Source organism: Gopherus evgoodei, unplaced genomic scaffold, assembly GCF_007399415.2.
Source record: "Gopherus evgoodei ecotype Sinaloan lineage unplaced genomic scaffold, rGopEvg1_v1.p scaffold_38_arrow_ctg1, whole genome shotgun sequence".
In the NCBI taxonomy this organism is placed as follows: Eukaryota; Metazoa; Chordata; order Testudines; family Testudinidae; genus Gopherus; species Gopherus evgoodei.
The window spans coordinates 2,541,810-2,605,849 of NW_022060059.1; the positions used below are offsets into that span (position 1 = coordinate 2,541,810).

At 49.3% G+C, this 64,040-nt stretch overlaps 1 protein-coding gene across 4 annotated transcripts; it reads right to left on the reverse strand.

The window, feature by feature from the left end:
• Nucleotides 1–5,023: 5,023 nt before the first annotated feature.
• On the reverse strand, nt 5,024–50,177 carry LOC115642181. Of its 4 annotated transcripts, none has more exons than XM_030545668.1 (14): nt 50,009–50,177; nt 36,417–37,559; nt 32,350–32,566; nt 30,404–30,561; nt 21,579–21,680; nt 20,247–20,444; nt 18,823–19,373; nt 17,254–17,533; nt 15,903–16,119; nt 14,252–14,394; nt 12,803–12,916; nt 8,800–9,003; nt 7,212–7,305; nt 5,024–5,792 (listed from the first exon to the last, which is right to left on the reverse strand). In XM_030545668.1, exons 2-14 carry the CDS (start codon nt 37,294–37,296, stop codon nt 5,729–5,731), a joined length of 3,222 nt encoding a protein of 1,073 aa, XP_030401528.1. In that variant the 5' UTR covers nt 37,297–37,559; nt 50,009–50,177; the 3' UTR covers nt 5,024–5,728. The 4 variants fall into 4 exon arrangements, with proteins under 4 accessions (XP_030401528.1, XP_030401527.1, XP_030401530.1 ...); XM_030545667.1 differs by having other exon boundaries at nt 8,800–9,006; XM_030545670.1 differs by lacking the exon at nt 36,417–37,559 and having other exon boundaries at nt 8,800–9,006.
• Between the last annotated feature and the right edge of the window lie 13,863 nt (nt 50,178–64,040).

Here is a 64,040-nt window from a genome sequence, read left to right on the forward strand (position 1 = left end):
ACATGGGGTGGACTGGGACTGTGGCACGGGGTTTGTCAGGTACGTAATGCGGGGTGGAGTGGGTCTGTCGGATGGGGCTGGGTGGATACGTAACATGGGGTGGAGTGAGACTGTTTCATGGGGCTGCGTGGGTACATAACATGAGGTGGAGCGGGTTTGTCGCTCGGGGCTCATCGGGTAAGTAATAAGGGGTAGAGCGGGTCTGTCAGATGGGACTGGGCAGGTATGTAATGGAGGGTGGAAAGGGTCTGTGGCTCAGGGCTGGGCAGGTACATAACAAGGGGTGGAGCGGGACTGTGGCATGGGGCTTGGCGAGTATGTAACACAGGATGGCGCGTGTGACATAGCATCCCATAATGCTTTATAGGAATATGCTTATGAGTGTAAATATGACATAACTGGAATATGTCTAATGCTAGATATGCCATGTAACATATCTTCGTAAAGGTTCGTATGCATGTATCATTTTTATATCTGAAGTTATGAGCATTGGCTCTATGCTTGTATTTAAAGTGTTTGCTGTAGAAAGCACCTAAAACAGATTTGGTCAACATAGTGTGAAAAGATTATTCAAGTAATTTGAAGTACTTGACTAACAATGGATCTTGATGGATGCCAATCCACATCTGAGCTTTCCCGGGAAGGTTTAGGTTAACATATTGTTGGCCTGTAGAGAACTGAGTCGTGCATGGACATGTGACTTGCCCATGTGACTCCAAAACTCCATCTTGAGCTGTAATTCTACACAGGGGAGAGAAGGGGTTTCCACCCTCAAGAGAAAGTCTATTTAAGCCCCTGGAAACCCCTCCCTTGGGTCTTCAGCTGGCTCAAGAGATAGCCTCTCCACCCCAAAGGATTCCTGAAAGACTCTGGAACAAAGGACAGTAACTACAGGGGTGTGAGTGATTGCTGGACCCAGACTAGAAGGAGGCTAGTCTGTCAAACAAGCTTATTGGAACATCTCTGAGGGTGAGATTTACCTGCATTTAGTTTCCTATTGTATTAGGCTTAGACTTGCGTGTTTTTGTTTTATTTTGCTTGGTAATTTACTTTGTTTTGTCTGTGATTACTTGGAACCACTGAAATCCTCTGTTTTATATTTAATAAAATCACTTTTTACTTATTAATTAACCCAGAGTAAGTATTAATACCTGTGGGGGGGGGGTGGAGCGAACAGCTGTGCATATCACTCTATCTGTGTTATAGAGGGAGAACAATTTATGAGTTTACCCTGTATAAGCTTTATACAGAGTAAAACAGATTTATTTGGGGTTTGGACCGCATTGAGTATCTCAGTGCTGGAGACAGGAGCACTTCTTAAGCTATTTTCAGTCAGTCTACAGCTTGTGGAGGACGTGGTTCAGACTTGGATCTGTATTTGCAGCAGGCAAGCGTATCTGGCTTAAACAAGCAAAGTACTGAAGCTGGCAGTGAAAACAGGCTCAGAGGTAGTCTCAACACATCAGGTGGCAGTTCCCAAGGGGGTTTCCGTGACCTAACCAATCACAGAGAGGGTCTGTCAGCTGGGGCTTGTTGGGTACGTAAATCATGGTGGAGCACGTCTGTCGCACGGGGCTTGTTGGGTACGTAACGTGTGGAGCAGGTCTGTCAGATGGGGCCCGCCAAGTACATAATGTGGGGTGGATTGGATCTGTCGGATGGGGTTTGATGGGGATCCAATGCTGCCTGGAGCGGGACTGCCTTAGGGGGCTGGGATGGTATGTAACGCGGGGTGGAGCAGGACTGTCGCACGGGTCCTGTGGGGTACGTAATGTGTGGAGCGGCACTATGGCATGGGGCTCGTTGGGTACGTACCGCCGGGTGGAGCAGGACTGTGGCACGGGGCTGTGACGTTATTTATAGGAACAATATAGATCATTGTTGCTGCACTATTATATATTTGCAGAAAATATTGTACAACAGTTGTCATGTGAGGTTTCTATGACAAGGTTATGATTTGCTGGTTATAATTATGCTAGCTGTATGTGTGTATCATTTTTGTATTTGAAGTTATGAATATGAGCTATGTACTTGTATCTTAAATATATTTGGTTCCAAGTAGCCTCAATGAAGCATTTGGTCAGCTTCTATTAGGGGACTATCCTCAGTAAGCGCCCAATCAAGAAACATTTAACTGACAATGGACTTTGGGAGACGCCAATCGATATCTGAGCTTTCCTGGGAATGTTCAAACTAACATGTAAACAATGGTGTTGACCTGCAAACTGAGTCAAGCATGGACATGTGAACTTGCTCATGTGACTCCAGACTCCATCTTGCTGCTGTGATTTTCCACAGTAAAAACAAAGGAGTGTCCTTCCATGGGCAGAGAATATAAAAGGCCCTGAAAAACCCTCCATTTTGTCTTCAATCCTGCTTCTGACATCTGGAGGAACCTTGCTACAAACTGAAGCTCTGAACAAAGGACTGAATGACTCATCCCAGCTGTGGATGTGCTCCAGAGATTCGATTTTGAACCTGCAGTTTATTGCACCAGTGCCCGAACCAAGAACTGAACCAAGAAATTTGCCATTACTGTATATAATTGATTCCATTTAACCAATTCTAGCTCTCATCTATATCTTTTTCCTTTTATGAATAAACCTTGGTGGGTATGTAACACGGGGGGAGTGGGACTGTGGCATGAGGCTGAGAGGGTACATAATGCGTGGTGGAGTGGGTCTGTGGCATGGGGGTCCATTGATTATGTAACGGGGGATGGAGAGGGTTTATTGCATGGGGCTGGGGAGGGATGCAATGCCGCCTGGAGCGGATTTGTCACAGGGGGCTGGGCGGAGATGCAATGTCACTAGGAGCAGGACTGTCACACGGTGCTGGGCAGGTACGTAACGGGGAGTGTAGTGAGTCTGTTGGTGGGGCTGGGCGAATACATAATCAGTGGAATGGGACTTTGGCACGGGGCCTGTTGAGTTTGTAACAGGGGTGGCGCAGGTCTGTCGCACTGGCTCATCGGGTATATAACACTGGCAGGAATGGGTCTGTGGGATGGGGCCCAGCGGGCACGTAACGCAGGGTGAAGCAGGTCTGTCGGATGGCGCTCAGTGGGTACGTAACGCAGTGTGCAGCAGGTCTGTTAGATGCTGCTAGGGGTTCGTGATGTGGGGTGAAGCAGGACTGTGGCATGGGGCTCATCAGGTACATAACCGGGGGTGTAGCGGGTCTGTTGGATGGGGCTGGGCAGGGACACAATGCTGCCTGGAGCCGGTCTGTTGCTTGGAGCTGAGCAGGTACGTAATGCGGGGTGGAGCAGGACTGTCGGACAGGGCTGGGCAGGTACGTAACGCAGGGTGGCCCAGGACTGTGGCCCTGGACCTGTTGCATACGTAACATGGGGTGGAGCAGGACTGTGGCACGGGGCTCGGCAGGGATGCAATGCCACCTGGAGCGGGTCTGTTGCATGGGGCTTGGTGGGGACGCAATGCTGCCTGGAGTGGGACTGTCACACGGGGCGGGTGGGTATGTAACATAGCTGTAGCGGGACTGTGGCACGGGGCTCGGTGGGTACGTAACGCAGGGTGGAGCAAATCTGTCGCATGGGGCTGGGCGGGGACACGGTGTTGCCTGGAGCCGGTCTGTTGCTCGGAGCTGAGCAGGTATGTAATGTGGGGTGGAGTAGGACTGTCGGACAGGGCTGGGCAGGTATGTAATGCAGGGTGGCCCAGGACTGTGGCCCGGGACCTGTTGCATACGTAACACGGGGTGGAGCAAGACTGTGGCACAGGGCTTGGCACAGATGCAATGCCACCGAAGTGGGTCTGTTGCATGGGGCTTAGTGGGGACGCAATGCTGCCTGGAGTGGGACTGTCACACGGGGCTGGTGGATGTGTAACGCAAATGTAGCAGGACTGTGGCACAGGGCTCGGCGGGTACGTAGTGCAGGGTGGAGCAGGTCTGTGGGACGGGGCTGGGCAGGTATGTGATGCGTGGTGGAGCAGGTTTGTTTGATGGGGTTCGGCAGGTATGCAACGCAGGATGGATCGGGACTGTCAGACAGGCCTGAGTGGGTACGTAACATGGGGTGGAGCGGGACTGTTGCATGGGCACATCGGGTACATAACGCAGGGTGCATACGCTGACAAGAATGTGTGAGCGCAGTAGAGGAGTATGAAATACGGTAACCCAGGACTTTGAACACTCTGGTATAGTGTTTGACCAGTAGGGCGCACAAGTAGCATGCCATATCTGCAATCATCAGTTAGGGAGCTCCTGCTGTTTGGTACTGAGTTGTTCACCCGGTGGAGGCAAGAGATCCCATCTGAAGAGGGACCAGGGAAATCTACTAAAGAGCTGTCCTCTCCCCCTACCACACAGGTGCTCCACTGCCTGCCTCCTCCGGCAGCTCTAGGTGCTGCAGGAGAAGGAATGAGAAGAACGTCTTGCACCAAAGACACTGCTTGAGGCATAAAACAATCCTACAGGGTTAGGGGTTAGACGAGGGGTGGGCAAACTTTTCGGGTCGAGGACCACATCTGGGTGGAGGGGTTTGGGGTTTAGGCTCCGGCCGGCACCACTTACCTAAAGTGGCTCCAGGGTGGCAGTGGCGTGCACTGGGGCCAGGGCAGGTTCCCTGCATGCCTGTCCTGTCCCTGGCCCTGCACCACTGCAGGAAGCGCTGCGGCCCCTGCTGCAGAGAGGGCGGAGGGCTCGGCATGCTCTGCCCTTGCTGTGCCTCCAGGTACCTCCCTTGAAGCTCCCATTGGCTGCAGTTCCCCATTCCCGGCCAATGGGATCTGCGGGAGGCGGTGCCTGGAGGCCAGGGCAACGCATGGAGCCCTCTACCCCCCTGACCCAGGGGCTGCAGGGATGTGGTGCAGGCCGCTTCTGAGAGCGGCATGGGGCCCAAGGTGCCATGAGGGGCAATCCTGTGGGTCGGATCCAAAGTGCTGAGGGTCTGGATCCAGCCCACGGGCCATTGTTTGCCCACCCCGGGTTAGACACAGTCAAGCTAGGGCCGTCATGGGGCAGAAATAACAGATTCTCAACCAGATAAATACTACCCAGATCACCTTAGAAGCAAACTTTTATGTATCAATCACATGCAAGACCATCCCACCTTCATATTAATGCATTTAGGCTTGTAAAGCTGTGGCCCTTGCCATACTGTCATCAGAATGGCAGGACCTTTGAAAGGCCTAGAGCATCTAACATGGAACTGGAACAGAAAGGATTAAGGAAGGTTGTTTAGCCACTGGAGTAACACATTTTACTCACACGTACAGCAGCAATCAGGCCGAATAAGAACTGTACTCATCTTCTAGGATCAGCCAGTCTGTCCTTCTGTTAATCTTTTCCCCAGCTGACCAGAGCTTGGGACAGTTCCCATGCCCCTGCAAGCTGCCACCACTTAGTTTACCACCCATACCAAATCTGTCTTGGGAGAAGACTAGGGAACAATATTGTCTTCTCCTCACCCAGTCTAGCAGCCCATCCACAGTGAGGACAGCCATCCTGCTGCAGCTCAGGGTCTTTCAAGCTCTGCATCCACCACAAGCCCATTTCTTAAATCTTTTAGTCAGTTGTAGATCACTCAGAATTTAAAAAAAATAACCCAGGCACTTTACATTTAAAGTTACATTCTCACTGTAGAGTGGGTCTGTGCAACAGTCCTGGTGTCAGGGAGGGTACTGGACAGACAGCTCGCTCACCCTGCAAGCCCCACCCACCCCTAGAATAATGGATCTTGCCAGTGACATTTTTCCTGGAAGAGTTAGAAGTCTGCTGCCATCTGTCTGCGGTCATTCATTTCTATGGTGGTGTAATTCAGGGAGTGTCTAAAAAATGGGTGAAAATGCGAGAAGGTTAGTTGCTTTGCTCCTTCATAGAGGGTGGATAAAGAGAGAGCCCCTAAGCATGCAGCCTAATACAGTCAGGGTCTCGTGTTCAGCAGTTCTGTAGCCCTGGCTTTAGGATACTATAAAAGCTAACCCAAACCTTCATTTAAAAAAAACCTTCTAGTCCTTATAGTTATGCTGACAACCTTTAACTATGAACTAAATGCAACTAGTGGACCGCATTGTCCTCCCAAGTCTTCAGACAAAGCTCAGAGATATTCACTATCCCCATTCAGCTTATGAGTGTTGACTCTGAGGCCTACTAATGGCAATGCACATAACATTATTAGTTTCAAGAAATTCAAGTTGAGTATGTGTCTGACTGATTTTTTAGGAATCCATTTTTAAGCCCCCACAGGCTATAGCTAAAGTTCATTTAAAAGAAATGTTAAAGGGTTTTTCTAATCCCCTGTTCAGATTTAAGTATTTTTTCAGCCCATGGTAGACTGGAAGAAAGTAAAATTGATTAGATGGTGTCCTGTCAAATATACAAAATAAAAATATTTGAGCAAATGGGGAAGAATTAGTGAGAAAAGAACTTCTCTGCTCTAGTTACAAATAATGTTTAAAATACAGGATTTTCAAAGCTTTAATGTGGATAACATCAGCAAAGCAATCCAAGAGCCTATCTGTCAGTGATTCCATACTAACAACAGGGAGACTGAGACTCTTGGCAGCAGCCAGAGATGGGAACTAGTCGTTAGAGTCAGTGCCCCAAAGAGGGAAATCACATCTCTCCTGCTCCTCAAGGGACAAGAGGCAGCTCCTCCCTAGTGCTAAGAGAGTCTCCACCTGAGGGTGCCAGGATCCCCCACACTTCCCTACCCTGTCACCAGGCCCTCCAGCTTCCCCCTGGCCAAAACATAATGGCAGAAGTTATCAGTACAAGCATTCCAAGCAGCAGAAAACAGACTGAGTTTACTATGCAGGGCTGCTCGGGGGAGGGGAGGCAAGTGGGGCAATTTGCCCCGGGCCCCACAGGGGCCCCCATGAGAATATAGTATTCTATAGTATTGCAACTTTTTTTATGGAAGGGGCCCTCAAAATTGCTTTGCCCCAGGCCCCCTGAATCCTCTGGGCAGCCCGGTTAATATGGCACCCATAGCATTCTATACACTGATCATGAAAACCCTCCATTACAAGATGACCTAAAACTGATAGAGGAGCTGCAGGCTGCTGCACCAGGGGATCCCCACCACTGAATTTAGGTCCAGTCTCTTGTGGAGTGCACAGGTCTTTGGGTAGAGCATTAAGCCCCATGCTAAGGGCAGGATCATTGGTGCATGATGGGGTAGGGAAGGAGTCACTCGTGGCTGCCCCTGGTACATAAGGCAATGGGCAGACATGATGATTTCATACCTTCTGAAGTAAGTGGCAGCTACAGCGACTAGTGTGAGTGTGAGCAGTATAGCTCCCAGGACAAAGAGGGCTATTTCCCAGGCTTGGAAGGAGGCTGTGGGAAAAGAGAAAGGAAGACAGGTGGAGACTTGGCTGAATTATGTAAGGTATTGCTCATCTAGCAGATACTGCACTTCAGGAGAGCAAGGTTCCTTATAGTGAACACATCAGTGACCTTTACAGCCCTGTCTTTGCACCTCACTGGGTTCAAGTCCCTGGAAAAAGCTCACTACATAGCATTATTGTTTTAACTGTAACCCACTTTGAATTGCTGTTGGTGTGGCTGGGCAAAAGGGGCAGGGCTCCAGGGTGTTTCTGTGGCAGGCATGGTTCTTGTGCTGTGTCAGGGTCAGGTTCAGCCTCACTGCCAAGTCCCTGTCCCAGGGAGGTGGGGGAGCCTGCAGGGTATTCTCCCAGCTCCATGCAGCTAGTGGCCTGTGCTCCCCACTGCCATGGTGGCGCTTCCACATTTATTTATTGTAAAAAAAAAAAAATTGCAGAATTTTAAAATATTATGCACAGAATTTGATGCAGAATTCCCTCAGGAATATGGGGTGCTATACAGCTGTGACGGTGGGACTGTGAAGGGAGTGCTGGACAGTAGGAGATCTGTGAGTCGGGAGCTGGGCAGGGGGTATGGTATGCAGGGTGCTCTGCAGCTGTGGTGGAAGGTCAGTGAAAGGGGTCTCTGGGCAGGGGGTGCTGGGCATTTTGGGTCCAGGGGCATTGGGCATAGGAATTTGTGTGGGAGATCTCTGGGTGAGGGGGTGCTGGGCATAAGGGCAGAACACTGGGCAGTGGGGCAGTGTGGAAGGGGCACACTGGCAGTGCAGGGTTGGGCGGGCCAGTGTGGATCTAGTAGTTGTGGGTTTGTAAACAGTGCCCTTGTGCTGGCTGAGTGGGGCAACTTCCGCTGCGCTGCGCCTCATTGTCCCCAACTGGCCCCTCGCTTTGCAGACCACCCCAATCACATGCCTTATTTTGCCAATGGGGGCCCACAAATATGTTTGGCACCGGGCCCACAAAAAGTTAATCCAGCCCTGACTGTGCCCATCATCAGGGTAGCATAGGGTTACCAGATTGCAACTGTGAAAAAATGGGATGGGCTTGGGGTAATAGGTACCTATATAAGAAAAAGTCCCCAAAACCGGGACTGTCCCTTTAAAAATGGGACATCTGGTCACCCTAGGGTAGCAGAGTGCCTTCCAGCGAGGCATACAGTCCTTCACACTGCTCTCTGAAAAGATATGGTCTTTTTTAGTTTTGCACATTGCAAGACTACTACAGAAGTGACAGGACTAGCACGTCACCATTAACTTCAGAGAAGCTGAATTGTCTTACTTCTCTAGGGCCAGGTCCCATTGGCTTCTACTAGATCAGTTTCTGGAGATGAGGGTCTAGATGTCAACTGCTTTAGATCACCCCCCTCATCCTTGTTCAATGCCAGCTGTGTAGAATAACCACCATGGATATTTTACAGAGCTGGCATTCTAGACCCCGCACACTTGAGCTTGTGGGAGAATCATTGTGCCAATTTTCCTTTACTCACAGACATTCTGTGACGTTGACACTGCATTGTCCAGAGCGACACACTCTTTGTTTGTTTTAAGTACTCTCCCATCCACGGAAAAGGGATGAGGGCTGGCAGTGAAGTCCCTGTGCCAGTTTAGGATTAGATGCTGCTGCTCTGATGACTTGGCCCACACCTGACCTGAAAGCTTCAACATGGAGTCTGTGCAGGTGAAGTTGAGCTCTGCTGGGAGGCAAGGAAAAGAAGAGATTCTAATTCAGTTTGGATGGGCTGCCTTTCTCCTCCGCACCCCCCATACATCTGCAAAATTTCTATCTCGGTTCAAAAATTCATGAGATTTCAGCACCATCAAATCCAAACCAAAACCAAACGCAAACCCTGCCCCCCAGCCCATCTCGGATTTCATTCTGGAGAGGAGCTAGGCCAGGTCATAGGCCATGTCTACATCTAAAATTTTGCAGCGCTGGTTGTTACAGCTGTATTAGTACAGCTGTATAGGGCCAGCGCTGCAGAGTGGCCACACTTACAGCAACCAGCGCTGCAAGTGGTGTTAGATGTGGCCACACTGCAGCGCTGTTGGGCGGCTTCAAGGGGGGTTCCGGGACCGAGAGAGCAAACCGGGAAAGGAAACCAGCTTCGCCGCGGTTTGCTCTCTCGGTCCCGGAGCCAGCCAGCAAACCGCAGGGAAGGAGACCTGCTTGCTCGGGGTTCCGGGACCGAGAGAGCAAACCGGGAACGCCGCGGTTTGCTCTCTCGGTCCCGGAGCCAGCCAGCAAACCGCGGGGAAGGAGACCTGCTTGCTCGGGGTTCCGGGACCGAGAGAGCAAACCGGGAACGCCGCGGTTTGCTCTCTCGGTCCCGGAGCCAGCCAGCAAACCGCAGGGAAGGAGACCTGCTTGCTCGGGGTTCCGGGACCGAGAGAGCAAACCGGGAACGCCGCGGTTTGCTCTCTCGGTCCCGGAGCCAGCCAGCAAACCGCGGGGAAGGAGACCTGCTTGCTCGGGGTTCCGGGACCGAGAGAGCAAACCGGGAACGCCGCGGTTTGCTCTCTCGGTCCCGGAGCCAGCCAGCAAACCGCGGGGAAGGAGACCTGCTTGCTCGGGGTTCCGGGACCGAGAGAGCAAACCGGGAACGCCGCGGTTTGCTCTCTCGGTCCCGGAGCCAGCCAGCAAACCGCGGGGAAGGAGACCTGCTTGCTCCGGGTTCCGGGACCGAGAGAGCAAACCGCGGCGAAGCTGGTTTCCTTTCCCGGTTTGCTCTCTCGGTCCCGGAACCCCGAGCAAGCAGGTCTCCTTCCCCGCGGTTTGCTGGCTGGCTCCGGGACCGAGAGAGCAAACCGCGGCGTTCCCGGTTTGCTCTCTCGGTCCCGGAACCCCGAGCAAGCAGGTCTCCTTCCCTGCGGTTTGCTGGCTGGCTCCGGGACCGAGAGAGCAAACCGGGAAAGGAAACCAGCTTGATTACCAGAGGCTTCCTCCTTCCACGGAGGTCAAGAAAAGCGCTGGTGAGTGTCTACATTGCATTACCAGCGCTGGATCACCAGCGCTGGATCCTCTACACCCGAGACAAAACGGGAGTACGGCCAGCGCTGCAAACAGGGAGTTGCAGCGCTGGTGATGCCCTGCAGATGTGGACACTCTCAAAGTTGCAGCGCTGTAACTCCCTCACCAGCGCTGCAACTTTCTGATGTAGACAAGCCCATAATCAGGTTCCCATTCTGAGCTCAATTTTGTGCCCTCTCTGCTTGGTTCAGTGTAGAAAGGCCAGTAGAGATACATCTTGATAAATTGACATGGATAGAAAGTACTTTCCAAGTTACCAGCTTTACAAAATAAAATATGAGTTCTTCACTTCCTGACAAGCAATAGTTCTTACATGGCTCCAGAGCTGGCTTGGCCCACCTGTTCAGATGTGATAAGTAACTTTGCGTGCCTGTTAAGGGGAGGCCCAATCCCTGAAGCCTATACAGGGACCAATTTCCAGAAAGTGCTGAGCACTCACCATCTGGAAATTAGGACCCTTTAAGGTGTTTCAAGGAGGGCACCCAAGGTGATTTATAGGAAGGAGAGCAGGAGGAATAGCTCAGTGGTTTGAGTATTAGCTTCCTAAACCCACAGTAGTGAGTTCAATCCTTAAGGGGGCCATTTGGGGAACTGGGGTAAAAATCTGTCTGGGGATTAGCCCTGCTTTGAGCAGGGGGTTGGACTAGATGACCTCCTGAGGTCCCTTCCAATTCTATGATTCTGCACATTTAGGCATTTTAATTTATTTCATGGACTCCTCAATGGGATACAGTCTATAGGACCATTTCTGGTCATGTACAAGGCTTGTTTAGGCAGTCATTCAACACAGATTTTTGAATGCCCCTCTCCAAGTTCTATTGTATTAACATTGTTGGGGAAAAAACCACCACCTCAATGATTTGATCAGACAGCCTGAGGCTTCTTTATTGTTACACAGGTATGCATACCGGGAGAGCTAGTATATCCCCTAGCAAGGGGTAAGCTGCTCTACCCTTGCAAATTTCCCTGCACCTTATAAAGCTTAAAACCGCAAATTATCATATCTTGCTTACGCATTAACACAACCTTGTTTGGATTATTATATAGCTTACACTGCAAAACACAATTAATATTTTCCTTATATGGCATACATATTGCAATTTTGCAAGCAACTGACTTTTATATTTCCTTGCTGATGTCCTTTGGCCATCACGCGGCCCTGACTGTTCTGTTACCCCTATTTGCGGTTACTTTGAGCAAGCTTCACATGGTCTCCTGGGATCCTCTTTTGGAGTCCAGTTTCCCCAGTTCCGGCCAGATGGCTTTTGCGCTGACAGACAAGTATTAATTTTATACTGATAAGCAAGCTTTTAACTTTATACAGACAGACAAGTTATTAAGGCAAGTTAGCATAAAGCCAACAAAGCCTTTGTTATAAAACTTACTCAAGCTAAAGGGGAATTCCATTAGAAGCCATTATCAAGTATTATATGATAGGGCAGTATTGAGCTGGTTACCTGGTGACCCCTCCTTGGGATCCACCTTATACATCATATGAAAGCCAAAACAAATATATTCATCTATAGCAGAACAGATTTCTAGGGGACCCATTGTCTCTCTTCCAGATCCTCTTTTGTCAGTGCATACCCCGTTTCCTTATCCTTAAAGCAATTAAACCTTTAACTCCTACCTAGTTAGCAGAAGCCTATTAGTTAGCAGAAGCCTAAGGCCTCTATATGTGGGCCCGTAAAACTTACATAAACAAGAACAGGGCTATTAAACTTAAGGGTTAAAAACTAAGGGGGGGTTGGTTTCCCTATCAACATTCACCACAGTTTTGATGCACAGAACTCTGGGCTGACACTCCAAAAGGGGGTTGTACCAAAAAATTGGCTTCAGGTAGACGCTTTGGCCAAATCCAAGCCAAAGCTCAGAGAAGGCATTTGGCAGAAGCCTGTTCCAGGCTAAACAACTAGTAGCAGGGGTGTTTCCCAAGACACAAGTAGCAGTGCATTACTGCTATTAGAGTTGGTGGGAGTTAGTCACAAATGGCAGGTCACTTTTCAGACCTCCTGCAAGGTGCTGGTACTCTCCCTGTGCTTCCTGCAGCATGGCAGAAAGGAAAGAAACTAGTTTTCCTCATCCTCCCTGCAGCACTGGCCATTTCTTGGTTATGAGCAACTCACATCAGACCCTCCTCCTCCCTCATGTCCCTCTCCCTAATGGCAGATCCTGCCTCTCGCCACTTCCTTTGCCACCCATCTCGTGTTGGTCAGACCCTCCTACTTTATCACACTCAGGAATTACCTCAGAGTGCCAGTGCAAGAGATCTCTAAGTGAAGAATATGGTTTGGGAAGGGACCATTTCCTTTATCACCAATGGCTGCCTGTTCATTGCTCTCATAACACACCATCCTCCTTATTTCAGTCAGAGTACGTAGGCTGGGCTGCACTGGGGTTGGGAATAGGAAAAGGGTCATATACAGTGGATTTTGATGAAGGTGAGTGGGTTTGGTACTGACCGTGTAGATAGAACTGGGAGATGCCACAGGCACAGTTTTCCTCTATGGATTTTGTTAATACCTTCTCCAGGCTGTCATGCGCTCTCTCAGGGTTTGAGGTCCACATAGAGCAATCTAGGGAAGGAGGGGGAGTTGTTATTAAAGTGAAACTGTGAAGCTGGCCCTGGCAATTAGTCTACAGCGATATCACCCTGAAAGCATCCAGTCTTGTCTGATCTCAGAAGTTAGGCGGTGTTGGGGCTGGTTACTACTTGGATGAGAGGTCCTGGAACTAGCTACAGTTAGAGGGTGAAGAGGACAAAATGACAGAGCAGTTGTGAGGGGATTCCACCCTTCTCGTATTGGCCTGAGTTTGTCCATGGCGTTTATGGATCCACTGAATTCAGGCACTGGGTTGAGAGTTGGATTTTCTAGAGGCCAGACATGGCAGAGACATTGATGTGGATTTAGTCACATGTCACCACCAATGGCTCGGCTCATGCCAAGATTCATAAGGATCTTCACTCCCTTTCCCCTAGGAGGTTTCTAATTTATAAGAACATCTGATATTTCTGCCTGTATATGGGCCTCTTTTCTGGTTTTCCATAGACTTGTATGCCAGCTTTATCGAATGCTCCCTACCCCCATGGTAACCTAGGTGCTAGTGGCAATGAAACAAGACCAGGCAAGGGGATCAGAACTCCAGTCCCAAGCTTCCTAGCCTGGCAATACTGCATGAGATAGGGGAAGGGGAAAGCCATGCTCCTCAGCAGGCTGATGGACTGAGGCAGCTATCTAACAACAGTCAGGGGGAAGTAGTTCCACCCATTCCTCGAGTAGGCTCTGGCTAAGACTCTGCTCAAATAATGGATTCTTTGGCAGGGTGCAAGGCACTGCAATGAGCCAGAGACATGAAAACCCATTGAACACAGCCCAGTTCCTGGTAAGTTTCTTGCAGCAGGGCTGTAGGACACTCTCCTATGTGCTGTCACCAACCTGAGGGGTTAGGGTTATGTCAAACACTTTGTTCCTGTCGCAGCAGTTAGACCTGCTGGGCTGGGACAGGGTGATTTGCTTTTGGTCCCTGTGACTATGCCCCAGTTATCACCAGAGAGACACCAGAGAGGTGGGATTTCCTGTCATTGCTGAAAAATGAATGGCCTTTCCACAGAGGGATGATCAGAGAGGTGCCTGGAATTAAATACCTTGCCCTGCCTATCAACACTATCCAACCAGTGACAGGACTGACACTCCCAATGGTTGAGTGGCATGGGGCCCCATCACCAGCGCACACCCCTCCCTGCTCGCCTCTGAGTGCAGCACAGGCCAAGCTGACATGGTGCACTAATGCATTCATTCTCCACACTGTCTGGTCCATATCAGGAGGGACACTCAGCAAAAGTATTTCCTCTCAAATTAGTCCAGGCCTCTCCCCAATGCCACACCACATGAGATGATAGCTCCTCTTACTGGGTGTTAGCAGGCACATATCAAGATCCACAGCAAATGACTTCAGGGGGCAGCTGTTCTCCAAGCCAGGCGTAGGGTCCGAGATGGCATACACCAGCGCAGCACTCACATCACAGCAGGAGCAGCGGCTCAGAGACACTGGCCTGTCCCCAAGAGAAATGAGTCAGGTCTCACTAATACAGCATTTCAAGGGCTTCTTCGAGACACTCAAGCCACGGCCTCCCCTTCAGAATCTCAGCTTCTGTCAGTGGGGAGGCTCATCCAAGATAGTGGATGGCTTGCTAGGACAGGCATGTTTGTAGAAGGTGTTTTAATCAGCTTTTGCAAGTGTCCCAGAGACAGGATTAACCAATTGCCTCGACTCTGATGGGGAAGAGAATATTTGAGAGTTTCTGGCCATAGGGAAGGCTATTTGGCTTTGGACAGCTTGATTCTGGTTGGAAGTGAGGTAACAACCCCAATATTGCCAACCTCCAGTGTTCAAAAATAATGAGATTGGCTTGAAAAATCACGAGATTGTTCAAAAAACACCTTCATTTTGGAGTGATCATTTGCCTTCTGGAGTGTTTTCTGAGCCTTTAGTAGTCAAGTGTTTCTCTACACCCCCCAGGACTAGAAACTTTTACACACCCTTACATTCATGCTCACCCCCACTCAGAGACTCATAACAAAACTGCAAGACTTGGCAACACTGTGCTTCTATTCTCCTCATGATGAAAAAGACAATATTTTTCTACCACAAGGAGCAGCAGTGCAAGCCAGATTTTATCATCAGGAAGACAACCAGATAACTAAGTTACAAACAATTGCCTCAGAAAGTTCTGGCAGGCTGATGGCCAGTGGCTCAAACACGCCCTTCAGGAGACAGAGGACCTCAATGCCACTTTTCTAAAGCATCTCCTTTTCCTTGACAAATATATAAGCAGCAAAGCATTTCAATGAACAAGAAGTGAGAGTTTACCCACTTTTTGGCTGAAATTTAAGAACTACTCCAACGGGTTTGTAAAGAGCCAAAGCTGATAATTATTTTCTGAGTTTTACAATGGTTTGTGTTCTTTCATATAATGCAACAAATATCCCTTATAAAAAAACATCTACAACATTTTAAAATCAAGAATAAGATACTTGTGTATAAAAATCTAAATCCAGCCTATAGAATTCTATAGCAGAGATGAGATTCTTTAGAAATTACTCTTAAATATAGAAAATTTTACTTAATCACTAAAGAATCCTATTGGTTTCTTTTCTATTAAGTTTTAGAGAACTTGTTCATCATTTTACTTTACTTTAATTTCTTTAAGTTTGCTTTCCATTATTATTTGTTATGTCATAAGTGCAGTTTGAGGATGGTCGAGACTTATGACTTCATTCTGCTTTGAATCAGTATATATAAAACTTAATTCTCATCATGTTTTTTTTATTCTAAGGGAGGAAAGACATCAGGTCACACCTAGTAGAGCATTATTCTCCATTGTATCATCCAGTTCAGTTCTACAATTCTCATCACGTTCCTATTTGGAGGGTAATAAAGTAGAATGCTCAAGGCTCTTGCAGCTCCATGTTCTGCCAGCTTGGGCCTCCAGGCACAGAAAACCTGGAGACTTTTAAAATGGAAGGCTCATAACATGTTTGGAGCCAGAAGATACCTCACCTCTCCGCTGCACAGGGCACAAAGTGTGATGGACCGAGGCGGTTCAGCTGTCCTCTGCCTGTGCTAGATTCCCATGTGTACACCAGAGCATCCACCAGGTTCTCTAGAGTCACCATCATGCCAACAGGAATTCTTGCTTGACGGCTGTTGTACACAGCCACAGCGCTGGAGCCACGTCTAACAGATGGGGCGTTCTTGACAAACGGCAACTGCTGATCTGAAAACAGTGGGAAATAAGTTGGTGAGCAACCGGGCACATTAGGCAGGGCAAAGTGACAAGCCAAGAGCAATGAGAAGCAGATTTCACTGATGCCTCCCTGTTATGTCTCATGGCATATACACAGAGAAGTCAGATAAAACCATTAATACTCTTGCTGGAAGGTGACAACATAATCTTCTTTGAATTCAGAACAACAGATCCAAAATGAAGAGTGACAAAGCAGGCTGCTTCCTGAAGAGAGGCACAACTCATCTCACTTTACTATAGGCTGTCTGCAAACTGCTGGCTGCTCGATCCAGACTGCACGCTTCTGTACAGAGGCTCCTAGCCAGCAAGCAGGACCCAGAAAAACCCTTGAAATTTGAAGTATCAGCTTACAATTTTAACACTGTTTTCAATACACCACAACCTCAAGAACAGAAATTGAAACTGGTGTGATTAAAAGTTGGTTGAAGCTGTAATGAAGCCAGTGACTGCTGGTAGCACAGACTGCCCAGCAGCTCAGGCTCTTTACACAGCACAGCAGAATTTAAGGCAAGTAAATGACATGATTAATGCATATGACATACAAACATCAACCACCATCTATTCCAAATGCCAGGATGGGGGCAGCAGCACTGCAGGGTGTTGGCTCATATAGTTTAATATACAAGTCTATCTATGTGTGTGTAATGCTGGTCTAAGGATTATTGGCTGTCCTGGAGACTGAAGCCTTCTGTTTCTCCACAGAACAGGTGTAGCATCAAGACAAGCTTCCTCCCAACAGCCCCTGAGGGGCAAGAGGAGAATTCTGTCTCCAGGACCCATTCAGCCCTGAGGCAGACTGCTCAGTGGGGTGATTAACACTTGTCCATGAGGAGCCTGACTGAAAACATCAGTCCATTTTGCATAGGCTACCAAACATCTGACATATAAACACTATTGACATGTGCAATATTGGAACCAGCATCCTGCAGATCAAAAGCTTCATAGCCCATTACCTATCCCCCCAGTGCTGAAGCCACTCAGTCTCCAGCCATCTGCCTCCCAAAAGCTGCTTTCTGGACTTCACCCACCAAAGAAAACCTAACTCTAGACTCAGCGTGGGAGTGAAGGAAGCACCTGTATGCAGTACTCTATTGTCAGCCTTACCAGGCCTGGGCGGTCCTGACGGTGCAATCACAAACAGGCCTGTCGCCCTGAACTTGCCCTGTAGTGGAATGCTGGCATATGCTTTGCCATCCTGCCCAGAGAAGAACACCAGGGTATATCCTCCCAGGGTGGCTCCAGGTTTGCCCTTCAGCTCAATGAACTGGCAGGGTGCGGTGCTGTTGGCCAGGCTCAGCTCGTTGATTAGGAGGGAGGGGACGGTGGGAGATGGTGCTGAGGAGTTGGTGCAGGCATTCTCCCCGAATGGTGTTATCGTAGTCACCTTGCAGAGACAGAGACACCAGGCTGTGAGGGCAGGAGGGATCCTTTCTATTCTCTTTTCTTTAGGTGGCGGCACCTCTCTTCACAGCACTGGATTTCTCCAGTCCCACACAACTGCAATCTGATTCCTCACTTGAAATGGGACCCTACAGCACACGTATGTCCTATGCTCAAGATATGGATGGTTTTACTTTCAAGCTTGATGGCAGCAGCTCCTCCCCACAATCTTTTTTTGGGTACCCCCATTTGAGCTCTCTCACAACCACTGTCAGACACCCCATTGTCTCTCTCCCAATTGCACTGCTGGGTCCTTCCACAGTATCATTTCCTTTCCTAACCATCAGAGTTCACGATTTCACTCATATCTCTTCTCCATGCCACATAGTCCCCTCCCTTTGTACTGAGTCTGCTTGGAATAGGAGGCTCCGATGTCTCTCTACAAATCCCTCAATAACTACAGGTGGCAGCGTCACAGGACCTTGTGCTCTTGGCTAGCGAGAATTCCTTGCAGCTGCTGTGAACATTCTACCTGCTTCAAGAACATGTGTGACTTTTGGGCCTGCCCAGTCCTCTGCTGGAAAGACCCTCGTAAACATCAGCAGGGGAAAAGAAAATCCTTACAAAGCTTTATCAAAGGAATCTGATAAAAACTTGGTGTGTGCTGCTTAAAAGGGTCTCTATCAGAAACTAGATATTTTAAAATTTAGAGGAATTAAAAAGAAAGGCACCAAATTCAACCAATTCCAGTCAAGCGTGTCCCTTTAAATGTTTCCTTCAAGTGAAAGGAAGTTGGGTGCCATGGATGGTAAATTTTGTACTGCACTTTGGACATTATGCACCAGAGAGGCCGGAACATTAAAGGTGACTTGGTGTCCGATTTTTCAGGAGGAGAAGATGCCTTGTGCATTTGGGACCCAGTTCGAAGAGGTAGTCCAGGATTTCTCAGGGTCAGAACTTTAGAACCCAAGTTTCCTTCTCATTTACGGTCAGCCAAGGAATCACCTTTACTCATTAAAATCCTCAGCACATGGAGGCTGAGTCTGTGCTTGTTTATTGGCAACCTCTCCGCTCTTGGCAGTAATTTAGCGGGTTAGTCCGAAACCCTTTGTTTGGATAAGGTGCAGTGTGGAGCCATCATATGGTTAGCTGAGGGAATAGGGGTGTCAATGAGAGATAGTCTAACCGAGAGGGCACAAATAATAGGCACAAGTGTCTATGAAGAGCCAGCCATATGTCAGCTTGCACAGCTAAGACCCACCCAGTGAAGACCAAACAGCTCCTGTCCCCTACCTGGAAGCTGCTGTGGATTCTGGGGCTCTGGCTGTTACACCGGCTCAGAGACTCATCCTGGCTGCTGTGGGAGTCATCTTCATACAGGATATTCTGCCCTGGGGTCAGTATTTTGAGGAGCTTATCTGCCCTGTCAGACGCCCGGGACTTGTAGACCACTGCATCCACCAGCCCTGCCTCTGTCACAGCCATGCCCACGCTGTAGGTGAACGTGGTACTGTGGTAGAGGGCCACGGCATCTCCCCCGTTCTGAATGGTGTTCGGAGGCAGAACAATCACAGGACTTGGGGTTACCCATGCACTCCCCACCAGGAAGTAGCCGTGCTCGTTAGTACAGTAGCCCGTCAGGTTCACCACCCTGTAGGCCTGGTTGTTTTTGCCATTATAAAGGACCAGCCAATAACCATGGAGGTCAAAACGTGTCTGCCCAGTGTAGAGCAGCTCGATGTACTCCATATCCTCCTGGCCTCGCGGATTGTCCGGATTCACCTCGTTGATGAGCAGCTCAGCTGCACAGGAAGGTGGCTCACTGGTCCCTTCTGATGAGGCACCTTTAAGAGTGAAAAAATACCATCATCCTAGACTTAGCTTGCATTTTGCTTCCTGCAGCTAAACAGGGTAGAGCACTGTATGCAAAATCCCATTAGACACCACCAGGTACCTGCACACACTGCACCTAGACTGGGCAAGGGTAGGTAATGTCTCTAATTTGCTTTGAAGACACAGGGCCAAATGGAGCGGGGCATCTATGGACAGAGAGAATCTAGGCTGACATGATGACAGTGCTATGTAAGAGCTAGGTATCATCACCAGCACATCCCTTCTCTCTGACTCCCAGGGCTCAGGGCCCCACTGCATTAGGCACTGTACAAACAAGGAACAGAAGACAGTCCCTGCATTACTTCAGCCTAGATACCCCTACTCACCCACCCGTGAGGTGCCCCTTGTACAAGATGTTAGCCTATCAACTCCAAGTTAGGGTAACTCAAGCACCAAGGCACTGCAGGAGTATCACTAAATCCTTCCTCTGGCTCCTCGTGGTACAAGTGACACCAATAGCAATTCCCTCACTTGTTAGTAAGTGGGTGTGAATATATCTAAGGCACACGTGGCCTCTGGGTTTGGCCAATAAAGAATGAAGTGCCACGTATTCTCCTCCATGAAATGCTCCAGCACACCCCAAAGAGACATCAGCATTCCCTGCCCACACCCAGCCCCATCAACCAGCAGCACCAGGGCTTGCCAGTTAAGCCAAGGCAACAAGGTATAATGGAGGTAGTAACTGGATGGAGAGGGGCAGAATTAGGGCAATGTCACACACTTCCCACTCAACTAGCATGGAAAGGAATCCCTCTGAAGGAGCTAGAGATGTGTGTCTGACTTCAGATGCCTGCTTTTCCCCCGATCAGAATGATGATGGGTACCTGGAGGAGATGCCGTGACATTAGCATCTTTGGAACAGGACTTTTCCACTGTGGCATTCCAGCTGCTGAAACTTGCTGCCCTGGGATTCTCCAGGAAGCTGGTGAAGGCTTGTACCAGGCTGCTCAGCTGCTCAGCTGACTTGGCAGTCAGGAGCATGGTGAATACAAGCTCTGTGCCCTTGCATGTTGTGACAGGATCTGAAGAGGAAAGCAGAGAGGTGCATCAGCTTCACCACAGCCACCCCTTCTCTGGAAGCATCCCACAGCTTGCCAGTACATCTTCTACCACCACCCCATTCCCATCTAGGACTGGCTCTCAGCGGTAGAATTTAGCTATAGAATTTGAAGTGACGCAAGCTTCCAATGGGCTTCACAACCCTTCCACCCGCCCGGAGGAGTGTTCTATGATCGAGCCCACATGGAACACCCAGACACCCGAAAGTTCGGCACCCTTTCGTCATTACCCCCTTCTTTGTATTTCAGCCTCTGACAGCTGCCCAACAGCAGCCAGGTTTGGACCCTCAGCAGGGTCTAACCATGACAAGCTGAGAGTGGAGTTGTGGTCTCCATCATATCAGCTAGCTCAGCTCTCCATGGTCCTGTTCTACTGCAACAATAGGCTGGTCTGAATGTTCACTACAAAGAGGAAAGCTCAGTGTTACCTCTGCTGCCACACAGTTTAACTTGGGCAGAGTCATAACGTGGTCCCCAGTGCACATCAAAGAGGAAGCCTTAGAAAGAAAACCTAGTCTCTGGTGATTGCAGTCCTGGGGGTGAGGGATAGCTCAGTGGTTTGAGCATTGGCCTGTTAAACCCAGGGTTGTGAGTTCAATCCTTGAGGGGACCATTTGGGGATTGGTCCTGCTTTGAGCAGGTGGCTGGACTAGATGATCTCTTGAGGTCCCTTCCAACCCTAATATTCTATGATTACAGGACTGACTTTATCTCCCTACTGTAGTGTCTGTATACTGGGTGGTTAAGGGGGCCAATGTATTGGGACTTTCTCTCTCTAGTGAACTGGATGGTTTAGCCAGGTTACATTAGAAACCCCCACCACACAAGTCTGAATGACAGTAAAGGTTCAGGGATGGAATAGCAGGGGCAGCTGCTGGTCAGGACTAAACTGCATTAGCAAGCTATGTATGGGACTACTGCTTGGACCATACATGGCCCAAGCCAGCACCAGTCATTGCCACAAGCAGCAAGTTCACCCATGCTCAAAAATAAAATAGGTTTCATCATAGGAGTGGAAATCGATCAGTGAAGCCAGATATTGCCCATTGGCAGAGAGTGAGCCCTAGCCAATATGGATCTAAGACACCTCTCTCTCACCTTTAAAGTATGCAACAGACATTCCACAGTTGCACAGCTTGTCAAGGGCCTGGGCTAGAGCTGTCTGTATCTCATATGACCCAAGGAGCCACAGCTGGCACTCTGAAAAACAAAGAGATTAGGAGTGACTTGAAAAGGTCAACAAGAGCCACAAAGTTTTCAAGATTATCACCATCCGATGCAGCTGCAGCCCTGGTCTTGGTTAGAGCCCAAGAGGACCAGATAGGGCTCCAATTTACATGGAGTCCAGGGACTCAGGAAGTTCAGCCTGGAATTTGTTTACTAGGAGGAAAGGGAGTGAAAAACCTCCTTGAAGGATGAGGGCAAAAAGAATTAGATGCCACCACTAGCCATCCTCCAGGGTTAAACATATGCTGTGTGAACTAGTGAACCCACAGTGTGGCTTCCCTGGTTTCAAACACAGCTGTTTTCCAGCAAATCACTGGACTTGAGTAACAGGCCTGGTGTCATCTTTCTTCTCACATCTGTGTATTCTCATGTGTTTCAGGAAGATTGGCTGATCTAGGGAACGCATTAGGAAACCTTGATTCTAGTCCTTGCCTTCCACTTGACTCCCTGCATAACCTTAAGCAAATCACTTCTGCACCCCATACCTTCCTTATTAGTGGCTTCTTCCTTGTAAGCATAGTGGCAAGTGTCCCTGCCTGTCATGAGAGGGACCAGGTGGGGGCTGCATTTCAAAAGTTATGGAGAAAGGATTGGGTGAAGTTCTCTGGCTGTTGCAGTTCAGGAGGTCAGTCTAGAGCAGGGGTCTCAAACTCAAATGACTACAAGAGCCACATGAGGACTAGTGCATTGAACCAAGGGCCGCATCACTGACACGCCCCCTTGATGCCTCCAGCTCTGCCCAGGGCCAGCTCTAGCCTTTTTGGCGCCCCAAGCAAAAAACAACAACAAAACCATCTTCCCTGCGGCCGGAACAGCAAAGGGGGAGATAAGGGGGGGAACCAACCTTCCGCCCGGCTGGAGCAGCAAAGGGAGGGTGGGGGGGCGGAAACCAACCAATCTGCTGCCCGGCTGGAGTAGCAAATGGCGGGGGGGGGGGGGGGGCAGAAACCAACCAACCTGCCGGCCGGCTGGAGCAGCAAAGGCGGGCGGGGCGGGAAACCAACCAACCTGCCGGCTGGCTGGAGCAGCAAAGTGGGGGGTGGGGGCAGGAATTCCAGGAAACCTGCCAGCCGGTTGGAGCAACGAAGGTGGGGAGGGGTGTGAAACAAACCGCCTGGCTGACCAGAGCGGCAAAGGGAATTAAAAACAAAAAACCAAAAAGAAAAAAAAATACCTGCGGGGTGATGGGAGCGCGGGTGCAGGGGGACTCCCAGCCCTGCAGACCCCGGACAGCGGAGTGCACACCCCAGCTAGCAGGGGGTGGGGGAGGGAGGGAGAGAGAGAGAAGGGGGCAGCCAGGGCTTCCTTAAGTGGGGCGCTTGCCATGCGGCCCCTCCTGCCGACGCGGGCTGCCATGCCGGGCTTGCTGCAGAACTGGCACTGCTCCCACCAGCTCCCCTCCTCTGCACCGCCGCCCCCTACAGGGCGGCAGGAGCAGCAAACCAAAAGAAAAAATCCTGCAGGAGCGGCGGAAGCGGCGAAGTGCACAAAAAAAAAAAGTTTGGGTGGAATGCCGCTCCTTGGAATCTGCCGCCCCAAGCACCATCTTGCTTGGCTGGTGCCTGGAGCCGGCCCTGGCCCTGTCCACACTCCACCCCTTCCATTAGGCCCCTTCCCTGCCCCACCTCTTTCCACCCCTTCCCTGCCCCAATCCAACCCCTTCCCCGAAGTCCCCATCCCAGCGCTGCCAAGGGGTGCAGGTGGTGTGCAGGGTGTGGCAGGGGCCTCAGGGCAGGGAGTGCAGGAGGGGTGTGGGATGTAGCAGGGGGCTCAGGGCAGGGGGTTGGGGTGTGGGATGTGGCAGGGGGCTCAGGGCAGGGGGTTGGGTGCAGGAGGGGTGTGGGATGTGGCAGGGGGCTCAGGCAGGGGGTTGGGGTGCAGGAGGGGTGTGGGATATGGCAGGGGGCTCAGGGAAGGGAGTTGGGGTGTGGGATGTGGCAGGAGGCTCAGGGCAGGGGGTTGGGTGCAAGAGGGGTGTGGGATATGGCAGGGGGCTCAGGGAAGGGAGTTGGGGTGTGGGATGTGGCCGGGCCTCAGGGCAGGGGGTTGGGGTGTGGGATGTGGCAGGGGGCTCAGGCAGGGGGTTGGGGTGCAGGACGGGTGTGGGATGTGACAGGGGGCTCAGGGAAGGGAGTTGGGGTGTGGGATGTGGCAGGGGACTCAGGGCAGGGGGTTAGGGTGCAGGAGGGGTATAGGATGTGGCAGGGGGCTCAGGGCAGGGAATTGGGGTGCAGGGTTCAGACTCCAGCCTGGCACTGCTTACCTAGAGCAACGGTGGGCACTGGGGCCAGGGCAGGCTCCCTCTCTGCCTGCCCTGGCCCCTGGCCCCGCACTGCTCCATTCCAGGAAGCAGCTGGAACTGCGACCCTGCAGCCCCTGGGGGAGGGGGAGGGGCTCAGGGTTCTGTGCATGCGCTGCTCTTGCCGCTCCTCTAGGGATCTCCCACAAAGGGCCCATTGGCTGCGGTTCCTTGTTTCCATCCAATGGGAGCTGCAGGGGGCGGTGCTTGGAAGGAGACAATGCGGGAGCCCTCAGCCTCGTTCCCCCGGCCCAAAGGGGCTTGCTGCCAGCTGCTTCAGAGAGCGGCACGGGACTCACAACACCACAGGGGGCAATCCCGTGGGTAGGCAGAGGGACGGGGGAGGGTGCGGGGAGCTTGGCGGGCCACAGGCAAGAGCCCTGCGGGCCATGTGTTTGAGACCCCTGGTCTAGAGGATCATACTGGTCCTTTCTGACTTTAAAAAATCTATGACTCTCTGGGCCTCAGTTTCTCCACCTGTGAAGTAGGGATGATGCTACCCTACCTCTTACCCTACCTCCTCCCAGCCCCCAAACTTTACCTTTGTAATGAGCTTTGCAAGCTACCCACAAAAAACATTATAAGTGCTTAAATGACTCTGCAGAGTCACTTCAACTATAAGAGCTGGAGACTGAAGACTCAAGCCTCCTTAAAGGTGTTATCAGCTTCATTCCTGGGAAGAACACAGCTGGTTCTTTTGACTTGCAAGCAGGACAGTTGGGCTCTGGAAGTCATTGGGCATGAAAACGACCCTTGTGCAGAGTGGGTTTATGCACCAGTGAAGCCCAGAGGGTTTCAGTGGGATTTCAGTGGCTCACAGGCTTAGTGCCAGCTCTCTACACAGGGGTGAGTATCTTTTAAAGCCTCTGTTTTCTTTAGGGGGAAGGGAGCACTTCTCCCCTCCTGCTCCTGTCTGTACCCTAAGCTGGAACAATAGAGAAGCAGAGCTAAACAAAGAGCTCGGTGATCATGACGCTGCACTGTACAAGATTGGAGGCCATTTTTCTTTTAGGCCGAATATCCTGTGCTAATCTTCCTGCTGCTGATGGTTTTATAGATGCTCTGGTAAAATGGGGATAACCCCAGATCATGCCCGTCGGCGCTTCAGAACCCAAAAGTGGAAACCAGAGGTGTCATTTCCCAAACACGCCTACTACATTGCAAAAAACTATGAGGCCTGGATAACAGGAAACAACGTTCAAACCTTGGAAGAACTGCACCTCCTCATACAAATGGAGCAGTTCTTGGATGGTGTTCCTGAAGACATCACACGGTACATACAAGATGGAAAACCCAAAGATCTCGCTGAGGCGGGGAAGATTGGAGCCAAATGGATGGAACTGGCAGAAAGCAAGAAAGCTACTGTCAAGGGGAACGATTACCCCAGGGGGCACACAGACCATAAACCCTACAACCGAGGACAGCCAAAAACCCCACATACCACCCAAGTAAAGCCACAGACACCCTACCCTTCCACCTCACCAGTCTCCAGTAACTCACCTCGGCCCAGTGACCCATCAGATGGAAGATGCTTTAAGTGTAATGAACTGGGACATATCAAGGCCAACTGTCCAAAGAACACCATGCGAGTGCAATTCATTACACCACCATCACACCAAAGATCCCCAGGCCCAGATGCCTCTCAAATACCCTTGGAGCAAAGGGAAAATTTGAGAGTGGGCGAAAAGAAGGTTACTGCGTGGAGAGACACGGGGGCACAAGTGTCAGCTATCCACCAATCCTTCGTTGACCCCAAATTCATCAACCCAAAGGCCAAAGTTACAATTTACCTCTTCATGTCACAAGCTGTAGACTTGCCTACAGCTCAACTGCCTGTCCAGTACAAAGGCTGGTCAGGAATGTGGACTTTTGCAGTCTATGACAATTATCCTATCCCCATGCTACTGGGGGAAGACTTGGCCAACCAGGTGAGGCGGGCCAAGAGAGTGGGAATGGTTACACGTAGCCAAACCAGGCAAGCTTCCAAACCCATTCCTGTTCCTGAGCCATCCACAGACGCCCCGTCTGTGTTACCAGAGACCCAGACAGAGGTAGTGGACCCGGATTCCACGCCTACCACTGAAACAGCCACAGCATCTCCAGTCCCAGGTCCGGAACTGGAACAGCACCCAGCACCAGCGATTGCAACCCCATCTTCAAACTCAACGCCAGTGGGTGCCAGCGAGCCACAACTGGCAGAAGCAACAGACAGCCATACCCAAAAGGCTCAGCCAGAGCCTGAAATACCCTCAGGTGCACCAGCGGAGAGCGGTTCACCAGCAACGGAAACAACCCCATCACCTACATCGCTTCCAGAAGGACCAAGCCCAAGTCCACAGTCTGAGGAAGAACTGGTGACCCCAGCCTCAAGGGAACAGTTCCAGACTGAGCAGGAAGCAGATAACAGCCTTCAGAAAGCTTGGGCGGCGGCACGGAGCACCCCACCGCCTCTCAGCTCTTCTAATCGATCCCGGTTTGTTATAGACCAAGGACTTTTATACAAGGAAATCCTTTCTGGTGGACACCGGGAAGAATGGCAGCTGCAAAAACAGTTGGTGGTTCCAACTAAGTACCGGGGGAAGCTCTTAAGCTTAGCCCATGATCATCCCAGTGGCCATGCTGGGGTGAACAGAACCAAGGACCGGTTGGGGAAGTCCTTCCACTGGGAGGGGATGGGCAAGGATGTTGCCAAGTATGTCCGGTCTTGTGAGATATGCCAAAGAGTGGGTAAGCCTCAAGACCAGGTAAAGGCCCCTCTCCAGCCACTCCCCATAATTGAGGTCCCATTTCAGCGAGTAGCTGTGGATATTCTGGGCCCTTTCCCAAAAAAGACGCCCAGAGGACAGCAGTACGTACTGACTTTAGTGGACTTTGCTACCCGATGGCCAGAAGCAGTCGCTCTAGGCAACACCAGGGCTAACACTGTGTGCCTGGCCCTAACAGACATCTTTGCCAGGGTAGGTTGGCCCTCTGCCATCCTTACAGATTCAGGGTCTAATTTCCTGGCAGGGACCATGGAAAAACTGTGGGAAACTCATGGGGTGAATCACTTGGTTGCCACCCCGTACCACCATCAAACCAATGGCCTGGTGGAAAGGTTCAATGGAACTTTGGGGGCCATGATACGAAAATTCATCAACGAATTCTCCAATAATTGGGACCTAGTGTTGCAGCAGTTGCTGTTTGCCTACAGGGCTGTACCACATCCCAGTTTAGGGTTTTCACCATTTGAACTTGTGTATGGTCATGAGGTTAAGGGACCATTACAGTTGGTGAAGCAGCAATGGGAGGGGTTTACGCCTTCTCCAGGAACTAACATTCTGGACTTTGTAAGCAACCTACAAAGCACCCTCCAACACTCTTTAGCCCTTGCTAGAGAGAACCTAAAGGATGCTCAGGAAGAGCAAAAGGCCTGGTATGACAGACATGCCAGAGAACGTTCTTTCAAGGTAGGAGACCAGGTTATGGTCTTGAAGGCGCAACAGGCCCATAAGATGGAAGCATCATGGGAAGGGCCATTCACGGTCCAAGAGCGCCTGGGAACTGTAAACTACCTCATAGCATTTCCCAATTCCTCACTAAAGCCTAAAGTGTACCATGTTAATTCTCTCAAGCCTTTCTATTCCAGAGACTTACAGGTTTGTCAGTTTACAGTCCAGGGAAATGAGGCTGAGTGGCCTGACGGTGTCTACTACGACGTGAAAAAAGACGGTGGCGTGGAAGAGGTGAACCTCTCAACCACCCTGGAACGTCTGCAGCGGCAACAAATCAAGGAGCTGTGCACTAGCTTCGCCCCATTGTTCTCAGCCACCCCAGAACGGACTGAACGGGCATACCACTCCATTGACACAGGTAATGCTCACCCAATCAGAACCCCACCCTACCGGGTGTCTCCTCATGCCCAAGCTGCTATAGAACGGGAGATCTAGAACATGCTACAGATGGGTATAATCCGCTCATCTACCAGTGCATGGGCATCTCCAGTGGTTCCGGTACCCAAACCAGATGGGGAAATACGCTTTTGCGTGGACTACCGTAAGCTAAATGCGGTAACTCGTCCGGACAACTATCCAATGCCACGCACCGATGAGCTATTGGAAAAGTTGGGACGTGCCCAGTTCATCTCTACAATAGACTTAACCAAGGGGTACTGGCAAGTACCGCTAGATGAACCTGCCAAGGAGAGGTCAGCATTCGTCACCCATGCGGGGGTGTATGAATTCAATGTCCTTTCTTTCGGCCTTTGAAATGCACCCGCCACCTTCCAGAGGCTGGTAGATGGTCTACTAGCTGGACTGGGAGAATTTGCAGTTGCCTACCTCGATGATGTGGCCATTTTTTCAGACTCCTGGCCCGAACACCTACTACACCTGGAAAAGGTCTTTGAGCGCATCAGGCAGGCCGGACTAACTGTTAAGGCCAAAAAGTGTCAAATAGGCCAAAACAGAGTGACTTACCTGGGGCACCAGGTGGGTCCAGGAACCATAAACCCCCTACAGGCCAAGGTGGATGCTATCCAAAAGTGGCCTGTCCCAAGGTCAAAGAAACAGGTCCAATCCTTCTTAGGCTTGGCCGGATACTACAGGCGATTTGTACCACACTACAGCCAAATCGCTGCACCGTTGACCGACCTGACCAAAAAGACCCAGTCAAATGCAGTTAAGTGGACTGATGAGTGTCAAAAGGCCTTTACCCAACTTAAGGCAACGCTCATGTCTGACCCTGTGCTCAGGGCCCCGGATTTTGACAAACCATTCCTAGTAACCACAGATGCATCTGAGCGTGGTATAGGAGCAGTGCTCATGCAGGAAGCAACACATCACAACTTCCATCCTGTCGTGTTTCTCAGCAAGAAACTGTCTGAGAGGGAAAGTCACTGGTCAGTCAGTAAAAAGGAATGCTATGCCATTGTGTACGCCCTGGAAAAGCTACGCCCATATGTTTGGGGATGGCGGTTCCAACTACAAACTGACCATGCTGCACTAAAGTGGCTTCATACTGCCAAGGGGAACAACAAGAAACTTCTTCGTTGGAGTTTAGCTCTCCAAGATTTTGATTTTGAAATTCAACACATCACAGGAGCTTCTAACAAAGTTGCTGATGCACTCTCCTGTGAGTTTCCCAGAATTCAGTAGTTATAAAGTGTTCTTAAAATGCAGAAGTCTGTTAGTTATATATTTAGTAGTATATGTAAAGGTGCATGTGTTGTAGTAATCTGTTTATTTTAACGTTCTAGAAGGAAATCGCCACCAGTGAGCTTCCCCACTGTCTGCAATTTGGGGGGCGTGTCATAAACAGATAGCTAAGGGTTAATGTCTCTTTCACCTGAAGCACCTGACCAGAGGACCAATCAGGAAACCGGATTTTTTCAACTTTGGGTGGAGGGAAGTTTGTGTCTGAGTCTTTGTTTTCTGGCTGCCTGCTTTCTCTGAGCTTTGGAAAAGTAGTTTCTACTTTCTAGTCTTCTGTTTCTAAGTGTATGGACAAAGAGATCAGATAGTAAGTTATATGGTTTCTTTTCTTTGGTATTTGCATGAATATAAGTGCTGGAGTGCTTTGATTTGTATTCTTTTTGAATAAGGCTGTTTATTCAATATTCTTTTAAGCAATTGACCCTGTATTTCGTCACCTTAATACAGAGAGACCATTTGTATGTATTTTTTCTTTCTTTTTTATATAAAGCTTTCTTTTAAGACCTGTTGGAGTTTTTCTTTACTTCAGGGAAATTGAGTCTGTACTCACCAGGGAATTGGTGGGAGGAAGAAATCAGGGGAGATCTGTGTGTGTTGAATTTGCCAGCCTGATTTTGCATTTCCTCTGGGTGAAGAGGAAAGTGCTTTTTGTTTCCAGGACTGGGAACGGAGAGGGGGAGTCACTCTGTTTGGATTCACAGAGCTTGTGTCTGTGTATCTCTCCAGGAGCACCTGGAGGGGGGAAGGGAAAAAGGATTATTTCCCTTTGTTGTGAGACTCAAGGGATTTGGGTCTTGGGGTCCCCAGGGAAGGCTTTTCAGGGGGACCAGAGTGCCCCAAAACACTCTAAATTTTTGGGTGGTGGCAGCAAGTACCAGATCCAAGCTGGTAACTAAGCTTGGAGGTTTTCATGCTAACCTCCATATTTTGGACGCTAAGGTCCAAATCTGGGACTAAGGTTATGACAGGAGGCCATTTTTCTTTTAGGCCGAATATCCTGTGCTAATCTTCCTGCTGCTGATGGTTTTATAGATGCTCTGGTAACCCCTGAGCCACTCCCAGGATGGACAGTAGAAGCTGAAGTTCTAGGAAGGCTTGAAGCTTATAAAGGGAGAATGTCCACCTGTTTGTCCCTTCAGGGCAGTTTCTTCAGTTTTCCCTGGGGGTCTTAGATCCAGGGAGCAGAGAAGGGATCTAGGACCTACCTGCTATATGGAGGCAGAGGGAGATGGGCTGGCTGAAGCGGCTGCTCGGGCAGTCATTGAACTGTCCTGGCGTGGGGCTGCTGAGGGCGTAGATGGAGGGGTCCCGGGTCACGGAGCAGCAGCTGCACCGACTCATAGACATGTTATCTGGCTGGCGGCTGAAAGAGGCAGAGACACAAATTAGAAGAAAATATGATCTGCAACCCAGACTGTTGGTGCTCCTGACTCAATAGCAGGGTGCCTGCACCAGGCGTGGATGTTGATGCCATATACATCTGCTTTCCCCACCAAAATAAAGAGCTGAGGGAGAGACTTCCCTTCCTCTGTCACTCCTAGCCTTCTGGAAAGAAACTCAAGAGCTCTTTGGAACCTCTCAAGACAGAAGACTGTAGTGTCTTCAACAGACCCCTTCTCTTTCAGCATGCCACTGTCTACCCATTTCCTCCATTCCATTCACCCATCTCCAAAGGTGATGCAGCTCTACGCAGAGTCCACCAGGGGGAGGGTTTCAGTGGATGCACAGCCTGGCCAGAGTAGGGTGATTACCCATCCCTTATTTTGAGAAGTATTGAAATGTATTAAAACTGACAATAAGGACATTTGAAACATTCCATTGAAGCTGAGGATAATTGCAATGTATACCTGAGGCAGTCGAAATGTACACTGGGGAGAAAAATCAATGACATGTAAAGGGAAATTGTGTTTCCCTAATATGTCCCTTAAACAAAGCGTTGTCCCTTGTTTTTCATGTACTTTCCCTTAATTCCAGCCAACAAAGGTGGCCACCTGAGGCCAGAGTGAGCTGGCCTAATAAGGGAGATGCTTGCACTGGATCTCTGAGGTTCGAGCTCAGGATGCAGTTGCTGGCTAGGGTGGGAGACAATGGAACAAAGCAGCTAAAAATTAAGACAGGGACCAAATTCCCCAGCTCAGATCCCAGGGATTAAGGATGGAGCCCAGAGTGTAAACGGCTGCACAGACTATAGCTGATTCGCTCCTGGAGAGCAGGGCACCTTTCTGGCTAGAGGCAGACTCTGCTCCGTGTGGAGAGCAGAGGACTGTGGGAGGGAGGAATGTGTCTAGAATGCCCAATTTCCCAATCCAAGGATTAAATCACAACTAGCTCTGATGCCGTCAACAAGAGTCCCAGCTTTTTTCCTTTGAATCCTCCTCCTCACTGATAAAGAGACAGCTCTTCTCCAGCTTTGGAGCTAGGACACTGGGCATCATTTTAAACAATTAGATGTGCCCTTTCAATCCCAGTTCCTCTGTCAATACCACAGACAAGAGGCTTTTCTGTTGTCTTCTACCTACCTGTCCACCCAACCCTGTCCATTCCATTTCCTCACCCTGCTTACACCCCACCTCACCCATTCCGCCATTCGCTGCCCTAGCCTTTCCAGAGACCAGGATGTGCTCATCAGTCACTTGTTAACCATGTTGATGCTTACTAACCGAGATGCACACACTTAGTTGGTGGTATTCCTCTAGAGTCTGTTTCTGAATAAGAGCTGTGGATTGTGGGAAATGGGGTGGATGATGGATCCAATCATACCAGTCATAAGATTGGTGGAAGGAGCCAATGATTTTTGGGGGGTTGAGATGGGCCAGTGTGTTCCAGTCTAGACTTGAGCTCAAGAAGGGGAGACTGGCAAGTCAAGCAGCTGGAAAAAGGTTGGTGTGTGATGAGGCCACCATCAGGCTGAACAGAAAAGGGGCATGCATACAGGAGAGGCCGCCCGCTGTGTTACACATGGGTCATGGCTTGATCAGAGAAAGCTCATGCCATACAGTAAACCAATTGCTATCAGGGACTACATACTTCTCACAGGTGACCAAGACCTTCTCAAGGGTCTGCTTATTGCTTTGGAAGAGCAAAAAACAGTCCATTAAGCAAAAGTCCTTTCAGACCCCGTCAACCCCACTCTACTGGGCTGCCTTCTCACCTGTTTTTCTCATAGGCATGTCTCCCAGGGGTCAGGATCTCCAGGAGCTCTGGGTCTGCACTCCCATTGCTCGTGTACACTAAAGCATCCAACAGGTTGGTAGCACATGCTGCTTTCCCCAAGGTGAAACTGCTGCTGTTTCCAATGTACAGGGCGATGGCTTGGGAACCAGTGCTGAGAAGAGGGCTGCTGGAGTTTGGTGGGAATGGCAGGTCAACTGCACCGCAGGGAAGAATGAGAAAGATTGGAATAGATGCAGTGAATTAAAAACCCAGCATCTCCAGGTTCATTTAAAAACTTCTAGGGAGGGATAGCTCAGTGGTTTGAGCATTGGCCTACTAAACCCAGGGCTGTGAGCTTAATCCTTGAGGGGCCACTTAGGGATCTGGGGCAAAAATTGGTCCTGCTAGTGAAGGCAGGGGGCTGGACTCGTTGACCTTTCAAGGTCCCTTCCAGTACTAAGAGATTGGTATATCTCCAATTATTATTTATTTAAAAACATACAAACTGGCAACAACTCAGCAGAGAATTAACAGAGCTCAGGGTCAGCAGAGCAGCAGATCACATCATGTAGCACAGGGAGAGTTCATTTCAATTTCTAGCTCTCACTCTAACCCATACCTTTCCCTGTCATTTATACTTCCAACTTTGACAAAGAGCTTTCTTTTGGGCTAAAATATCCCATCCATCACTGTGCCCAGAGGTGGATTTTGTAGGGGAGTTTTTGCAAAGCTGGTTCTGCTGTATGAGTTCTACTTGCATAAGGAGACAAAACTCTACCCCTGCATTCTGATCAAATAACTGACATGCACAAAATTGGAAACAAGAAATTCTGACATGCTTTTATTCAGACTTGGCTTACTCCTCAATGAGATCTGCAAAACAAGCTAAGCCTGAAAGTTGAATATACTGTAACTTACTATATACAAAGCTGTTAAAAAAATCCATTTTGTATTCTGTTATGGTATTTAAGTATAAATGTGTGATAAAAAGTGACTATATGTTAGAGGCATAAATACAAGGGGACAGAACTAAGGTTGAAAGTTCAACCTTAATTTTGATGCATTTCCTTATTTCTCTCCTCATCTTTATTGTGGCACTGACACTATTTTATTTCATTTGTTAGCCGATTGAAATTGCAGGAGGTAGAATGTTAATAATATTTCTATAGCACTTTCAACCCAAGAATCTCAAAGTGTGAAACATTAAGGAATGACATCTCAGTACTCCTATGCGGCAGGGAAGTCCTGTCCCTGATTTACAGATGGGGAACAAACACAAGGGATTGAAGTTATTGACTAGAGTCACACTGGGACAGTGACAGGGCTGCAACCCAATTCCTAGTCCTGTGCTTTGGCTACTAACTTGGGCATCCTAGTAAGTTGCTCTGCTGGAATTTGGCCTGTACACTATTCTCTTTGTTGCTCAGCACCTTGGAAGCTCTGGTGTCTAGATCTCTACAGTTGCCACTGGCCAGGATTTCAAATGAGACTAGAGGTTTTGGGTGCCTCAATTTTGGTGGGCCTCTTATGATTTTCAGAAAGTGCTAAGTGCCCACTCTCTGAAAATCAGGTCCTTTGAAGGTGCCTCATTTTGGGGGGCCCCAAGAATGTAGGTATCCCCAAATCAGTACCCTTTTGAAAATCTTAGCCCCCCTCTCAAAAATACAAACTAAAAAACCCCCATAAGACGTATGAGCCAGAAGTTCAACATCTCACCTCAAACATGGCATCTCCACAGGCAGCACAGCATCTCCTACTGCTATCCTGGGGAACTAGTTTCATACTGACTTGAGAGCCTCTTGCTGAATTATCAACATTAAACTTATTCCATGGGAATCTCCCATCCTATCAGGCTATCCCTGCTTAGCGTGAGACAGGAGAAGATCACAGCCGGAGGTTGCCAGTTAGCCTGAATCCCCTTAGTTTGTCATAGATCTCAAACCCCATTAAAGTACAGATGGTTCTGGTGTAAATTTAAAACACTATCTTTCTGAAGGAAAACCGGGACACCATGAATGGGACTGCTGATAGTCTGAATTTCAGCAAGAGAAGTAGAGATTGTTTGGTGTGACTAGTGTTTTAAAGAGACATGGTTGACTTAAAAAAGAAAAAGTTGGTCAGAAAATGTTTTATCTGCTGTTGCTACAAGTACGACAAAGTTACTGTGGAAAAAGAGATTTCCATTAATCTTTTTCAGTTAACTTTGTGCATTTTGCAGCACTTTTAGTTTCCTTTTTAGTCAGTTTCCACATTTGTATGAGTCTCTCTCTCAGTTGTATGGGAGAAAAACAAAATCTAAGTTCATATATGGCTTTAACTACTGCAGTATCTAACGTCTCACATCCTTTAAGGTGCTTATCCTCACATCACATCCTCCTTGTGAGGTAGGTCAGCACTAGTACCCTCTCTGTGCACAGTGTCTCAGCTGTAAGTGGCTTGTCTAGGGTAGCACAGGAAGTCTGTGGCAGAGCAGGGAATTGAGTTCCAGGCCAGCAACCTAACCACAAAACCATCCTTCTTCCCAACACACACACACAGACACCAAAACATGACTACAAAACCACAGTACTTGGAAGGATGATTCAGGCAAAGGACCTGAAACTACTTTTAGCACATTTGTTTTAGACTGATTAGATTTCACATTGGTGTCTCTCTAAGTGATCAACCTGTTATTTAAAAAGTAGCCAAAGTTCTGGGTAACTAATGTAACTGAACTGCTTGAAATGTATATTGCAGTTTAAAAAAGTATAAATAAGGGTCCCGTGTTTGTAAGTGATGACTAACAATCCTGACTCACAGAGTTACACAAGATGTTCTGCGGAGTCAGTGTCTCTACCAGCCAGATTCCTCTGTTCAGCTGGCCAAGTTTAGTAACATATTTGCTCCCCATCCATTTCTCCACCGGAAATGTCAAAAGGGGAGACAGCTCAGTGGTTTGAGCAGTGGCCTGCTAAACCTGGCGTTGAGAGTTCAATCCTTGAGGGGGCCATTTGGGGATTTAGTTGGGGACTGGTCCTGCTTTGAGCAGGGGGTTGGACTAGATCTGTGGTGTCCAGGGGTGCCATGGTGCCCGCCAGGGTATTTATGTGTGCCTGCCTAGTGCCCAGCAGAGGAGAGAAGCCATGGCCCCGCACCTGACAGGGCCCGAGAACTCCGGGGCTGTGGGCGCCAGTGTTCAGTCCCCCGTAAGCGTGGGGCCTGTCTAGTGCCCAGCAGGGGAGAGAAGCCAGGGCCCCACGCCTGCTGGGGACAGAACACCAGCACCTGCAGCCCAGGAGTTCTCTGTCCTTCTGGCTTCTCTCTGCGCTGCCCAGAACTGGCACCAAAACAAAAAACACTCCAACTCTGCAGAATGGACGGAATGTTGCCCCGTAGCATGTGCTGCCCCAAGCACATGCTTGCTCCACTGGTGCCTGGAGCCGGCCCTATATGTGAGTAATTGTTGGTGCCCACTCCAATCTTCTGAAAACATGAATGTGCTACTGGCCACAAAAAGGCTGGGGACCACTGGCCTAGATGATCTCCTGAGGTCCCTTTCAACCCTAATAATCTATGAGAAGTTCAGATCCCAGTCAGCATGAGCCTAGTCTGGTAACTTCACAGTTGGTTCATAAAGAGAAAACACTACACTGATCTCATGGGGATTGTGGTTTTTATGTGGGTAGGGAAAGTACTACTTAGCCCTTACACAATGGTTGCCATTAGAGGATCTGTCAAGAAGAGGGTGTCAGCCCTGTATTATAGATGGGGAAACTGAGGGACAGTGCAGTGAAATGACTTGCCCAAAGTCACGAGCTACAGAGCTTGGAGCAGAGCCTAGTTCACTCACCAGCACTGCTTCTCTGGAGAAAGCAAACAACACTTCCTTCTACAGTCCCCAAATGGGATCAAATCCCTATCATGAACTCCCTCCAGGTCTTTCACATTTGGGGCCCACCTCCAAGGAGGAGGGAGTGAGGAAGGAGAAAGGTGAGTGATGACAGGAGGACAGTAAGACTCTGCTGTCCTTGCACCCGTAACCCCCACTCTCAGATGTTCACAGTAGTCTAAAGAGTGGGATCCTACCTGGGGTTCTGGCTTGTGCAGGACCAATGAGAAATAGCCCCTCAGGAGAGGTTTTGCCATAAACATCCATGAAGAAATAAACCCTTTTGGTCTGTCCTTCGATCAACACCAGAACCAAGTCCCTCAGGGCAGTGGAAGGAGGTCCCTGAAGTTCAATGAATTCAGACTCCCCAGGAGAGGTAACAGCATGAACCTCACTGATTAGCACGGCAGAAGCATTCAGCTGGGAAGAGCGGATGCAGTGGTTATCCTTGCCTGGGGTGGGCATGGCCACTTGAAAGATCCACTGAGAACCCTCCCCGTGGCACCTTTCTATCGACTCATCTGTGGTCCTGAAGGAGGGATCCTCCAGGAAAGCATCCCTGTTGGGGGTCAGCACATTGAGCAACATGTCAGCTCTGTCACTCTTCCTGGACTTATGGACCAAGGCATCCACCAGCCCGTCGCTGGTGACCCTCATGCCCTCCTGGTAGTTCCTCTTCCCATAATACAGGGCAATGGCATCAGGCCCGTTCTGGATAGTGTTCTTAGGCAAGATCACAGAGGGCTGGGGTTTCACTGTGGAAGACCCAACAAGAAAAAACCCTTGATTATCAGTGACTTTGCCCTGAAGGTTCAGGACTTTGTAGGCCTGGTTGCCGTTGCCATTGTAAAAGACCAGGTAGTAGTCATCCAAGGGGGCCTCTTGGCCGCTGGTGTGATAGAGCTCCACAAACTCAGAGGTATCTTCCCCCGGGTTGTCTGCATTGATCTCATTTATCAGGAGCAAGTACTCTGTCTTGTGGTTCTTGATGAGGTTTTGAGCAGATGTCTCATGAAGCAATATGCACATAAGCACCACAGTAGCCACCAACTGTCTGGCTCCCATGGCAGAGGCCATTAGCTCTCCCAAGTCCTAAAATGCTGGGATTTCTATTCCAGTTCAAACCAACAGGGTGCACATGTTATGACGGATGGATGGAATTCTGTTCAGCAACACCATCTTCTTGCCATGACTGGATGGCGATAGAAGACTTTAAATCCAGGCACTCACAGGAGACCCACAGCGCTTCTGGGACCCCAGGTGTGCAGAATAAAGGGGAAATGCCACACAAATCTGCTTGAAAGGGGATCAGTAGGATGAGGGACTTCCCAACTCTGCCCCTTGAAAAGAGAGAAAAATATATAGTAAGGAAGGAGCTTGAAAAAAATCCCAGTAGAACTTAATGGCATTAAAGAGCTTTTTGTATCCAACTGCATCTGCTACAAAGCTTCTCCACTGAACACCACAACAGCCCACCCTTCCCTGTAGCTCTCTTAGAGAATGCAAAAATGGGACACTGGCAAGTGACAGTACAGGAAAGTCCCTCGACCAGCTTTCTGTCCAGACAGACAGACAGCTCCACTCCGACCCCCTAGTTACCCATCAGCCTGATGAGTTAAGTGGCTCACAAGCCCCAGTATTAGTATCTTCCTCAAAGTGCCTGTGAAGGGGTATACCAGACCCCCTGAGGCCCCCTGCTGGAGACCTCATGGCCCTGTCATGCCCTGCCCCAAAAAGAGAAGTGGAGAGGGTCCTCCAAACTGCCTAGAGTGGCTGAGTGGGACACAACCAATCAGGGCCCAGCACCCTATTATAAGAAGAACTGCAGGGCAAGGGGAATTTTTTGCTGGAGCTGTAGGAATATGGCTGGTGTGTGACTGGTTGGTGGAGCTATAGAACCCTGGGCAGGGCAGGGCAGGGCTAGGGTGACCAGATATCCTGATTTTATAGGGACAGTCCCGATTTTTGTGTCTTTTTCTTATATGCTGTCTGGTCACCCTAGGCAGCGCTGTGCTGCCAGAAGCTGGGGAGAGCAAGAACTAGCCCCGAGCTGGTTGCTGGGACTCCATTAGGACAAGGCCCTAAGGTAGGGTGAAGACATGCAGAGCCACAGGGAAGTGGCCCAGGGAATTAGAGAAGCTGTGTGACATACCCCTGGTCTTCCCTATGAGTTCAGGTGGAATTTAGCAGCATTAGATCCATTTAACCCTGCACCTGTCCACACAAAGCCATTTTTGTTGACTTAAAGGGGTCTTAAAATCGATTTCTATACTCCTCCCTGACAAGGGGATTAGCGCTGAAATCGACATCGCCAGATCGAATTTGGGGGTAGTGTGGACCATAGGCAGAGAGTTCCATACCCATGTGGTGCTTGGGCACCAGCAATATTCAGAGCCAAGGGCCCAGCTCCACCAATGTTTGGGGCCAGGGCACCGCCCGGCCCCCCCTGCACGCGCCCCCCCCCAAGTGTCCCGTGGCCCTGACTTGCTGCTCCCACTCCCCGCTCGCCTTTCCCAGGCCTGGAGCAGAGCATCTCTGTCTTTGTCTCCTCTGTGCTGCTTCCATACAGCAACTCCTGCTGCAAGGTCCTAGTGCCCCCCATCTCCACTGTCAAGGCAGACTGACTCTGAGCCTGCCCTTCCACCACAGATCCTTCCCTTTTCTGGTGGGACCCTCCATCAGCACAGCGCGCCCCCCCTCCCCGCCTGCCCACAGTCACTGCTCCTGCTCCATGCTGGGCAAGGAGGAAGCCCCATTCCTCACCTCCAGTGAGGCTACAGTGAGGGATAGCAGCAGGGGAGGAGGTGCACGCAGCACCCCCTGGCACCCACCACGGGGGAGGCGAGAGAGATTCCTGGACCTGAGAGGGGCCCTTGGAGCACCTGCAGTGACAGTGGTGGGGGTGAGTGTGCTGCTGGGGGGGGGGCAGGAAAGGAGGGATCCTCCCCTAGAGCTTGTTTCTGCTGGCAGGGAAAGGGCTGGGGGGAGTCCTCCTCTCTGGCCCCAGTCCCACAGCAGCCTGCCTGCACCCCAAACTCATCCCCAGCCCTGCCCCACCCCACACCCGAGTCAGAGCTTTCACCCCCACATCGCACCCTCTGCCCGAACCCTGTGCCCCTCCAGCACCCCAAACACCTTATCCCCAGTCCCAGCCAGAGCCCTCACCCCCCACACTCCTACTCTCGCCCTGAGCCCTTCCCACACCCCAAGCCCCCCATTGCCAGCCCCAGAGCCCTCACCCCTACACCCCATCCCCCTGCACCCCTCACATCCCCAAACTCCCTGCCAGAACCTGCACCCCAATCCCCTGCCCCAGCCTAGGGCCTGCACCCCAGACCTCCTCCCTCACCCAAACTCCCTCCCAGAGCCTTGGGCAGGTGGGGGGTGGAGTTTGGGCAGGGGCAGGGCCGGTGCAAGGATGTTTCGCGCCCTAGGCAAAACTTCCACCTTGTGCCCTCCCCCATCCCCGAGCTCCCGCCTGAGGCGTGCCCCCTGCGGCAGCTCCCCATCCTCCACACTGAGGCACTCCCCCTGCCTCAGCTCACCCCTGCCCCGCCTCCTCCTCAGCATGCCCTCCCTGCTTCACTTCTCTCACCTCCCAGGCTTGTGGCTCTGATCAGCTTGGGCGTTGCAAGCCTGGGAAGCGGGAGAAGTGAAGCAGCCACGGCGTTCTCAAGGAGGAGGCGGGGCAGGGGCAAACTGCGGCAGGGAGTTCCCCTGCGTGCTGCACCCCCTTACTTGCTGCAGGCGGCCCTCCCTGTGCTCCCTGCCCCAGCTCCCGCCACCTAAATGTCGGCGGCGACTGGGGCGGGAAAATCTGGTCGCCTCGGTCGCTGCCGAATAAAATGCCACTCCCCCAAATCCTAGTGCCCTAGGCAACTGCCTAGGTCGCCTAAATGGTTGCATCGGTCCTGGGCAGGGGCGGGTTCTGGGCACCACCAAAATTTCTACAAATATGCCACCCCTGGTGTGGACGCAATTCGACTGTATTGGCTCCAGGAGCTATCCCAGAGTGCTCCATTTTGACCGCTCTGGACAGCACTCTCAACTCAGATGCACTGGTCAGGTAGACAGGAAAAGCCGCATGAACTTTTGAATTTTATTTCCTGTTTGGCCAATGTGGCAAGCTGATCAGCACAGGTGACCATGCAGAGCTCATCAGCAGAGGTGACCATGGAGTCCCAGAATTGCAAAAGAGCTCCAGCATGGACAGAACGGGAGGTACTGGATCTGATCGCTGTATGGGGAGATGAATCAGTGCTATCAGAACTCCATTCCAAAGACGAAATGCCAAAATATTTGAAAAAATCTCCAAGGGCATGAAGGACAGAGGCTATAACAGGGACCTGCAGCATTGCCATAAGAAACTTAAGGAGTTCAGGCAAGCCTACCAAAAAAACAAAAAGGCAGACGGCCACTCCGGATCAGACCCTCAGACATGCCACTTCTATCATGAGCTGCATGCAATTCTAGGGGGTGCCCCTACAACTACTCCACCCCTGTATGTGGACTCCTGCAAGGGAATCTCATGCAACAGGGATGAGGATTTTGGGGATGAGGAAGATGATGATGATGAGGAGGTTGAAGATAGCACACAGCAGGCTCTCCGTTCTCCCTGACAGCCAGGAACTGTTTATCACCCTGGAGACATTACCCTCCCAACCCAGGCTCCTGGACCTTGAAGGCAGAGAAGGCCCCTTTGTAAATATAACACATGGTTTAAAAGCAAGCATATTTAATGATTAATTTGCCCTGAAGACTTGAGAGGTATTCGCGGCCAGCAAAGCTACTGGAATGCAGTCAAGCAACATCCGTTCTTTATCTCTCTGTGTTATCCTCAGGAGAGTGATATCATTCATGTGTTTGATGAAGTGGATATTCACCCACGAAAGCTTATGCTCTAATACTTCTGTTAGTCTATAAGGTGCCACAGGACTCTTTGTCGCTGGTAGAAATAGGGGAATTTTATTAAGGGGACATTCAGAGGTGGCTGTTCCTGCTGGGCTATGTGTCTGTGGCTGAAAAGACGGTGTGGGGAGGGTTGAAACGATCATCCCAGAGAATTGGGTGTGAGGAGGGGGTTAGTTGGGTTTGTGCTGCATGTTAACCCGAAAACCTTAGCCCCTTAAATGGCCAACCCATTTTAAATGGTCAACCCAACTCTCCCTGTTTTTCCTCCCACAGCTACAAATGTTTCAACGTTACCACTATCATCTCCGTCCCAGAGGCTAGCGAAGGCGAAAAAAACACACCTGCGATGAAATGTTCTCTAAGCTCATGCAATCCTTCCGCACTGAAAGTGCCCAGCAGAATGCATGGAGGCTAACAATGTCAGAGTCCAGGAAAGCACAAAATGAACGCAAGGACAGGAGGGACGCGCGAGATGAGAGGTGGCGGGCGCAAGAGGAGTGGTGGCAGCAGTGTGATGAGAGGAGGCAGGAGGAGCTGCGGCTACTGGAGGATCAAACTGATACGCTTCGGAGTATGGTTGAAGTGCAGGAAAGGCAGCAGGAGCATAGACTGCTGCTGCATCCCCCGTGTAACCAACTGCCCTCCTCCCCAAGTTCCATAGCCTCCTCACCCAGATGCCCAAGAATACAGAGGGGGAGGGGAGAGTGGGCTCCAGGCACCCAACCACTCTGAAGGCAGAGCAAGTCAAGGACTCCAGCTCTTTCTGCAGCCCACATCTACCGTGCAAACCACAGCCTGATACTGCATTGATCCATGCTGGGAGGTCACAGCAAACATTGCAACATCAAGGATTGCCCAAGCAACAGAAGGCTGGCATTCAATAAGTTTTGAAGTGCAGTGTGGCCTTGTCCTTCCCTCCTCCACCACCCTACTCGGTGCTTTCCTCCTCCACCACCCCTCCTGGGCTACCTTGGCAGTTATCCCCCTATTTCCGTGACTAATTAATAAAGAATGTATAAATTTAAAACAACAATGACTTTATTGCCTCTGCAAGCAGTGACCAAGGGGGGGGAGGAGGGGAGGACAGTTGGCTTACAGGGAAGTAGAGTGAACCAAGGGGCAGGGCTGCCCAGAGGATTCAGGGGGCCTGGGGCAAAGCAATTTCGGGGGCCCCTTCCATTAAAAAAGTTGCAATACTATAGAATACTATATTCTCATGGGGGCCCCTGTGGGGCCTGGGGCAAATTTTCCCCCATTGGCGCCCCACCATCCTCGGGGCAGCCCTGCCAAGGAAGCAGGTTTTCATCAAGGAGAAACAAACAGAACTTTCACACCGTAGCCTGGCCAGTCATGAAACTGGTTTTCAAAGCTTCTCTGATGCGTAGCACACCCTGCTGTGCTCGTCTAACAGCCCTTGTGTTGGGCTGTGCGTAATCAGCAGCCAGGTGATTTGCCTCAACCTCCCACCCTGCCATAAACAACTCCCCCTTACTTTCACAGATATTGTGGAGCACACAGCAAGCAGTAATAGCAATGGGAATATTGGTTTCGCTGAGGTCTAACTGACTCAGTAAACTGTACCAGCGTGCTTTTAAACATCCAAATGCACATTCTACCACCATTCTGCACTTGCTCAGCCTATACTTGAACAGCTCCTGACTACTGTTCAGGGTGCCTGTGTATGGCTTCACGAGCCATGGCATTAAGGGGTAGGCTGGGTCCCCAAGGATAACTATAGGCATTTCAACATCCCCAATGATTATTTTCTGGTCTGGAAAGTAAGTCCCTTGCTGTAGCCATTCAAACAGACCAGAGTTCCTCAAGATGCGAGCATCATGTACCTTTCCCGGCCATCCCATGTTGATGTTGGTGAAACGTCCCTTGTGATCCACCAGTGCTTGCAGCACCATTGAAAAGTACCCCTTGCAGTTTATGTACTCACTGGCTTGGTACTCTGGTGCCAAGATAGGGATATGGGTTCCGTCTATTGCCCCGCCACAGTTAGGGAATCCCATTGCAGCAAAGCCATCCACTATGACCTGCACATTTCCCAGAGTCACTACCTTTGATAACAGCAGCTCAGTGACTGCGTTGGCTACTTGGGTCACAGCAACCCCAACAGTAGGTTTGCCCACTCCAAAATGATTCCCGACTGACCGGTAGCTGTCTGGAGTTGCAAGCTTCCAGAGGGCTATCACCACTCGCTTGTGAACTGTGAGGGCTGCTCTCATCTTGGTATTCATGCGCTTCAGGGCAGGGGAAAGCAAGTAACAAAGTTCCATGAAAGTGCCCTTATGCATGTGAATGTTTTACAGCCACTGGGAATCATCCCACACCTTCACCACTATGCGGTCCCACCAGTCTGTGCCCAGCATCGGCCTTCCATGGATGAACCTTCCCCATTACCACCAGGAGGTTCAAAGCAGGTCCCCTGCTTTGAGAGAAGTTTGTGTCCATGTCCTCATCACTCTCGTCACTGTGCTGCCATTGCCTCCTCGCCTACTTTTGCAGGTTCTGGTGCTGCATATACTGCAGGTTAATGCACGAGGTGTTTACAGTGCTCATAACTGCATGGTGATCTGAGCGAGCTCCAGCTTGCCATGGTATGGCGTCTGCAGGAGAGCAGAGTGGCAGTGGAAGCGTGATGATGGTTTTCAGCCCGATTGTACCGTCTGCTGCCAGAGCAGGCGAGCAGAGTGGCAATGGAAGCATAACGATGGTTTGCAGCCCTACTGCACCGTCTGCTGCCGGCAGCACCCGGGACACAACAGCGGCGGCTGAGCTGAGTGGGCTGCATGCTTGCCATGGCATGGCGTCTGCGCGGAAAAAAGGCGTGAAACGATTGTCTGCCATTGCTCTCATGGAGGGAGGGGCGACTGACGACATGTACCCAATACCACCCACGACAATGTTTTTGTCCCATCGGGCAGTGGGAGTTCAACCCAGAATTCCAATGAGTGGCAAAGACTGCAGGAACTGTGGGATAGCTACCCACAGTGCAATGCTTCAAAAGTCAACACCTGTGATAACTTCTAAACCAAGTGACATCATACACAGGCCTGGGAGCCAGGCATTCTTTTGGCAGCTTCCATAGACTGGGTGACCTTGAGGGAGTGACTTTCCCTCCCTCCCCATTTGTACATGAGGGATAATGACAATCACCTGCTTCACAGCATCCTGGGAGGCTTCATTGGTTAAAGGTCAGTGGGATTTGCAAGAGGAAGGCAGAGCAAGTCAAGGACTCCAGCTCTTTCTGCAGCCCACATCTACTGTGCAAACCACAGCCAGACACTGCATTAATCCATGCTGGGAAGTCACAGCAAACATTGCAACATCGAGGCAAGTACTGAGGCTCACTGTGATGTTGACAAAACCAGATACCCACATAGAATATAAAAGGTATGTCTATGCAGCCCAAGACAGTAAGCCTCCCACCCTATTACCCCCAACACTCTTCCTGATTTTTTACAGTTGCTGTCTGGTCACTGTACTCCCCATGCATCTTCCAGGCAGCAACGGGGGCCCAGGGAACCAGTGATTTCCCTACACACACACCCCCAAATTTCCTCAACACTCTCCCTCCCAGTTTTGTGAACTAATTTACATGCCAATTTAGTGACTGTTTGGAAATTTGAATTGAAATTGAAACATTAATACACACTTTAAAAGCATATACAGTGTATGATAAAATATGTGTATCTGAAAAAAGTATAATAGATTTGAAAAGTATGAACACAGACTAGCTTCCTTATACAGCTATTGTTTTTTATGACAATGTCAGTGCATTCATTTTGGTGATGTTGGCCAACCTAATAATTTCAAATGATGATTTGTAAGCAAAGTCTAAATGAGGTCTTCCTGACAGCTAGTGATGAGCTGGGGTTCCAGGGAAAGGCTTCAGGACAAGATTGTATTTACATTCACACCTAATCTACCTAGGTATCCAGCAAACAGAGTTGTGTTGCCCAAGTGATAGATTTTGGCAGGCGTTGGGTTACAAATCACTTGAATGTGGGTGTGGGGTGGGGATGAAATGTTGTTGTTCTTATTGTATGAGTAAAAGGCAATAGAACTGTACATAGCCTGGGCTGATTGAGGGCATCAAGAGAGAGGGTGGGGACCTGTCCCTCTCCACTGTTTAAAGGGAGAGCTGATTAGGCTCCATATAGTCTAAGTGACCACTGCAGCTGAAATCACTGATAATCAGGTCTAAGCGCTTTAGTCCTGCTGTGGAGACAGTGTTTCTGTGGAAGAGACGGCCCAGACTGCACTAGCAGAGAGGTTCCCCCACTGAGAGCTCAGCTGAAATCATTGAGAGCTGGATGGAACCTCAAGAGACCAACTCACAGAGATCACAGTGGCAGCTGAAGGTGACTGCACAGGGCCATTGACAACAGAGTGGTGGAGTGAACGGTGGCACAACAAACAGCAGTGGCCAGAGCGAACAGTGAGCAGCTGGAGGAACGAGCAAGATGCCTTCTGAAAGCACCTCTGAATTCTGAGTCTCCACTGACCAAGAACAACACTGGTGAGTGGGGTGTGGCGGAGGGAAAAATGAAGGGCAAGTTAAATAAACATTTGTTTGTTGGACTATATTTTAGTGACTTTGCTCCAGAATGCTAGATTTGTGACTGGGAATGGAAACTTATATAAATATGTTTCCTAGTAGGCCAAGATTTTTAAAATGCATTATTTGCCAAGGTTGTTATCTCATATCATTGCTATCTTGAGAGGTCATTATGTTGGGGAGTTTCTGTACTAAACATTTTTATTATTATAATTAATTTTTATATAAGAATGGTCATACTGAGTCAGACCAATGGCCCATTGGCCCAGTATCCTGCCTTCTGACAGTGGTCAAGGCCAAGTGCTTCAGAGGGAATGAACAGAACAGGTAATCATCAAGTGATCCATCCTCTGTTGCCTGTTCCCAGCTTCTGACAAACAGGCTAGGGACACTCAGAGCGTGGTATTGCATCCCTCCCCAACCTGGCTAATAGCCACTGATGGACCTATCCTCCAGGAATTTATCTAGTTCTTTTTTTAATCCTGTTGTAGTTTTGGTCTTCACAGTATCCTCTGGCAAAGAGTTCCACACGTTGACTTTATGTTGTATGAAAAATTTCTTCCCTTTGTTTTTTTTAAAACTTGCTGCCTATTAATTTCATTGGGTGACTGCTAGTTCTTGTGTTATGTGAAGGATTAAATAACATTTCCTTATTCACTTTCTTCACACCAGTCAAGATTTTATAGACCTCTATCGTATCCCCCCATAGTCCCCTCTTTTCTAAGCTGAAAATTCCCAGTCTTTTTAATCTCTCCTCCTGTTTTATACCCCTAATCATTTTAGTTGCCCATCTCTTACCTTTTCCAATTTCAATATATCTTTTTTTTGGGATGGGGTGACCAGATCTGCACACAGTATTCAAGGTGTGCCCATACCATGGATTTATATAGAGGCAATATTGATATTTTCTGTCTTATTATCTATCCCTTTCTTAATGATTCCCAATATTCTGTTTGCTTTTTTGGCTGCCGCTGCACATTGAGTGGATGTTTTCAGAAAACTATCCACAATGACTCCAAGATCTCTTTCTTGAGTGTTAACAGCTAATTCAGACTCCATCATTTATATGTACAGTTGGGATTATATTTTCCAGTGTGCATTACTTTGCATTTATCAATACTGAATTTCATCTGCCATTTTGTTGCCCAGTCACCCAGTTTTGTGAGATCCCTTTGTAACTCTTCGCAGTCTGCCTGGGACTAAACTATTTTGAATAGTTTTGTGTCTTCTGCAAATTTTGCCACCTCACTTGTTTACTCATTTTTCCAGATCATTTATGAATATGTTGAACAGTACTAGTCCCAGTACTGAACCCTCAGGGATACCACTATTTATTTCTCTCCATTCTGAAAACTGATAATTTATTCCTAACCTTTGTTTCCCATCTTTTAATCAGTTACTGATCCATGAGACGACTTCCCTCTTATCCTATGATGGCTTACTTTTCAAAAGAATACATTTTTAAAATATATATATATTTTTTAGAAATCTAGACCTATGTGTTTTGATGTAACTTGCATTATCCTCATGTTAAATTTGCATTATCCTAACAAAACATTTATTTTATTCATTTCTCCTTTATATATAGCAGGTCAAAGTGAAAATGAAAAGACAAAAAACAATACAATTTTTCCACTCAAAGGCCTCAAAAATGAACCAATGTGAAGAACACATCAAGAACCAAGAATATTTTAACATGTCATCTGAAGATTCAAGAGGTATATCTATATCTGACCAGCCCAAAGCACAAATACAGCTACCTACTGAAGAAACAGTGTCTCCAAAACCTAAAGGCAGTTCCCGATGTTTGTCGGTCCAAGTGTTCCCATTTATTGAAGTTACAGAAGATGGCTACTGGTGCACCTCTTGCAAAAAAGTTTGCAAAGAAGGAAAGCTCCCCAATGCTATAATTGGTAAAAGTGGAGGAGCTTGGTTTGTCAAACTGATCAGCAAAGCCAATGCTGACAAACTACATGAAAAGGCTGCAAAACACCAGGCCTCTGGAGTGCATCAGCATGCAGAAAGCCTTATAAGCCCACTTTCAAAGCCAATTTTAGAAGTACTTAATGAGGCTGTTAAGAATGCTGGAGACACAACACAGTTCATGCAAACAAACATGGCTGTGGCATCCTACTTTCTATTTAAGCAAGAGATACCACACACTACGAACTGAAGGCCAATGTTAAGTGCATTGTCACTTTTTCATCCTGAAGTTGAATGCTGGTTCCGGACAAGACCAGCAAAATGCTCACTATCTTTCTGCAAGAAACTCAGCTGACTGGCTAGAAGCATGCGGTACAACAGTGAAAGACTCAACAGTTGAAAAAGTGAAGAACTCTCTCACCACATTAAAAAAAATGTGCATACATGGCTGATGAATGCACCGATGCAAATGGGCATCAAGTATTAAGTCATTGTGTACAGTATCTTGATGTCAGGGATAGGCCAGTAGATGCATTTCTAGATGTTCAAGTTATAGAAGACACATCGGCTGCATCTGTGACAACCCACATCTTCGAAGAGTTAAATGCTTGTCAATTGGACCCCAAACAGATGGCTGCTTGGGTATTTGATGGAGCTGCAATCTTCTCTGGAAGACATGGTGGAGTACAAGCTTTTCTCAGAGAAAAGTGAAACCCTAATCTCGCCTATACACACTGCAGAGGCCATCTACTCCAACTAGCATGAGTACGAGCTGCAGAAGCTTCAAAAGACATTTAAAAAGCTATCAATTTAATGTCTTCATTATGTTCGTTTTTCAGCGAGAGTCCAAAAATACTGAATATCTTGGAAAATACAGAAGATACCACTGGGACTGAAGTTCAAATTAGTCCAACCTAGGAAAACCTGCTGGTTTTCTCATGAGTGATCCTTGGCTGTTGTCTTAAAATTACTCCAGCCGCTATTACTGGCGTTGGAAAGTATCTACCAAATGAGATGGATCTAAGTAGTGAGGCTGGTGGGTTACTTTTTCTACTACATTCAGAGAAGACTATTGCCATTCTCTCTCTTGTAAGTCTACTGTTGAAACCACTTGGGTCATTATACAATGCCATCCAGGTCATCTGCTACAACAGTAATAGATCTTTGTCCAGCACTTGAAGCTACATTTGGATCAATCAGAGAGCTATCCATTGAAAAAGTACTGGAAGAAGCAAAGACTTCAGTCCAGAAGTTGACTAATGAAGGCATTTATACTGAATCCTTAAATGAAGAAGACAGGAAGTGTTTATTAAGAAAACTGAAAAAGTACACAGACTTGATTCTTAAAAATCTTCAACAGCGACTTCTAGATTCTACTCAACCTCTATGTAGCTTTTACAGATGTCTGTCCTATAAAACACCAATAGTTGAGTGGAGTTAGGCACTACCAGCAATCGGGCTGCTATGTGATCAGGACAGAATAGAGAATTTGAACACAGAGTGGAATATCATATGACGAATGAATGAAGATTTGACTTCAACTTCTTTTTTATCATCACTAGTGGCTCGACCCAATCTTTGTGATCCATTTCCTGGGATGAAAGATGTAGGCATTCATCTCTTGCTACTCCCAGTCATAACCGCTACAGTTGAGCGTTCTTTTTCATCATTGAATAGAATTTTGTGTTCTGAAAGAATTCGCCTTCTGCCTGATCATGTGAATGAACTAATTAGCATATCAATTGAAGGAACAGAAGTACAGGACACAGGAGAAGCCACCAAAGATGAATGCACTACATTCCAGAAGTTCATTAACAAAGTTGTGCAAAATTATAACAAGAAACAAAGAAGGATGTAGAGGTAGTGCTTCATGGAAGACTTGGGTAACTAACTTTAATTTGTGTGATAATTTTAAAACAGGAGTTAAATCTAATAAAATGGTCATGAAACATTTTTCAGTTTTTACTATAGTGCCATACTGCCCACCTTCACCAGCCCTGACACCTCCCTCCCTGTAAATTCAAACACCCCCAGCCCCCCCAATTTCAAGTCCTGGGGAAACCACTGGAGGGACCCGCACTCCTAAGGCTTCTGGAGCCGCTTGAACGCCATTCTCCTCGAGTCCCTTCAAAGGCAGCTTGCCCATCCCCTGGAGGAACTGGCTGTCCCGGCTACGGAGCTCGAACCCAGGGCAGCACCAGGCAGGGGATGCGGAGCGGGGGGTATCCCTGCTCGTGGCGTTCCTCCCAAGCCAGCGGCCGGCCAGCCGCCTGCGCCCCACGCCAGCTCCGGGAGCCGGGCAGAGTTCTGCAATAGACAGCCCCGCGCCGGCGCACAGGACTGAGGGGAGCCGCGGCCCGCCGCTTTCAGTGACCCCGCGGCACGTACCTGAACTGCGCATTGCAAACTGCCCACTGCGGCCGTGCTCAGGGGCCAGTCAGCTGCGGAGGGGTCCCCCCCCCCCCAGGGTGTCAGGGACGGGAAATGCAGAATTCGCAGAAGGCGCCGCTTTGAACAATGGAGATGGAGCAAGAAGGAAGTGGTTGTCCCCTCCCCCCTTGGTTAATTCACTTCATTCTTCCTCTCGGATCCTTCTTAAATCGGCTCCCCTCTGCGTCACTTTCCATCGTAACGCCCCCGCCCTCCTGTGTCTTTAGGATCTCGCCCGACTCCCGGCAGTTCCCTATTTCCTCCTGCTCGGAATCCTCACAGAGTTGAAGCCCAAACCGGCAAGGAGATTTGGGCACGGGATGGGAGGGGGGAGGGGGAATACTGTTTTCCTCCAGTGAGTGATTCAGGGTGGAGGGAAGGGAGAGAGAGAGAGCAGAGCTCCTCACAGCCACACTGACCTGCCTGGGGGAGGAGGCTAGCTCAAGCAAGCAAACAAGCTCGACTTTAAGGCCATGTCTACATCTAAAATTTTGCAGCGCTAGTTGTTACAGCTGTATTAGTACAGCTGTATAGGGCCAGCGCTGCAGAGTGGCCACACTTACAGCAACCAGCGCTGCAAGTGGTGTTAGATGTGGCCACACTGCAGCGCTGTTGGGCGGCTTCAAGGGGGGTTCGGGGAACGCGAGAGCAAACCGGGAAAGGAGACCAGCTTCGCCGCGGTTTGCTCTCGCGTTCCCCGAACCACCCTGCAAACCGCAGGGAAGGAGACCTGCTTGCTCGGGGGTTCGGGGAACGCGAGAGCAAACCGGGAAAGGAGACCAGCTTCGCCGCGGTTTGCTCTCGCGTTCCCCGAACCACCCTGCAAACCGCAGGGAAGGAGACCTGCTTGCTCGGGGGTTCGGGGAACGAGAGAGCAAACCGGGAAAGGAGACCAGCTTCGCCGCGGTTTGCTCTCGCGTTCCCCAAACCACCCTGCAAACCGCAGGGAAGGAGACCTGCTTGCTCGGGGGTTCGGGGAACGCGAGAGCAAACCGGGAAAGGAGACCAGCTTCGCCGCGGTTTGCTCTCGCGTTCCCCGAACCACCCTGCAAACCGCAGGGAAGGAGACCTGCTTGCTCGGGGGTTCGGGGAACGAGAGAGCAAACCGGGAAAGGAGACCAGCTTCGCCGCGGTTTGCTCTCGCGTTCCCCAAACCACCCTGCAAACCGCAGGGAAGGAGACCTGCTTGCTCGGGGGTTCGGGGAACGCGAGAGCAAACCGGGAAAGGAGACCAGCTTCGCCGCGGTTTGCTCTCGCGTTCCCGGAAGCACCCAGCAAACCTCAGGGAAGGAGACCTGCTTGCTCGGGGTTCGGGGAACGAGAGAGCAAACCGGGGAAGGAGACCAGCTTCGCCGCGGTTTGCTCTCGCGTTCCCTGAACCACCCTGCAAACCGTAGGGAAGGAGACCTGCTTGTTCGGGGAACGCGATAGCAAACCGGGAAAGGAGACCAGCTTCGCCGCGGTTTGCTCTCGCGTTCCCGGAACCACCCAGCAAACCTCAGGGAAGGAGACCTGCTTGCTCGGGGTTCGGGGAACGCGAGAGCAAGCTGGGGAAGGAGACCAGTTTGATTACCAGAGGCTTCCTCGGTGATGCTGGGATACCTGCTTATTCCACGGAGGTCAAGAAAAGCGCTGGTAAGTGTCTATACTTGATTACCAGCGCTGGATCACCAGCGCTGGATCCTCTACACCCGAGACAAAACGGGAGTACGGCCAGCACTGCAAACAGGGAGTTGCAGCGCTGGTGGTGCCCTGCAGATGTGTACACCTCCTAAGTTGCAGCGCTGTAACTCCCTCACCAGCGCTGCAACTTTCTGATGTAGACAAGCCCTAAGACTGGTCTGCACTGCAGCGCTAGATTGACATATGCAGCCTTAGGTCGAATTAATAATGTGTGTGTCTACACTACTGAGCCCTTTCCACGGACCCAAAGGGCTTGTAAAATCTATGCCTGTACTCCACCTCAGGGAGAGGAGTAGTGCTAGAGTCGACCTTCCTGGGTCGAATTAGGAGTAGTGTAGACACAACACTGTGTAATCTGAGAGGATTAGAGTCCAGGAGGTATCCCAGAGTGCTCCAATGTGACTGCTCTGGACAGCACTTTCAACTCCACTGCACTTCATCCAGGTGCACAGGAAAAGCCCAGAGAAATTTTGAATTTCATTTCCTGTTTGATGAGTGTGGAGAGCTCACCAGCACAGCTGAGCATACCAGCCCCAGGGCCACAAATGCACTCCAGCATGGAGCATACAGGAAAAACTGTATCTGATTGTTGTGTGGGGAGAAGATTCTGCACAGGCGGGGCTCCAAACTAGCAGAAGAAACACTGGCATCTATGCCAAAATCTCACAGAGCATGAGGGACAAAGGCTACACCAGGGACACACAGCAGTGCCGCGTGAAAATAAAGGAGCTCAGGCAAGCATACCAGAAGACAAGGGAGGAGAACAGTCACTCTGGTTCTGAGCCACGGACATGCTGCTTCCATGAGCAGCTGCATGTGATTCTAGGCGGGGACTCCATCAGAACCCCAAGACTCTCCTAGACAAATTAGAGGATTGGGCCAAAAGAAACCTGATGAGGTTCAACAAGGACAAGTGCAGAGTCCTGCACTTAGGACGGAAGAATCCCATGCACTGCTACAGAGTAGGAACCAAATGGCTAGGCAGCAATTCTGCAGAAAAGGACCTAGGAGGTACAGTAGACAAGAAGCTGGATATGAGTCAACAATGTGCCCTTGTTGCCAAGAAGGCTAACGGTATGTGTGGCTGTATAAGTAGGGGCATTGCCAGCAGATCAAGGGATTGCTGAGGCCTCATCCGGAGTACTGTGTCCAGTTTTGGGCCCCACACTACAAGAAGGATGTGGAAAAATTGGAAAGAGTCCAGCGGAGGGCAACAAAAATAATTAGTAAAAGCAGCAAAGAGTCCTGTGGTACCTTATAGACGAACAGACGTATTGGAGCATGAGCTGTTGTGGGTGAATACTCTCTTCCTCGGATGCATGTTAATTTATAAGGTGCCACAGGACTCTTTGCTGCTTTTACAGATCCAGACTAACACGGCTACCCTTCTGATACTTGAAAAATGATTAGGGGGCTGGAGCACATGACTTATGAGTAGAGGCTAAGAGAACTGGGATTGTTTAGTCTGCAGAAGAGAAGAATGAGGGGGGATTTGATAGCTGCTTTCAACTACCTGAAAGGGGGTTCCAACGGGGATGGATTTAGACTGTTCTCAGTGGTACCAGGTGACCGAACAAGTTGCAATGGGGAGGTTTAGGTTGGCTATTAGGAAAAACTTTTTCACTAGGAGGGTGGTGAAGCACTGGAATGGGTTACCTAGGGAGGTAGTGGAATCTCCTTTCTTAGAGGTTTTTAAGGTCAGGCTTGACAAAGCCCTGGCTAGGATGATTTAGTTGAGAATTTGTCCTGCTTTGAGCAGGGCGTTGAACTAGATGACCTCCTGAGGTCCCTTCCAACCCTGATATTCTATGATACTTCCCAGAGGCCTCAGGTGGCCCCAGGCAACAATGAGGAGGACATTGTTGATGATGATGAGGAGAATGCACAGCAGGCAAGTGAAGGATCCATTCTCCCCAACAGCCTGGACCTTCTAACTCTGGAGCCAATCCCCTCCCAGGACCTACTGTTGCGGGACTGTGAAGGCACGGAAGGCACCTCTGGTGAGTGCACACTTGTAATCACATTACAGGGGTTAAATGCAATTGTGTTTAATGTTTAATTCGAGGTAAACAATTGGCTACTCTTGTGGTTTTTGTTTCCTTGCAGCTGCAACCTTGTCTGTGGGTGCTTCCTCACACCAGCACAAAGGCTGTCCCACGACACCGGGCAGCACAGAGCACCAGGTCAGGCCGGGCTCTGCAGCTGCGCTACCCCAAGAGCTCACAGCCCCACAGCCCAGAGCATTGCGCCTGCAGCACAGTGAGCTAAGGCTGCGGGGGAGGGGGAATAGCAGGGATTGGGACCAGAGGCTAACATCCCAGGCCCGGAGCTCAGGGGCCACGCAGAATGATCCCATGGGCCGGATGTGGCCTGTGGGCCATAGTTTGCCCACCTCTGTCCTAGAATGGGGTCGGGGGGGCGGGGGGAAGCTCCATTATCACTTGAACTCAACTCCCGGGGATGGTTCATGGAGCAGAAGGCTCTCATTCCCACAGCTTTGATTGCTAGACAATGCAATTGTAATAAGTTACATGCCCTGTGTTATCAGGCCCTTAGACCCAGGTTATCTTTGCTATTCATTGCTGTCTCTGTTCAGTGTTTGTTAGCATAATAAAAATGCATAGATTGAGGACAAGAGGCTCTTTATTTACTGTACACTCTGTGGTTGGTGGGAGTTTAGTTTACAGGGCAGTACATGCAAAAAAGGGGGCATTCATTAAACTAGTTTTCAAAGCCTGTCGGAGACCCAGTGTGCTTCAGTGTGCTCTTCTTATTGCCCTGGTGTCTGGCTGCTCATACTGGCAGCCAGGCAATCTGCCTCAATCCCCCACACTGCCAGAAACTTTCCCCCCTTACTTTCACAGATATTATGGAGCATACAGCAAGCAGCAACAATAATGGGAATATTGCTTTTGCTGAGGTCTAACCTAGTGAGTAAATTGCACCAGTGCCCCTTTAAATGTCCAAAGGCACATGCTACCACCATTCTGCATTTGCTCAGCCTATGGTTGAATTGCTCCTTACTGCTGTCCAAGCTGCATGAGTCATGGAAGCAAGGGATAAGCTAGAGTCTCCAAGGATAATTATTGGTATTTCAATGTCACCAACGGTAATTTTCTGGTCTGGGAAGAAAGTTCATTCTTTCAGCGTTATGAAGAGACTGGAGTTTCTGCAGATGTGCGTCATGTACCTTTTTGGACCAACACATGTTGATGTCAGTAAAATGGCCCTTGTGATTCACTAGTGCTTGCAACACAATTGAGAAGTTCCCCTTGCGGTTTATGTACTCTTTGGCAAGATGGTCTGGTGCCAAGATAGGGATGTGCGTTCCGTCTATTGCCCCATCAAACTTAGGGAACCTCACTGCAGCAAAGCCATCCACTATGTCCTGCACATTTCCCTGAGTCACTACCCTTCTTAGCAGAAGTGAATTGATTGCCCTGGCTATTTGAATCACAGCAGCCCGCACGGTAGATTTACCAACTCCAAACTGATTCCGGACTGCCTGTAGCAATCTGGCTTTGCAAGCTTCCACAGGGCTATCACCATTCGCTTCTCAACTGTCAGGGCAGGTCTCATATTGGTATTTCTGTGCTTCAGGGCTGGGGAAAGCAATTTGCAAAGTTCTATGAAAGTGGCCTTATGCATTTGAAAGTTATGCAGCCACTGCTCCTCATCCCATATCTGCATAACTATGCAGTCCCACCAGTCTGTGCTTGTTTCCTGGGCCCAGAAGTGGCGTTCCACCATGTCAACAAGCCTGGCTGCCACCACCGGCATGTGCAAATTGCTCCAATCCACGGCTTTCAGCATGGCTGTTTGCGTGGCATCACATTCTTCCGCGCAGTGGCTCCTGGCTAGGCTCTGCAGATACCACTGGATGATGGGTAAGGTGTTTGCGATGCTCACAAAAACAGTGTACAGCTGAGCAGGGGCCATGCTTGCTGCACTATGGTGTCTGCATGGGTAACCCAGGCTTAGGTCCAAAAATGACTGTTTGCCTTTGCTTTCGGGCAGGGGCGGCTCCAGGCACCAGCGCACCAAGCGTGTGCTTGGGGCGGCAAGCCACAGGGGGCGGCCTGCCGGTTGCTGTGAGGGCAGCAGTCAGGTTGCCTTCAGCGGCATGCCTGCGGGAGGTCTGCCAGTCCTGCTGCTTCAGTGGCAATTCGGCGGCAGGTACGCTGAAGGTACGGGACCGGCGGACATCTCGCAGGCATGTCACCGAATCTGCATTACCAGTGGACCTCCTGCAGGCGTGCCGCCGAAAGCCACCTAACTGCCCTGCTTGGGGCAGCAAAATACATACAGCTACCCCTGCTTTCAGGGATGGAGGGAGGTAGGGAGAAAGCAATTGCATCATGGGATGCTGATGACATGTACTCAAAACAACTTACAAAAATGTTTTTGTCTCATCAGGCATAGGGAGACTAACCCAGAATTTCAATATGGAGCAGGAACTGTGGGATAGCTCCCCACAGTGCATTGCTCCATGAGTCGATGCTAGCCATGATAGTGAGGATGTGCATTAGTTGGTGTTGGTCCTGCTTTGAGCAGGGCATTGAACTAGATGACCTCCTGTGGGCTCTTCCAATCCTAATATTCTATGATTCTATGCATAATGGGGACATGCAGCATCAACTTTGTAAAATCAGAGCTAAATGTCGACTTAAATAAATTCAACCTAATTTTGTAGTGTAGACATACCGAAAGAAAGGCCGGTTTGCTGGTGTTTAGCGGGGATGAAGGAGCTGCCTGGCTCTGCAGCACTCAGGCTACAGGGCACTTATTCCCCTCGGACACTTCTCCATCCATCACCTTGGAGCCAGAGCCAGAGCTGAAATGTACCTTTATATTGGCCCTGCTGAACAGCAGCCCCCTGAGTGGACTGGCACAGGGCAGGTCTGTTTTGCTCTGCCCCTGAATGGGGAGAGGAGGGGAAGGGAGCAACTCTCGAGATTTGCAGGCAAGCTAGTTATGGACAGAAAAGGGGCTATGTAAAAATAGAGCCTTCTTACTCCACGGATCCGCTTTTGTCTGTACCAACTTCTCACCGGTTAGCTCCAAGGCCAGGCCAGCGTGTTCCTGTTTTATTCCTGGGGGAAGGAGCTGAAGTCTGCTCTGGCTCCTGAGCAACAGACTCCTTGCCTAAAGTACACTGGCAACATCGGTCCCCTAAGGTGTGTACCCCAGCTTGACTTTCAGCCCTGAGCGCTGGCAATTAGAAAGGCCATCTTTCATTGCCTGCAGAGTGAACTCATTTGGGTTGGAAACTCTTGAGAAATAGCCACAAGCCCTATGAAGCCATTGTGATAGTCATTTTTCAGACTAGAACTACACTTTAATTCTGCAAAGGCCTCTATAACAGCCCTTCCACCCCCTGCTCCCCCCCACATATAAACACACACACCTTTCCCAGACACCAATCCCACAGCTGCCATGGGCTGCTGAGATCACACAAGGAGATTTTTAAAAAGTCTACTTAGGAATCAGACACCCAAGTGCTACTATAAATCTCTGTTTGCTGTGCAGCAATTACTAACATTGCTATCCTTCCAACATAAACAACTATATTGATATTGTATTGAACTGGCTAGTATGTCTGTGTGCCACTGTCATCCCTCAAGCCTGCAAACCACAATGATAGCTCTGCAAAAGGAGAAAGAGGGGAGCTTTATATCAATTTGCCATTCCTCGCCGTCCCCCAACAAAGTGAACAGTCTGCAGACTTCCATAGGCTAATTCAGAGAGTACGGAGGCTGCCGTCTGAAAATCCATACAAAAATGTTTGAAAACCTACAGATCATGGATTTTTTACTGTCCTGTATCACTCAGGAGGCCCAGCCTCACTCCTCCTCAGTCTCTCTCTGTGGAAAAGGTAGTGTACTTATACCTCCCCCATTTCCCAGCATGCCTTGCCCCTACTACAACTACTAACATGATTGTGCTGGCGAAATGAGCTCTCGTGGATGGAGTCCTGCTTTGGACACCTCTGTGAAATGAGCTACCCTGCCCTCAGGCATAAATACACCAGTGCGAAGTACATGCCAAGCAGGTGCAGAATACTACTGGTAGCCTCCTGCCCTCACTTTGCCCTGGTGTAGATGGCAGCCCAAGCTACAGGCCAATGATAACTTGAGCCTAGGGCCTTGAATGCTTGTGGTCCTTCCGCCCCATTTGTACCATACCAGCTGGGTATGGTATATGTCACTTCCTGTCCTAAATTGTTGGTGTGAGCTGGTAAACAAGTTCTGTGTACTCCTCCAGAGGTGGCTGCATTTCAGTTACAAGTAAAGTGACACCGGTGCATTTCTGCCTGGATTTTCAAATAAGACAGCAAAAATTTGTACTACCTAGCTCTTTTCATCCATAGATCTCAAAGCACTTTACAAAGGAAGTCAGTATCATTATCTCCATTTTACAGATAGGGAAACTGAGGCAAGGAAAGACGAAGTAACTTGCTCCAGATCATCCAGCAGGAAGGCTAGGAACAGAATCCAGATGTCCTGAGGGCCAGTTCAGTGCACAATCTACCAGGCCACACTGCCTTCCTTATGAATATGTAGGGCCCAATTCAGCCAAGTGCTGAGCACCCAGGACACTCCCTGACTTTCATGGGCATTGAGGAGGCTCAGCATAGCAGGATTGGGCCCATCCTGGTTGACAGGTACTATTCTATGTAACTGGTAAACAAGGATACTGGGCGTTTTAAAGCCTGCCTAATTTTCAGGTATTTCTACAAATCAAATGGCCAACACCCTATAAAATAAACATGCAATACATTTAATATTACACCTTATATCAGACTTTCATCTTAGCTCTCAAAGCATTTGACAAAGATGGGTACACTTCATTATTGCCATTTAACAGACGGGGTCATGGAGAAGTGAAACAAATTGCCTAAGGTCACAGAGAAGGTCAGTAGCAAAGCCAGGATAGAATTTAGGTCTCCTGACTCCCTAGTCTGCACTGACCTCTAGAAAATGCTTCCTTCTGTAGAGAAAACCAGCGATAAGGGAGGAAATCTACCTCCTGATGGACAGGGGTGGCTCTAGGTATTTTGCTGCCCCAAGCACTGCAGGCAGGCTGCCTTCGGCGGCTTGCCTGTGGGAGGTCCCCGGTCCCGCAATTCGGCGGCACGCCTGCGGGAGGTCCACCAAAGCCGCGGGACCAGCGGACTCTCCACAGGCATGCTGCCAAAGGCAACCTGCCTGCTGCCCTTGTGGCGACCGGCAGAGCACCCCCCCATGGCTTGCCGCCCCAGCACGCACTGATGAAGTTTGTTTAATTTAATTGTAAAGATTTGGCAGCTTTGTTCTTCTTTCTCTTTTCAACCTATCATGAGGTCTTCAAATGACATGAAATCTGGGAAATAGTTCTTTGGAGGAAACTCCCTTTGTGGTGAGGGATCTTGTGTCATCCTTGCAAAAGACTGAGTTTCCGGGCCCTAGTTGTAATAATCAGAATCAAATGGCAGTCTGTCAGCCCTTAAAAAAAATCCAGAATCATTACAAATTCACCAACCCACACACCCTGCTAAGGCTCAGCACTACAGCTGGGGAAGTCAGGGATTTTTCAGAGTTTTTGCAATTGTGAAGGAAACAAAAATAAACAATAAAAATAAATCAGTTTGGGGTCACCCCAAAATGAAATTTTTAGTAAATCAGTGAGGGCAAAAATCATTTCAGGTCAATCAAAGCCTTTCATTTGATTTGAGAATTTAAAAATATTTATTGTTTCAAATTAAAATTAAAGGAAATTTCAAAATAAAACATTTCAATTTGAAAATGTTTAAATAAAACATTTGAGGGGGGGTTGTTTAAAAAGGATTTTTTTAAACAAAACACGGTGCCAAAGTTGACATAAGTTTACAAAATATTTCAGTCCACCTGATTCAGCATTTTTCACTGGAAACATTTTAATTTGCAAAAATTCAACAGCATTGCCATCAGGTCCTCCACCCCCACCCCCCCAAACTACAACCCCAATCAGTGTCCATGGAATTATTTATAGCCGGGGTTTTCAACCTGTTGTCATTTGTGGACCCCTACAAAATTTCAAATGGAGGTGCAGACTCCTTTGGAAATCTTAGACATACTCTGCAGACCCCCAAGGGTCCAGAGACCACAGATTGAAAACCACTGATTTATAGGTTTTCTCCCTTTGCCACACTACCATCTGGTGGATGAGCGTGACTCATAGGCTTTGGAAAGCCTACACATCCCATTTCTATATCTCAGCTTCTGTGTTTACTCTAGAAGCCTGAGTTGCTTTGAACCAGTGAGTTGTGATGAGGTGGGATGGTGGAGAGCAGGCCTTCCATTAGGAACCACCCATCTCTGAGGAAATCCTAATCAAAACTACATCTGAATCCCCTGATGGGAAAGGCTCTTGGCCAGTCCTGTGAGAAGACCCTTATTTATGTTAGATAAGGGTCACTTGGCTGAGATGTGGTCCCAAGAAATCCACAGGGAAAGAAAGTGTTAAATCCCCAGTGAAAATATCTTCAGCCCTGGAGTTTAACCAGGTACATGCCCTACCACATAAGTTTTGTGACACTAGGGAAAGTAACCATCTGTGCATTGCTGCACCCTGTATGGCAGAGAGCACAGCAAGAAGGAAGGGCACCCATGTGTGTACAGGGAATTGAGATTAGAACTTGTACTTCTAGATCCCTTCTGATTGCATCTGGGATAGATTCTGGGCTGCATACTCTGGGACCAGGCTTCATCCCTAGGGAGTTTATGGAGTGCCTCCTGGAGTGCCTCCTTCTGGCAAGACCCACCCTCACAGCCTCTCTGCCTCACCCTCCTCCTCCTCCAGACTGCAGTGACTTAGCCCTCCAGCCAGGTCACGCTGAGAGTCCCAGGCCTTTGGGGGTAGCAGAGTTCCAACGTCAAGGAACAGGAACTCTTCTAGCCCTCTCCAGGTGCTTCTCCTCTCCCCCAGCCTCTGCAGAGCTCATCCTCGCTCTTGCAGACACTGCCTCGGAGGAAACCCAGCTCCTCCTGTGCCACTGACCCTCAGTGCTTCTTCCCTAGCATTTCCCTCTTCTCCCAGACCTGAATTACGAGCCCCCTTCTCTCCAGCTACCCTCTCTCCCAACAGGGACAGGGTACAAGCTCCCTCAATGGTTCCTTTCCCAGAGACAGAAAACTCCAGTCCCAGCTACTCCTCTCGTGGACCCCCCCAGCTGGCTCTAATCCATAATTATCCATCTCTTCTCCAGGTAACAAAGAATGGGCTAATTGGGGTCCCCAGCTCCTGCTAACCCTGTCATTGCCAGTGTGGGGTACTGGCCCATCACAAGAAGAGAGGAGTTGTTCTCCCCTTAGATCCACCTCTGATAGTGTGACAGACATGGAACAATGTTTACAAAGCTTTAATCCATTATTAAAATGCCTGTGGAGCTCCATCAAGACTCTGTTCTTGTAACACCAAGAAATACCAATTGCCTGCAGGAGAAGTCTGTGTGAGCATTCTCTGTATGCCCTCTGCTGCCATACATGATTCTAGTGCACCTTTATGAAAAGCATCAGGGCTCACAAATTATTGTATAACAAAGAAATGTTTATTTAACCCTTGATATTGCAGCAGAGGATGTAGATCTGCTATACACGGTGATTAGAGCTCAGCTGTCAAGGTTTCTGGCCAACATCCTTTGGGAAAGGGCCTGTTCTTTTGTTCTGCATTTGTACAACACCTACCACAATGAGGCCCTGGCCCATGCCACGGGCGAGCTCCTAGGCGCTTCTACAATACAAATAATGACATGATGTTATACTATTGATTGATAGATCACTTGGGGCCAGATTCTGGAGGCCTGACTGATGCTGGCATATCACCCTCACCCAGCAGTCAAAAATCATGGAGCAGGCCTCCTCAAAATCCTGAGATTGGCTTAAAAGTCACGAGATACTAAAAGCAATAAATTGGAAATTCTTTTATTTGCTTTCCAATGTGTGAGCCTTTTGGGCCCATGTTTTCAAGATTTTATCCAGAAACTGGAAGACTAAAAACATACACCGCTACCTCGATATAATGTCACCCGATATAACACAAATTTGGATATAACGCGGTAAAGCAGTGCTCTGGGGGACGGGGCTGCGCACTCCGGTGGATCAAAGCAAGTTCAATATAACATGGTTTCACCTATAACGTGGTAAGATTTTTTGGTGCCCAAGGACAGAGTTATATTGAGGTCAAGGTGTATTTGTTCTTAACACAAAAGCAGAGAGTCTCACACAATCACGTAACTCCAGGGGTTGAGACTTTAGGAAAAACATTAATTATGGCGAGACCTGCAACAAAATCCTGAGAGTTGGCAACACTACCTATGATTTCAACACATTTTAAAAGAGGCTCTTTGCTGGGAACTCACTGTGCTCCAATATCTCCTTGCAAATTCCCCTGGAGTTAACACTGCACCTCTCTAGTGAGGCTTTTAAAAAATTGAGCCAGATCCTCAACTTACGTAAATCAGCACGGGAGCTCTGCTGAGTTATATCAGCTGAAGGTTAGATTCATAGGGTCTGCTCCTATTTACACCAGTGTATATTTGGAGTAACTCCACTGACTTTAATGGAGTTGGTCTGACTTTATCCAAGTGAAATTGAGAGCAGAATTTAGTCCAGAGAAGACAACAGGGAAAAGCAAAGAAATGGCCGGAGAGCACTTTAGCTTGGTTATTAAATAAAACAAACAAGAGGCAACAGCAGCTCAGTTTTTATTGGTTTTACTCCAATTACCCCAATCACACACACAGTGCACCGAGTTTTTGCTATGTCCGTATAGATGTACATAAATGCAGGCATACAGATTGACTTGGTACAATTTCTTCTGATACCCTTGAATCTGTGATCAGCTTCTCAGAGTCTTGCATCTAGTGAATCATTTACGTTCACATAACTGTGCTGTTCCTCCAGAACTGTGTGGGTAGGTCTACACTCCAGCTGGGAAGCATAATTCCCAGCTCCGGGAGATGTGCATGTGCTATCTCTGACTGAGCTAGCACACTAAAAATTAAGCAGGGTGGCTGCAGCAGCAAGGGTGACAACTTGGGCTAGCCCCCTGAGTACAAGCCCCTCCAAGGTCTTAGGTATGTGCTTGGGTGATTACCCTGAGCCACCGGCCATGTGGCCACTACTATTTTTAGCTCAATTGGAGCTAACGCATGTACTGCTCCTGAGATGAGAATTACAGTGCAGACATGCCCTGCGCAGTCTGAGCCCATATATATCTAGCCCTACTCTACTGCAATTCCAGCTTATTCCTTGGGCTCCCTCCCTGAAGGTCATAGTAACCTTCCAATTCCAATTTTCTCTATGCTGCAGGATGTTGTGCCATCTCTAGGACTGTCTATCCAGGCCTCCCATTGAAAGCCTTTTTAACATGGCCCTCGTTCCTGACCTGGCACAATTCTCTTCCACTTCTCGTACCAATGATTCAAGTCCCACTTTATGTGCCTCTCCCTTGCACACTGGCAGGCTTCCAGCAGGAGTGCCTTGTGATGTGGACATTTGCTTACTAAGGGTGGGCTTCACAAAGGCACTTAACTCCCATGAACTCACTAAATACCTTTGTGAACCCCAGCCTAAGGGACTGATATGCGATGTCAAAGGGACATTGCCAGACCAGGATTTTAGAACAACCACTGAAGAGAATGCCATCCCTTCGAGAAGCCATCCCAGACTTTACACTGAGCCCAGTGTCTGCTTGGGGCGGAACTTGGGGAGTCTTACTTAGTGCTTGGTGACTACTCATAAGGGGAGCAGGTCACCCTGCACAGAAAGCCTCGTGTGCCACCTGAGTCCCACTTGTATGTAGAACACGTAGCAGCACAACGTGACTCTGCTGATGACTGAGTCCCGGGAGCCAGGACCAGGACTGTAATACAATGACAATGCCAGGTTCAGGCTTCTGCCTCTGGAACAAGGCTCCCCGCTGCCCATCACTGTGGAATACTGTCCCCTTTACAGGACCTTTCCATCAGATGTCCTGCAGAGACATGGCTACAGCAACACAGACCTCACAGTACCTAGAGTGCTTTAGAGCAGCCTGTCCAGGCTAGCACTGCTGACCGCCCACGATTGCACTGAGGGGCACTGGAGTCTGTTGTCCCGGGAGAATGAATTGCTGATGCCCAGTTGTCCTTCATCTATCCCCAGCTGTGCCCATTCGAGATGGAGTCCTGAGGAACGTCCCTCTATTTACCTACTTTGACTTTTCTCTTCCCATCCTCTGGATGAGAGGGCCACAAATAGGGACCTGCTAAATTATTTTTTTACAGCCTGGCTCTGGGGGTAAGTCT

Coding starts and splice junctions, on each gene's coding strand:
- LOC115642181 (XM_030545667.1), bottom strand. CDS start 37,296: ATGGCCTCTGCCATGGGAGCCAGACAGTTGGTGGCTACTGTGGTGCTT. Junction 19,374..20,246: donor TGTCACGGCATCTCCTCCAG/GTACCCATCATC, acceptor TCACTCTTAAAG/GTGCCTCATCAGAAGGGACC. Junction 14,395..15,902: donor GTGCCCTGTGCAGCGGAGAG/GTGAGGTATCTT, acceptor TCTTGGGGACAG/GCCAGTGTCTCTGAGCCGCT.